The sequence below is a fragment of the Ochotona princeps genome, chromosome 5 (assembly GCF_030435755.1).
Source record: "Ochotona princeps isolate mOchPri1 chromosome 5, mOchPri1.hap1, whole genome shotgun sequence".
Lineage (NCBI taxonomy): Eukaryota > Metazoa > Chordata > Mammalia > Lagomorpha > Ochotonidae > Ochotona > Ochotona princeps.
Genome location: NC_080836.1, coordinates 93,463,219 through 93,535,307, shown reverse-complemented (window position 1 = coordinate 93,535,307; position 72,089 = coordinate 93,463,219).

The window sequence follows — 72,089 nt, the reverse complement described above, 5'->3', positions numbered from 1 at the left end:
TTAGGTATGGTAATATTTTTCACTTAGTTGTTGGGGAAAAAAAGCAAGATCACATAAAAGCTGTCATTATTACTGTTCCAAAGTGTAATTACAGAGTACTTCTAGCTTACTTTGCTCTGATAACAAACCCTATTGTGTTTGAATCTTTAAAAAAAAAAAAGCATGTATGCCTTATGTTTCACTCTTCTTTCAATTCCAGTAGCACATCTGCATTGGGGTGGGGGTGTGCCTGCGTGTGTGTACAGTATATGAAATGTATAGTGTCAAAACACTTATTCTTGGCACTTTACGTTTATTCTTTCTTTACATTTGCAAGCTTTCTTTGGAACTCTCGTTTGCTTCTCAGCTATGTCTGTTATCTGGATGTCGGTTCTCTAAAACCAAAGGTGAGTTTGTGGGACAGTCAGAGGGGATCAGGGAAGAAGGTGCTGTGGTGACGAGCCATGAAGCACACAGCCCCGCTAGAGGTCGGTGCCTCATCACGCCTTCTTCCATTTGGAGAACTCTGTTTTGGTCATAAAATTCATAGTAAGTGTCCAGTGTTTCACTTACTAGAGGAGGCTTAGCTGCCTAATACAGGGAATTCCCTACACTTACCCTGTCTGTGATCGATATTAGATTAATCACATACACATAACTTAACAGTCAGTCAGCTTGCCTCTTTGGATGACTATATAACATAAATCCGTATTCAATTTTTATTATGTTTCTTTCTGTAGCTTTGAAATGGCTTTAAAAGGACCCTAGATTCCAGTATTTGTTCTAGTATTTAAGTTTAAGTAACAGGGCAAGTTGATTTTTCTTGTTTAAAAATACTGTTTCCTGTCTGGCCAGACTGTGCAGAAACAGTATGACCCACAGGGACGTCAAAGGAAGTCATCACTGGCTTGTACAAAACACTCTGCCCGGGGCTTCGGAGCTCAGTCTCTGAGCGTGGCCTCCCTCCTTGGAAAACCCAGAGCATGCCAGGGCTCTCTGGCTGCTGCCCTGCCCATGCCTGATTCCAGCATCCCCTCTAGTTCTCAGGATCAGTTAGGGCCTGTTTTCTTCAAACTCCTACTTTAAAGCTGTACATATCCATCCGGATTCCTCATTAGCACTTGGCCAGGTGCCATAGCAGCTCCTGTGGTCAGAAGCCTTGCCAAGACAGGCTGACTGCTGTGAACATGGGACTATCCTTAGTGGGTGCTGTGGATCCTCAACTGAGCAGTTAGCTTCCCGAGAGAAACCTAGGGGGAGAAAAGATGAGAGAGAGGGTTGGTAACCATAGCAGGCATGGAGTGGGCACTATACTCCTTTTATACTCCCTTTTATTAAAGGGGTGAACACACACATAGCTTTCAACTATGGAATTTTTGCTAACTTGGTCTTATGCTAAAACTTCCAGCCATTATCTCATTTAATCCTTGCAACAAATGCATAAGTAGGTGCTATTATTATTGCTCTAGCTAGTCAGTTTTCTGGATGATTTAGATGTATCAGTTTGATCAATTGTTATAAAAACAATATTAACTATTTACTATAATTCAAAAAAATTCTTACACATGTCAAACTATGTATGAAGAAAGTATAACAACTTTCTCACAAAAATGACATTAATTACTACAATTAAAAATATTTTTTTACAGATGTCAAGCTACAAGTGAGGAAAATGTAGCAATGTTGCCAGGCTACACTGGGCATAAAATTTGATCTGAACCCACTGGTCTGTTCCAAAAGCCTCACATTGGACCACAACACTATTTCTCTGTCAAATGCTTATCTGGCACCGAACAGCCAGGTAACCAGGGCTTTGGGATGAAACCAAAGGCTAGAGGCTGTTGGTAGAGTGTTTCTTCAACTTGCCGTCTACTCTATACCCTCAAAGATGACTCAATCATTCAGTGCTTGGAATCCCCTGCCTTGTGAAATATCACCACACCTCATTCTCTCCCACTTCTGAGCGTCCTATCTAAATCACAGACTAGAGCAGCAGTGATGGGCTGTCATGTTCAAGACCACGGTAAAGAAGCTATGAGCCCGATCATACTTTCACTCAGTGCTTCTTGGTTGCTCATTTTGATGAAATTAGTTGCCATGCTTGGAGGTCCACCTGGCAAAGCAGAAAGGAAAACTCCAGCCGACAGCCAGCTAGATCCTGGAAATGAAATGACATCATATCATTGAGTAAACTCCTACCTCTGCATGTACAGCCTCAGTAAACATGAGGGCACATATGGAACACACCCATAACAGCTCATTGGCACCATATCTGGGTATTTCTGTTTATGTGTCTGTTACACATAACCAATGCAGGAAGAACCGGTCTAACAGATGATGCTAGCTCCATCCATTGCCTGTTGGAAGCTTTCAGATGCGCATAGAATCACTTGCTTGGAAGAAAGTGTGTTGTATGCTCATCTTCCTAGAATCTCTGGTGCTGCCAACTGTGCGTCCATAATTCTACACCAAAGCAGAGCTGAGTAACGCACATGGTAGCTTTGTGATCTGGAGCCAGGGAGAGTGCCTATGCAGCACTACAATGGATGATTAATTTTGGCTGCAAAATCGAATAGACGCAGGGATGCCCAGATACAGGGTAAAACATGATTTCAGGATGTGTCTGTGAGGGCATTTCTGGAAGAATTTAGCATTAGAATCGGTGAATTCAATAAAGCAAAAGAAGGTTTTCAGTGTGTGTGTGGGCCTCCTCAGATCCACTGAGGGCATACAGACAATGAACCAGGTGGAGAAAGGTTGGATTCACCTAATTGCCATGTAACTTCTTTTTCTTCTGTCTTTGGATGACAGTGTTGTTAGTTCATAGACATCAGATCGGAAGGGGAACTTTATGTTTTCAGCCCTTTTGGGACACAAGCTGAATCATATCAACCAGGTTTGTTGTTTCTTTCTTTTTTTTTTTTTTTGGTTTTCCAGTTTGTAGAAGGTAGATCCTAGAACTTCTTGGCCTTCATAGCCACATGAGCTAATTGCTGTAATAAGTCTCCTTTTATATATACATGCATATATGCATATATATGTGTGTGTGTGTGTGTATATATGTGTAGAAACCCAACTAATCCAAACACATATGCATTTCATTTACCCAGTGTAATCTAAAGATAACCTTTCAGTCCCTTAATATTTTATAATAAAAGGGACTTCAAAACTTATGTTTAGGTTCCCCCCCCCTTAGATAAACATTTCTAATGTAATTGCCGGGCTCCTTGGATTCCAGTCCATTTATTTTTTCTATATGACTTTTATTGAAGTTCTGTTTAAGTTTAGGCACCAGCCCACTGGAAAGCATGGGGCATTTAGGCATTAACAATTCCTGTAAGACATACATGTCAGGTAACTTTTTGAGTGTTTAAACGTTTAAATTCCCTTTCTTCCCCCTCAACATTTGTGTTGACAAATTTGATTTCTAAAGTGATTCATTGGTGATGAGAAATCCTTTTTCCACAGACTTGATGGAAAAGCTGTTTTCAAAGCCATTCACACATGCAGGAACATTGAAGCCAACCTTGGGTTTGGCATTGTTGTTCAAAAAGAGCTTTTCAGTTTTCTATTTGAGTGTATGCTTAAACCCCAATCAGTTTATTACACAAAATTGTTTCTCTAGTGATCACTGTGGTTTAAGTATGTACAACATGGGTCTTGTTTGCCAGGAAGATTGGGATAAGTTTTGGTTTTGGTGTATATGACACATTTCAGTTGTTACAAGCTTTGAAGAGAGGGGACTGAGAAAAAACTGGGTCAAAAAATGACTCCCAAGTTGTGACATGATGATAGGTGGGACTATTCAGAGACAAGAAATCCAAATTTTTGATAAGATACGTCGAGTTTGAGGTGTCTGACAGACCTCTGGTGCAAAGTGTCTAACTAAACAGTTGAATATATTTGGAGCACAAGCAAGTGGTCAGGACTTAAAATTTATGGTAAATGAAAATATATAAGGTACTGAAAAAATATGGATATCAATGAATTGATTTCTTGCTATTTTTAGACAATGATTCTTGAAACCCCCAAAGTGTGTGAAATAAGAATGATTTTGGTATCAGTATATGAGTCAGGTCTTTATCTCTGTGAGATTAACTGTGAGTTAGTCCTGTAAAATAAATATTCAGCTCTTACATAAAGACTCATTCTAATACCACAAGATAATTTAGACACTAGGAGAAACTTGTTCGGTTTGCAGGTGTAGAAAATTAATCTTGCTTATTGTTAGTTGCTCATTCCAACATTGTATCGCTATTGAAACAATGACTAGATGACGTCCGAAGTTATCCTATTTATTTTATAAATATTTGCTTAAAAGCCTAGTATGCATATATTTCTGTGATTTACACAACATATCACCTTTCTAAACAAAGAGATGAATATTCGTGAAGTTTCTAAGGATAGCTGTCTCAACTACATATTACCACATATACTGCATAACTAAGAACTCCCAAACAATAGTGGCAAATATTAGTTAATTTGTGTTTAAACATGTCCAAAAAGCCAGAAGTTGGCTAGGTGGTTCTGCTGCTTGTCGGTTCACATTTTAGCTGGCTACTAACTGTGGCAATGGGTTTACTTTGCTCATCTATGTTATCTCCAGCTAGCTGTCTCCACAATGTTTCAAAGCCCATGTCAGAGGTTCCAATGAGCAAGCCTGAATTTAAGCATATTTTAGGACTCTTTATATCTTTTATATGAACATGCCACCGTCCAGAGCAAATCCTGTGGCCGACCCCAGCGCAAAAAGGTGGCGTGTTGTTCAGTCATGGTGAGAAGGAATTGAAAAGTCTAAATTCCCAAGAAATACATCCACACATGGAGAAGTAAAACCTAGGCTAGCATTGTTATTTAGAAGGACAGCATAGTTTCTCTAAAACAGTAGTTTCCTGGAAGTCAGGAGTCAATCACATTTCCTAGAATTTACTCACAGTTAATTGAATCATGAGTATCCATCAGCTAAAAACTAAGAAGCTAAACCATGCATGCAGAACAAAAAAAGAAAAATCTCTGTATTTGAAATCAGAATTCACATTATGGTTCTGTTATGAGCACAGATCTGGACTGTAGCTTTTGAATTATTTATAAAGTCTTATCCTTTGTAACACTACACAAAGAAAATACTTTAATAAATATGAAACTTTTATATCCATTGCTTTATTATTCAATATTTTAAAACATGATTTCAATATGTTTTGGAAAAAATGGGAAATGCAGAAAAGAATAATGCAAGATTGTATGTGGCTTTAATCATATCTAATCTAAATTCTATTGGGTTTTATGCCAAAAGAAAAATCATGATTTTTAGTTCTGTTCTTGTAATCCTCAACAAACATACACAGTAAGTATTTTTATTCCCATTTGGCCACTAAGTCTGAAACACAATGACTGACTAAAATTCAATTCTCCTACCAAACACCTGATCCAAGAGTTAAACCTAGATTGTAATAACCTTAGGATACTGGTATCTTTTATGAGCAAAGTTACCTTTTTATAACAAAAGTTCTTTCAACTTATAATACTTATAGTAATACCTTATTGAATTTTTTGATGAAGTTATCTTTTTACTAGAGACGACATGAAAAGGAAAAGAATAAGAAAAAACTGTCAAAATGTTTAGTGACTATTTTCCAACTTTTAAACTGAAATTTTATTTTCACTCTATTCTTTATATGTAAAGCATTCTAATGTCCTATTTTTATTCTATCATGTATATAATTCTTTTTCAACTTCCTTGTCCATATTAAGCATTTTAACAACATAAAAAATGTTGGTTATATCTTTCATATTTTGCTGATGAAATGAAAGTCTACCACACATCCATAAAATATTCTGTGGTCTCTGCCCTGTGAGACTAATTAAATGGGACCACAGAACATTTAAGGAAATGAAGCACCACTGGAAAGAACCAACTCCCTTGCCAAGAGCTTCCACGTGACTTAGAGATGGGCTTCATGAATCCTGTGGGGTAAGACATACATTAAAATAATGTGAATATTCCCTGTGTAATAAATTTAAGGAAGAAACTAGTGTGAATGTATAATTTAACATCTTAATTATTAAACATAATCATTAACTTATTATTAATATGATTATTAAAAATTAACACATATCCATTGAAGCCTTTGAATACTTAACCTTAAAGCAATATAGTAAATAATCACACCAGATATTTCTACTCTAAAATAACAATAATCAAGTTGATAGTGAAATATATAAGTTGTTTTAAAGCCACATGTTTTGACAATTTATGCAACTTTCATGCTTTTTAGTTTCCAGGTTTGCCAAAATCTTTTCATTTCCTGCAAGCAGGAAATCTGCAATGAAAAAAAATTCTTAAATTCTTGGTCCCTTTCTGTAATTCTTGCATAAATAAAGTGCAGCTACTGATTTTATCTGTTATGCTCTACAGATAAATACTTTCTTTTTAAAAAGTATTTTTATGCTTATTGAAGAGGGGTAGAGAAAGGCAAAAAGAGGGAGAGAGAGAAAAAAAGAAAGAGAGGCAGAGATACCTCCCATCTCCTGGTTCAGTCCTCAGAAGCCCACAATAGGCAGGATTAGACCAGGCCCAAGACAGCTGTCAGAAAAGCCGATTGAAACCCCCACATGAGTAACAAAAACCTCAGTACGATTGGTGGCCATTTGCTGCCTCCTGATGCAACAGTAAGATAAATTGGAAGTGCAAAGTAGTGATACTTGAACTAGTACTCTGATCAGGTCACTCTGATCTCAAGAAATAACTTAACTCACTACACCACAACACCTGCCTCTAGGAATAAATAAATATATAATTTTTTTTTGAAAGATAGAGTTACAGAGCGAAAGAGAGTCAGAGATCTTCCACCTGCTGGTTCACTTCCCAAATGACCACAATGCCCTGAAGTTTCCTCCAGGCTTCCAACGTGGGTGTGGAAGTTCAAGGATTTGGGCCACCTTTCTCAGGCACATTAACAGGTATTGGATTGATTGTGGAGTAGCTGGGACTTGAACTGGCGTCCATGTGGGAATCCGTAACACCAGCCCTCAGAATGTGGATTTTTTCCTTTTTTACCATTTCTTTTACCATTTCTTTCCCACAATACATTTTTGTAGATGTAGTGGTTCATCCCTCTTTTTTCCCTCGTGCCTTCCCCCTATATTATCACAATAGTATCATACCTTAGTACCGGTCATGAGTTTGGGTTTCTGACATTTAAATATATCATGATATGACAAGTACCAGCAAAAGTAGAAAAACTAATACTGTAATACAGAGCTGTATTTATAAGCTACATTGAAAGTTCTCATTTTGTTCAGGAGTAGAGATACCTTTATTTTCAGGTACACTAGTTTCCTTTGCCTAAGAGATGTTTTACAACAGGAAAACAGATTCTTAAATAATGGCAAATATCTTGAAGATATCACAGTCAGTTACCTAACAAAACACCTATACTGCTCTAAGTCTTCTATATTTGAATAATCTACTCCTTCAAGGCAACATGAAAATTTGATTGGGAAAGTGACATACTGTAATTTTGTTCTTTGTTTCTTCCGGTTGTGCAAATTAGCTGAGGCATTTTCAAGACACTTCAATAGTACCTGATCAGAAATTGCTGAATTAATTGGTGGTAACTGGAGTCCATTATCAAAGCAGGTATGGGTAGTGAGTTCAAGTTCGCAGCAGTTTGAGAAACACAAGTCTGGCAGGTCAAGTGGCTAACCCTCTTTCTGCATCTGCAGAGCCTTGACTGCTGACTTGACAATCAGAGTTGGCAAGCTGTACACATGCTGTCACACGTATGTGTGTTGTTCGCTTTTAACGCCAGGTCTTTGCTTCTAGTAAACTGTTTTAGTAGTGTTCTTCAACTGTGTGTGTGTGATAGAGAGAGGAAAAGAAAGAGCGAGAGAGACAAGATCGGTTTGAATTCCATTTCTTTCGGTGAATTTGCCTTATTTTTCACATAGAGAAATTTTTATTAATGTGTGGTTTACAGCTAAACTCAATAGACTTAACAGGTGACTCATGTTTATCCTATTATTATAGATGAGTTATTTTATCCTCATATGGGACAGATCCTTGATTGATAAATTTTTGAATCTGAGGGTCTCTGTTTAAACTTACTCAAATTTTATTATATGTTAAAATTATGTTTATTAGGGCTTGGCAGCATGGCCTAGTGGCTAAGGTCCTCGCCTTGATCCCATATGGCCGCTGGTTCTAATCCCGGCAGCTCCACTTCCTCTCTGTCTCTCCTCCTCTCAGTATATCTGACTTTGTAATAAAAATAAAATAAATCTTTTAAAAAAATTATGTTTATTAGATATCTTCAGAGTATAGAGAGTGCATGCCATTTCTACGCTAGAAAAGATAGAAATTTAACAAAAGAAAAATTAGTAGCTGTAATTCAGAAGAAAACTGCTATTGACTGGTTCATCTCTACATTTACTTCTAAAATTATGTGTATCAATGTGTTCCACAAAATATTCCAATATTTGTTTGCTATGTATTTTGCAAATATATTCTCGCTTTTGTGATTTACTTATGTTTTTGTTCTGCATAAAATTAGTTAAAGCTGTTTCATTGTCAGATAAGTTGACTATTACTCTGATTTATTATATTGCTTTTATTTGCATAAAATTTCACCTGGCCAAATATTACCATATCTTCCATTTTGTTTTTACCCTTTATAATTAGTCCAGTTAGCCATTGTTATCAAATGTAACATTCACATCTCACAGAAGAATTAAATTTTAAATAATACCGAATTTTAGGTGAATTTCCCATAATAATATAGAAGCATGTTTGCCTTTCTTGAGGTTTATTTGAGGTCTTGAATTTAAATCAAGCAAAATGTAGGAGTAAGTTAATCGGATGTTAAAGCTTTTAAAAACGCACCTCCATCTCAGTTTTTAAGAAGCCAGTGTTGTGGTGCAGCCAGTTAACCCGCTGCTTGAGAAGAAGCATGCATATCAGAGTGGCAGGCTGAGTCCAGGCTCCTCTGCCTGTCAAGGATGTGGAGGGTGTCGGGAGTCCTTGGGCTCCTGACACCCCTGTGTGGGGGCGAGGTGTTGTCCTAGGCTGCTGGCCTTGCCCAGATCTGACAGTTCTGGCCGCTGGGTTAGGAGTGGTGGCAGGGCATGCGAACCTGTGACTGGAGATCCCTGTCTATTGCTCTGCCTCTCTCTGCCTTTCAAATAAACAGAAGTTAAAGAAGTTAAATAAAGCTTAATGAGAAAAAAAAAAAAAAAACTACAACAACAAGGAGGAGACCTTGAACTTGGGACTTAGGCATCAATATCAAGCCAGCCTTACATATTACAGCTATTGTTTTTTTTTTTTTTTTTTTTTTTTTTTTTTTTTTATTGTTAATTATTTTGCATTATGTGACAGTTTCATAGGCTCTGGGAATCCCCCCCTCCCTCCCCCTCCCCTCCCCCCGGTGGATTCCTCCACCTTGATGCAGTATTACAGTTCAAATTCAATCAAGATTCTTTCATTGCAAACATATACCAAGCATAGAGTCCAGCTACTTATTGTCCAGATTGGTTGAACAGTTTCTTGGGGAGACCTTTTCTGGTCTGAAGTTTGAGCTGGCAGAATATCATCACAGTCAATTAAGAGTCCCAATATAACATCAACAGCAATCAAAATAACAGAGAAAAGCATGAAATATCTGGGAATAAATTTAACCAAAAGCGTAGATGACCTTTATGAAGAAAATTACAAAACACTCAAAAATCAAATAGAACAAGACCTCGAAAGATGGAACAACATCCCATGCTCCTGGATAGGCAAAATTAATATCATCAAAATGTCTATACTACCAAAAGCAATATATACATTCAATGCAATCCCAATCAAATTACCCACAGCATTCTTCATCGAACTGGAAAAAATGATACACAGATTCATCTGGAAACACAAAAAACCACGAATAGCCAGAACCACTCTGAAGAACAGGCACTTAACAGGGGGAATCACAGTACCGGATCTATGGACATACTATAGGGCAGTGGTCATCAAAACAGCCTGGTACTGGCACAAAGATAGAGAGGAAGATCAGTGGAGCAGAATAGAAACAACAGATGGAAACCCACACAGATACAGTCAATTAATCTTCGACAAAAAGACAGACAACAACCCAAGCAAATGGAAAGGTCTGTTCAATAAATGCTGTTGGGACAACTGGTTAATAGCCTGCAGAAACAAAAAGATAGACCCACATCTCTCACCATACACCAAGATCGAATCTAAATGGATAAAAGACCTAAACCTACATCCAGAAACCTTCAAACTTTTGGAAGAAAATGTTGGAAACACACTGCAACACTTAGGGGTAGGCCCTCACTTCCTAAAAAAGACTCCAAATGCAGTAGAAATCGAGACCAAAATAAACAATTGGGACCTCATCAAACTAAAAAGCTTCTGTACAGCTAGAGAAACAATCAATAAAGTAAAAAGGCAACCCACAGAATGGGAGAAGATCTTCGCACACGACATAGGTGATAGAGGGCTAATCTCCAGAATATACAAAGATCTCCAGAGAAACCAAAACACCAGAACAAACAAACTGCTCAAGAAATGGGCACGGGAAATGGGCAAACACTTCACAAAAGAACAAACCCAAATGGCAAACAAGCATATGAAAAAATGCTCAAGTTCCCTGGCAATAAGGGAAATCCAAATGAAGACAACAATGAGGTACCACCTAACTCCAGTAAGGATGGCACACATACATAATACCACCAACACTTGCTGGCGAGGATGTGGGGAAAAGGGAACCCTTCTCCACTGCTGGTGGGAGTGTAGACTTGTACAGCCTCTATGGGAATCAGTTTGGCGAATACTCAAACAACTGAAAATCAACATACCATATGATCCAGCAATAGCACTCCTTGGGATATATCCAAAACATCTTCTACTCAAGAAACCAACATGCACACCTATGTTCATAGCAGCACAATCTACGATCGCAAAAACCTGGAAGCAGCCAAAATGCCCATCAGTGGAAGACTGGCTAAGAAAGTTATGGTTCATCTACTCCATGGAATACTACTCAGCTATTAAGAAAAACGAAATGCAATTCTTTGTGGACAAATGGGCCCGACTGGAATCCATCATGCTAAGAGAAATGAACCAATCCCAAAAGGTTAAATACCACATGTTTGCCTTAATCTGAGATGAAAAGAGAACAACTTGGAAAATAGTACCTGTATATTGTAATATTAGTGCAATCTCTTATAACCTGTATCCAATGCAATAAGATAAGGCGATATAATCTATAAACCAACAATTAATGTCAGAATACTTAAGATCTACATCGAAAATCTGTAAAACCTACTATACCCTCAATACGCTATGTTAACCTGTAATGGGAGGGAGTGCAGGGAAATCTTTCAGGACCATAAAAAGAGAGAGAAAAAAGTACAATATAGCCTATCAAGATCAAATCTGGTAATTCATAGATAACAGACTCAAAGTGGCACTAAACAACAATAAAACTACTATACCAATGCATGAGGGGGGAATCGGGTGCGATCCTGACAACCTCTTAACAGGAGGTCATGTGCGTGGAGCAGGGGAGCACTCCAGGGTGGAGCAGGTGGTAAGGAGAAAGCCTGGATCCCAACCATGAAGACTCCCAGACCTTCACCACAAACTATTAATACGAGCAACAAGGACTATATCCCAACTGCCAAGGAGGCCACAGGGAATTGGATGCCCTCGGAGGCCGAGTACTCTGAGGTCACCCACCCCCAACCGGAGCTTCCACAGGGGATGGAAGAAGTCCAAACACTACAGTGCAGAAACCAACGTCATCGGAAAGACAACCAGAAGCCCTGAGTGGTCTGCAGAAACAGAAGAACAATAAACGTCCTTCGGGACCAGGGAGGAGAGCTTTCTCTGGTCCGAGACTGGCTCCACCTCTGGACCCCCCCTCCCTCGCAATGACCATCGGGATCGCTTCGAAAACCCCTCACAGCAAACAATCATACAAATTAAAAAAAAAAAAAAAAAAACCTAAAATAAATAAACAACAGAAAGTAGAACTTGAAATCTGACAGGAAAGAGCTGGCATGGATTGGCTCATGCCTCGCTGGGTGGGTCACAAAGATTAGTTTTACTCCTCACCATGGTGCTGAGGATTTTCCTGCACACTCCCCCCCAAAAAAAAAAAAAAAATGTTCTGCACCTAAAATGTTGACATATATCTTGTTAGAGTTACAAGCCAGTCTGGATTATCCTAAAATCTGCCAAGATCAGCAAAATTTTACTTCAACACAACAACTGGCTAAATACTAAGATGAAATGGACACGAAACAGCTGAATGGTGCCTTATGGCCATTTTAAGGTATAGAGCAGCCGGTCCTGTATATGAACTAAATTGAAATGTCAATGAGCTAATCATAGGTTGTGGCTAGGACAGCTATTGTTTTAATTCCTACCTCTGGCTTTTGACTTTGGTTTCTTGCTAACGTAGATCCTGGAAGGTGGCTGCTGTGATTCAAACAACTGGTTTCCCGCCCCCCCCCCCGCCCCCCCGTGTGGAGGACTTGGGCTGTCTTCAGGCACTGACTACAGCATCAGCCATTGTGTACTTTCAGGGAGTGAACCTGCAGCACGAAGCTCTCTCTCTTATTCATTCTCTCTGTCTTTTCCCATCCCCATCTCCCTCCTTCTCTCCTTCCCAAACAAATAAGTGAAAATGAAAATACTGCTTCATGTGTGTTAAATTTACTTTTTTGAGTACTTCTATTTTGGGGAAATAATATGGCTTTCATTTATGCCAAAGATAAAAAGTTTTTTTTATAAAAATAAACGTATTTTAATTGTTAAATATTGCATTGGTTAAAAAAAAAAGTGGAGATAGATTGTGGTGACATAATGTTATCAGAATAATTCAGAAGAATATTGCTGCCCATTTCCCATCCTGCCTCTGATATCCCCCCCAGAGAATGCTGCCTGTATTACCTTACCTGTTTGAGTTCCCGGCCTTCACCTACAAAATGAGGAAAATTATAGTAGTTGCCACATAATAATTTCCTCAGAAAAGGAATTATTTACTTACTTGGGAAACAATTTATAAAAGCGCTCAATAAATGTTATTGCTAATGATCATGCCTACTACTGCAAGCCAAACCAGCTTTAACTCTCCTGCAATTCATTTGGGAGCTCTTTTAAGCACTAGTCCTAAACCTGAGTGTTTTTCAAAATAATCTGTGGAGGGCTAACCAACCACAGTGAGCCTAGGCTGTTAGCAATTGCATGGGACTGTGGAAAGAGGCCAATACGTATTCATTGAATGAATACATGAGTGAGTCAGCAGGAATAAATTAACAATCTGGAAGATGATCAAGTTGAGCTCTACTGATGCTTGCATCATGAGGCCCAGAATTATAAAATTAGTCAGGTTTCCTTAGTGTTCATTCAGAAAACAGCCAATATCAACCAAGTACTTGAGGGACAGTGAATTCAGTCCAATATTCTCTTAGAAAGTGCACACACACTTTGTATTGATCTTTGGGTTATGACAACAATGACCTTTTGGAAAATTCGATAAAGCAATGTTCTACTCCATTCTTGATGACATCCAAATTAGACAATATAAAATGAAAGACTCTCTTTCCAAACCAATTTTTAATTTTAGACTCATCTTGATCCATATCCCAAAAGAGTTACTTTGAAACTAAAGAGAATGGTTTGGAATTTCATTAGGAAAAAGAAAGAACCAGAGATTGCTAAGATAATGACTCAAAACTCAAGAAATAAAATAGTAAGAGTTTTGCTATTATGTAATAAAATATTACAGTGACTGTAAGTTATATTATATAAGGACAGATACAAAATTATTAAGTGATTAACAGAGAAAATGTGATCAATGGGAAACAATTGACACCGACCAAAATAAATCAGGAAAATAAAGGTACTTAAACTATGGAAAATATGACATTATAAATCATGAGAAAAATTATTTTTTAAACAAGAGACGGACAATCCCATCTATTAAATGCATAAGAAATTAAAATAAGAACGACTTAATCATTCCCAGTATGATTCCAACAGCATTAAAATTGACAGAATTATGGATATCAATGTAAGCTCACAGAAATAGAGAAACATTTACATAAAATGGGGAAATTGACTTTTCTAACATTAACCAAATGTGGTCACATAGTCCACAATAAATAAATTATGTCCAGAAAACAAAAAATCATAATTTTTACAAAAATACAAAAATATAAGTAGAAACAGTGTTGATTTAACATAGTCACTCAAATTATGCCAATAAAATGTACCATTTTTGGCTTTCAAAGTTGGGAAATATTATATTTTGGAAATATTGGCAAAAGATTTGGAATTAGAAAATCTTGGGCAGTCTCTTTGGGAGTATAAATCTTCATATCATTGCTTAAAAACAGGCGACGAATTTTCTAAAAATCTTTAAAATTTACAAACTTGTGCCAGTAATTTCCTTTGCAGGATTATAACCTACAAAGTTAAAGAAAAATTATAAAGGGTAGAACAACAGATTTTGTTTTTTGTAAAGAAATACATGGAAAAGGAGAAAAGAAATATACCAAGAATATTAGCACAGGGAAATGGACTAAGGGGATGACAACACATTTTTGATGAATTAGTATTTATTATTTATGATTTATAAATTAGTATTTATGATTCCAAAATGTAGCTCAGTAGAAACATATGCTCAAAAGAAAGTGTTCACAACGCATTTTAAAGTGAAAACAATGTGTAAGCTTTAAAAAAAAACTGATACAACAGTTAAATGGCATACACTAAACTGTAAGTGGTTATTTTTCCCAATTATTAACAACACTAAATCATCAATAAGTAAGTACTGTATAAAAATCATCTCTTTGGTATTTGAGGAATGAAATTAGTCTTTATTCCTCTGTATGAAATAAGCTGTAAAAACAAAACATACACTTTTTATTCTCCTTTAATTGTTTGCAATAGGTTGGATGCAACTATCCATCAGTTGCTTCTCAATGTAAGGCAGCTTGAGGATATGATACGCTTAATTGCCCCGGACAGGTAAGACACCATTGTAGAATAGATGGTGTGATAGTTTTAGAATGAGAACCATCTTCGAATCCTAACTTAATCCTGAGCAAGTAACAATATCTTCTTAGTTTTTAGTTTCTTCCTCTATGGATCAGGGAAGATATTTGCCTTGTTCAGGACATGTTGCAAGGAGTCAGTGACAGTGTGTGTGTGTGTGTGTGTGTGTGTGTGTGTGTGTGTGTGGTGTGTTTAAGCATTTTAAAATGTAAAGTTACGTATCACTAATAGAATGCTAGTCCTGGAAGTTGCATTCAGGATCATTTTAAAACCATCTTCTAACAAGAAAACACTATTAATCTAAGGAAGGTACAGGTACTCAGATGGAGGTCCACATTTTGGCGCCTATAGAAAAGTTATCAGTAAAATGTATTTTGAGGGAATGGGACCAATTATTTTTAAAATTCCTGTATTAAAACATTGTTTAAAGATAAATCAAGGAGTCATGTTTCTTCTCAAACAAACATACAATATAAAAGGAATAATAAAACCTAGTGATTTAAGTCCCTATAAAATTAATGCATTGTATATGAAGAATTAGCATAAAACATGCTGACATTTATAGAATTGTTTCCAAAATACACTGAAGGAATGTCTTGTTAGAGAAAACAGTGGTTTGGAATCATTTCCTCATGTGAGCCATAAAATGTCTTATACTTTGGTACTTTTATTTACTTGCTATAAACCACAATTGAGTTCATGTAAATTGGAGCTTAGTACTCAAATAATTTTAATCTCTCTAGTTCCACAATCGAACCAGCTACTGAATTTGAAGGATTATTAGGAAGCTATACTAATCTGATTGATTTGCCAACAAAGTTAGTCTGTAGAGAAGACAGAGATTATGAAGGACAGTTACTTTCATAGGGGAAAAAAGGTTGAAACATGTGTCTGAACCTTTTGTAAAAGTACACACAAATTTGGAGATACTTGAAACCATGTCAATATAAATGTTGCTAGATTTAATTGACAATTTATCAGTTGAATCAGCTTCTATTGAGAACAATTTTCAATTTTTTTTAAAAAAAGTACCTTTTTTACTTATTTGTTTATTGGAAAAGCAGATTTACAGAGAGAAGGAGAGACAAAGAGAAAGATCTTCCATCCACTAGTTTGTTTCCCAAGTGACCACAACTGCCTACTTAAGTCTATCTGAAGCCAGGAGACAGGAGCATCTTCCAGGTCTTGCACACGGGTGCAGGGTCCCAAGACTTTGGGACATCCTCTACTGCTTTCCCAGGCCACAAGGTGGGAGCTGGATGGGAAGTGCAGCAACCAGGACATGAATCAGCACCCATATGGTATCCCAGCACATGGGACACAAAGATCCAGCCATCACACTGGGCCCTATTTTCAATTTTCAAGGAAAACACTAACTTGTGTTTTATGTCTGAGGTAGGAGTAACCACTTTTTGCCTTCTCTCCTATTATCCTAGACAAACATTTAAGTTGTGATAAAAATAAATAAAATATAAAATTACTATTTAATCCTTTTTGTAAGTCTTAATTTTTCATGATGCAGTTCCTTACACTCGGAGATTTCCCCCTTCACCCATCTCTCCCCTCACCCACTGTTTTCCCCTATGTTGTAACAGTAATTTATTCTCTCAGCAACAGTCACAAGTCCATCATGGTTCTATTTACATGTACTTTAAAAAGTACGTTTTTATTTGAAAGGAAATATAGAGACTGGGAGAGGGGGAGAAAGAAAGAGATATCTTGCATGATTACCCAAAATGGCTACAAAAGCAAGCGCTGGTCCAAACCAAGGTTGGATGCCAGTGGCTCCATCCCAGGCTCCTCCGAGACCAGCAGCCAGCTGCTCCATCCCAGGCTCCTCCGAGACCAGGAACCAGCAGCTCCATCCCAGGCTCCTCCGAGACCAGGAACCAGCTGCTCCATCCCAGGCTCCTCCGAGACCAGGAACCAGCTGCTCCTTCCCAGGCTCCTCTGAGACCAGGAGGCAGCATCTCCATCCAAGACTTCTCTGAGACCAGGAGCCAGCTGGTTCCATCCCAGGCTCCTCTGAGACCAGGAACCAGCAGCTCCATCCCAGGATCCTCTTAGGATGGCATGGACACAGGTCCTTGGTGCAGCTTCTGTTGTTTTTCCCGGGGCAGGAACAGAAAACTGTAACAGAATTGGTGTAGCCTGAAGTTCACTGGTGCCCCAATGATCATGTTGATTGTAGTAACTTAGCACACCGTGCCACAACAAACCCCACATCTTAATGTGTGTAGTTGTCATTAATGCATTCATCATTTTGTGTGACAATCACTGTTATTTTTGTACCAGAAATTTTATTGACCTAAGAAGAAATCCCATACCCACTAAGCTGTCAAGTCTGTTGCCTCTTCCTTCAGCCCTCAACAAATAACCTACCTTTCCTTCTTTGTATATTTTCTTCATCTCAATCACAGTTATTCTTAAAAAGATTATTTATTTATTTAATTTTATTTAAAACTCAGAGTTAACAGAGAGGAGAGACAAAGAGAGATCTCCACCTGCTGGTTCACTCCACAAAAGCCCACAATGGTGTGAGCTGACCTAATCCAAAGCCAGGAGCCTCTGATTCTCCAACATGGGTACAGGGGACCAAACCTCTGATGCAACCTCCACTACCTTCCCAGTTCACAAGCAGGGAGCTAGATATAGTAACTTAAATGCTTAACACTCTTGTAGCCATCTAGGGAGTGAAGCAGTGGATGGCAGATTGCCCTCGGTCATGCATCTATGTGTTCCTCCAAGATGCCCTTTTTGGTGGCCACAGGTGTGCTGTTGTGCAATCCTGATGGGTATGCTGAATCATTATCTTGGCTTTCTTCTTTCTTCCTACCTCAAGGGGACTTACTCACATGTACAGGTTTGGAAAACGTAACTTTTGTTTAAAGGGATGTTAAGGGTGAGGTGAAGGCTGATATGCGGTGTTTCAGGGTAAATGTCTGAAAAACGACAAGTCCATTTCAGAGAAGTTGGTTGTTTTTGAAGGCATTTGCTTCCTGTCTGCATTTTTGATTGAATGCTCAATTTTTTTTAATTATTTATTATTTAACTTCAGTAATTACATTGTATTATGTGACACAGTTACATAGATACTTGGGTTCTCCCCACCCCTCCCCAAACCCTCCCACCATGGTGGATTCCTCCACCTTGTTGCATAACCACAGCTCAAGTTCAGTTGAGATTTCCCCATTGCAAGCGTATACCAAACATAGAGTCCAGTATCTTATTGTCCCGTCAAGTTCAACGGCTTCTTAGGTATACCCTCTCTGGTCTGAAGACAGAGCCAGCAGAGTATCATCCCAGTCAATTGAAAGCTCCAACATACCATCAGCAAAAATTTACATCATTATGGAATTAATTGACATAGTAATGAGTAACCAATATGTTAAAAGTAAATGCGAGTTCCCAGCCACCTTCTGTGACCACCTCACCTATACTTCAATTTTAGTTTATACACAACATATAACATTCAAAACATAACATGTTATACATAACATCATATCATCTTAAATCAAGGCAAACATGTGGTATTTAACCTTTTGGGATTGGCTCATTTCCCTTAGCATGATGGTTTCCAGTTTGGCCCATTTGGCCACAAAGAACTGCATTTTGTTTTTTTTAATAGCTGAGTAGTATTCCATGGAGTAGATGAACCATAGCTTTCTTATCCAATCCTCTGTTGATGGGCATTTTGGTTGTTTCCATGTTTTTGCAATTACTGATTGTGCTGCTATGAACATAGGAGTGCATGTTGGTTTCTCATAGAACAAGTGTTCTGGATATATTCCTAGGAGTGCTAAAAAAACCAGAAATCTTGCTGGACCCTTTATTTGCACACTGAGCCTAAACAAGGCCTGGCATTTATGGCACATGTGCACTAAATGTGCATTGAGCAAACTAAAGTGATTAAAAAGTGCCAAATGTCTGCTAGCTATCAAGGAAAAGAGGGTTTATTCATAGAAATATACTGAAGAAAAGATTTTTAAAAAGAAGCATAGCATGCTGCACATAAGCTGTGCTGGCTCCAAAGCGTGGGGGATCTTACGTCATTACTGTTGTTGTTCATGTTGCTTATTCCGCACTACTCAGGCAGTTTGAAGGCTGAGCCCTCAAGGCTTTGTCTCGAGAAGAAGTCAAGACTTGGATTATATTTGTAGTTGTTTAAATCCCTGGCAGCACTTCACAGTAGAGACTAGGTAACATTTTACGTTGTGAACAAATTTTAACTTAATTTAAAGTGGTAGAAACGCTCCTTCAATGGAGAGAGACACGGGAATACAGTCAACCTTGACATTTAGAGACTAAGATGATTTGCATTTTAAGTATATTATTCGCTGGGAAATGTCATTGTGTGTTTTTTTATTATTATTATTGTTTTATTTTGATCTTTTCATTTTGAAACAAAATAAGAATGCCAAACACTTTACGTATTAGCCAATGAGTAGAAAAAATCTTGTAACAGAATTTTGTGTAAGGCATAGCACCCTATAATCACCCCATAAAATAAGAAATATTTACAAATGCCAGGTTTTCAATGGTGCAATAAATAAGGCAGCGACTTAACTAAGTTATTCAGCACAACTTGCATGGCAATATACATGGAAGGAATTTAACAAGCTTTCATTCAATTCTAATATGAATATGAGTTTTCTATAATTATTGAAAAGGAGAATCCACAAAATTTCAGCAGTTTTTATTTGAGATTGGTGGTGAATCATCCCACTTCTTGGTTTTTACTCAAAAATCAGAACAAAGTTTTAGCGCTTTTCAAAGAAATTTGGTGAATGTATTCACAAGACACATTTCATAAACTCTAATATGGTAGAACTGTATAGACAACAGCGGTTTCTCCTTTCTAGAATGAGTGGGACAAGAGTATTTAGAAAGAGGAACACAGTTGAGTCCGACACACGGAGAAATTTACAGCAATATTAGCCAGAAAAAGAGCATTGGCCGATTCTGACACTAACAACTTTGAAAACACAACCTTAATCCCTATAAAAGGCAGCATATTGAAAAGATTAAATGAAAACCAAGTTACTCATGATGTCATTCATCAGTTCAGACTGATGAACTATCTCAGGAGGTAAAACTAAACCACATTAATGTCCCAGTGCAAAAATAAAATCAATTCTTAGAACATAAACCTGTTTTAACACCTCAAGAATTTGGGCTTATGGATTTTGTAATTTGCTTTATGCTCTTAGAAACCAAGAGCCTAAAGGGCTGAGGTTTTACTTTACAAATAAATTTTGTCAAGGATACCTAAGAAATAAGGATTGTCTATACAATGTGTGTTCTAGTTTCAAAAGACTAATTTACAATCATATTAAGCAAATGCAACCATTAAGTAGTGAATTAAAGAAATTTTATTTATACATTAGATTCTTTTATTAAATCCTTAATAGAAATAAGGGCGGAAGTAAATTAAACCTGATATTGAACAAATATAAACTCTAGTCTCTTGACAGATGAAGAACAAAGAGCTTGTATCCAACATAAACAAATGTGGAGCACATTACTTGAACTGTTGGATACTACTTGTATATCTGAGTTTGGCCAAGCTGCAATGAATCCACTGACAAAATATGCAGCGCTGGTCCTATTTCTCAGCAGTGCTTAACAAATTCAAACCAAAAAAAAAAAAAATCTACTCTGTTGTTAAGTGCTCAACATAATAAACTTAATTAATAGCATTTGGTGCTACTCATTGTAATCATGATAACCTTTATCTAAATCTCTTTTAAAAGTCATTAGAATTTACGTTTCTGCTATGGGAGTCCTTAGAAGGCTCCAGAGCAAGCTAATTCCACAATGACTTCTAGGGGTCTTTCCTGAAATAAACAGATGATGAAAGTGTATCTTGGAGAGCAAGGAGAAGGGAAATGGGAAATGGGAGGAAGGAGAATCCCGGGTGTGTGGGGAGCAAGCTAGAGGACACAGGAGGTAAGGATGTGTACAAACATTTGTGCTCAAAGCCACTTCAAATGATTAATGTCAACTTGTGTTATGTTTTAAATCAGTACTCAAAATGCAATCTTTTTAAAGTGTTATTTTACTTTATTTATGGCAAAGAGAATGACAGAGACAAGAGAAATAGAGAACTTGTATTTTTTGTTTAACATATTGGTTACCCAATACTCTGTCCACTAATTCCATAACATTATAAATTGTTGCTGATGTTATGTTGGGGCTTTTAATTGATCAGGATGACACTCTACCGGCTCTACCTTCAGACCAGAGATGGTCTCCCCAAGAAGCCATTGAACTTATCTGGACAATAAGATGCTGGACTCTATGTTTGGTATATGCTTGCAATGAAAGAATCTCAACTGAACTTGAACTGTGGCAATGCAGCAAGGTGGAGGAATCCACCATGGGGGGAGGGTTTGGGGAAGGGTGGCGGGAATCCCAGTGCCTATAAAATTGTGTCACATAATGCAATGTAATAAAAAAGAGTGAGAGAAGGCAAATTTGTCTATTTGCATGAATGCTTTAATAGTCAAGAGTGAGACAAGCCAAAGATGAAGCCAGGACCCCAGAACACCAGGTTTCTCACAAGGGTGCCAGAGATGAGACAATGCAAGCCATCAACACTGACTCCCACTACAAAGAAGTTGGAAGCCATGGTGCATCTGGGACTCTTTGCAGGATTTCTTTACAGGATGTGGACATTCTGATTGGCAGCTTAAACAGTAAGCCAAATACCTACCTCTCCATGTAAGAGTTCCATTTTAGAATAAAGAGTCATTTTTTTTGGTTAGAGTTCGCACTGATTGTGAGAATACAGTATTCGGTCAGTACTGAAGGACAAAAAATGTGAAAGAAATTGTTTTTTTTTCCAACAATATAATTATACTTCTGAAGAACAAACTTAAATCCTATTAATTATATGTAACAAACCGTTGTCAGGATAAGTTTCCCCAGTTCATGTCGCCTGATTTTAAAATAGGCAAAACCTCCAATGAAACTCTAGGTTTTATTCACACAGGAAACTCATCCTATAATACCCCTCTCTGGAATGAATTGTCAGTCATGTTCATCAACCTAAGCAAAGATTGGTCCTGATCAAAAGTTTCACCAGGATCTTCTTAAAACAGAAATGAATTTTATGTAAAAAAACAAAAAACACAGTTTTAGATTCATCTTGTCTTAAATTTAGCTCCATATTATTTTTCTGTACCAAATCAGAAGAAACTTTGTTTTCCTCCAACAGTATGTGGAGTGAGCTTCCATCTATACTTCTTGCACACTTTAGTTAGGATTCTGCTTTACGTTTCTTTGAACATTAACAGAAAAAGTGGTTGGATTTCTTGATCTTGAGGCGGTTGTCATCTGTAAGAAAGCTTGAAAGGTAGACACCAGTTTAACTTGTATGTGTTAGAATAGTGGGGAGGAGACTGGTTTCACTTGGAGTGACCGGAAGAGCATGACCATGGGTGTTGAAAGTTAGCTTGGATTTAGAGCATGCACACGGCAGCAACACACATGCAGAATGCTTCAATCCCATGGTGTACCTTGCTGATGAGTAACGCCACATTTATCACTAATCCCTAGAAGTTCTGAGGCTTTTCATTCCATTCTATTCTTAGTCTTTATGATACAAGTTCAAAAAATCTGGCCACTACACTGATGTAATCACTTAGATGCATTGTTTGCTGTCAAATGAGGCTAATTGTTCAAAATCAGAAAATTGACTGAATACCTTGGAAAACATGTAGGGGATGCCTGGATGGAATGCATGATATGATTAAACTCTGTTTTTCAAAATCAGAGTTTAACCTTTATATTGTATATCCTGAATAAAATGGATCCAATTCAAAAAAATATGCAGAACTCACTTGAATGTTGTTGACCTAATGCCTCTTTTGCTGTTTGACTCAGTCTGCCCAAAGTGAGGTTGACAAAGAAGAGCTGTGAGTTGCCTCTAGGACTACTTTTTGCATGGATTATGAGAGAAGAGTGAATGCTCAGGAAAGCGAGACTTCAAATCTCCCTACAAATGATGTTCTTTACTGTCCATTTTCAGTGGAAATTGTAGATTGTGAGCTATGAGTATAAGTAACCAAAAGTGACTGAATTTAAAATGCCCTCATTTCATTCAATTGTCCATACTTAGTAAGTTTGGTCTTTCCTGCTTTTGATACCAAGTGCAAACAACTGGGCAGTCTCTCGCCCAATGATCAGCTTGTGAACATCTGCCCGTAACAGTTGTTGCAGCTCAACCATGCTTAAACTAGAGCACCGATGCTTGAAATGTGATGTAGACTGGCAACAATACCCCAACATGTGTCTTTGGCCCAGCTGTTGTCAGCTCAGGAGTACCTAATTGGAGTACCTGGGTTTAATCCCTGTTTCAAGCTCTTGGCTCTAGCATCATAATTCTGAAGTCTCTGTGAGGCAAAGGTGACAGTACAAGTTATTGGGTTCCTGCCAAACAAGTAGGACACCAAGATTGAGTTTCTGCTTCCTGGCTTAGGCTCATGCCCAGTCACGGCTGTTGCAGACATTTGGGGAGTGGACTAATAATAGAAGCTCTAGTTATCTGTCTGCCTCTTCCATAAATACATAGGCTACATTTTAAAAATCTATTATTGGTAGGAAATGCAACATCATGGAACATAGTCCAGGCTGCTTGAATACAAATCTATTTTAGCAAGACCCTGCTCCGATTTGTATGCCCAGGAATTGTTGAGAGGCACTGCTCTAAAGTACCCCTGACAAAGGGAGATATTCTATGCTGCAAAAATTGAGGGCTGGCCCTGGAGAGAAACAGAGTTCCCAGTGATTGAGAACTAGAGATGTCTTTTGCATCTGTGTTGTTTTCCCTTGATGTTTAAACAGATGATTTGATCAACAATCACTTCCATAAGGAAAAGAGGAAGCACTGTTTCCCTTTTCTCCTTCTTTCTCTCCAAAAGGGTTTTTTTCTTTTCTTTTCTTTTCCTTTTTGAGTCCACGTCACTGTTTTTGATAGGTCTGGGGCCTGCGGTTTCTCTCTCAGACAGACAAAGAAAAACAGCTTGCTGTTAACACAAACAAGAGAATAACACTGGATAATTTAGCTGCCACCTGCCAATTCAGTCTCCTTTAAAAAGCAATGCCAAGGATTCCCTGGAGCCTGGTTATCTCTCACTTGACCCAATCTGGGCATTCAAAGGACTCAGCTGAGATGAAAGTGCCAGATACAGGAGAAGTCAGGACAGGGGTGAGTCTCCCAGCCTGGCGATAGTTGGCAGCTTCCCTCTGCTTACCATTAAGAGTTCTTCTTCCGTCCATGGTTCCTTTTGAACTTGGCTCATAGAACAACCCCATGCCAGAGTAGTTAGCATCCCCAGATCCCAATTCTCTGTGGTGTGATGAGCAATGAGATTGACGTGTGAGCCCATTCACTTTTGTTTTAGAGAAATCAAAGTTTTACACAGATGGGTGGGAGGGAAGAAGAAAGAATCTTATCTAAGTCTGGACTTCCAAAAACTTTTTAAGCTAAAGGGAAACAAAATGAGTTGCTGCATCCGTCCACTTGAAGATACTAAGAGGAACTCAGCCAGTGAACAGATGTTAGGACAATATTTATTAAAGACAGGGTCTACACATGTGACTTAGGTCTTTTATCTTGCGTTGCACTCATCTTACCAGTAAGAATAGCCATGTGTCTTTGTGTGTGACTGGATTGGGCATTATTGAAAGATTCAGAGTTTGACAAACACCATGATCCTTCATGTGGCCTGTAGCCCATGGGGATTTAGATGAACTGTCTCCTACAGAGAAATCCCAATGAATCAAATTAAGGAATGGGCAATCACAAGCAATGAGTGCACCTGTGTAGAAGTACTAACTAAATCAGTTTCTTTTTTGAAAGTGTTGCAAAAATATGTGAAAGTGACTCGAATTCTAGGGGTTGTGCCTTCTAAGATCCTGGGACCTATTTCACTGCCATTTGTTCCTTTATTATTTTTTAAATGAGCCCTCAATTTATGTCTCACAAAACATCTTTACTAGGAGATTAGGTATTAATTAAAGGAAAAGATATGGGGGTGGAGAATGAACAAGGTTTTCATGTTCAGTCAAATGCGGGAAACACGAAATTCAACACGGGTAAAGAAGCTTCCTCACTTAGAATGTTCTCAGCATCCCTCGCCAGGAAGCAGAAAGGGTGGCTGTCTAAGGGAAGGTACAGTTGGACCCACCTAGATCCTCCATTGAGATTCCCCTTTCTGGAGTAGATCCATTTACACCCCGTGCAATATGCCGGGGAATGGTGAGCTGGCTGGTCTCCAACATGTGTGACAGAGAGGAGCTCCGATGCTGTGATCTTGGAAGCAGCCCATGTTTCTCTGGCATTTCTTTCTTGACAGGACTGTCCAAAGAGCTGAACTGGAATGGAAATCATTTTTTTTTTTTTTGGCGGGGAGGGGCGAGCACTGCACAGCTGTTCTCCTCTGCCTTCCTAAACGTGTACTTAGGTAAAAGCAATTAGCTCACAGTTGAAAGTCAACCCTAAATGCAGAATAGTCTGGATAATAAATTGACCTAATGGAAGAAAGCTGCCTTTTCATTATGATTCATTCGGAAGTAGATTCATATAAAATTTACACCAGTGATTTTTAAATGAAATGATTTGCTTGAGAGAGAGCAAAATTCTTCCTTACCTATTATCAGAGAATACATCTAAAATATCTCTGGGAGCTAGCCCCTAGAGTCCCAGTCTTATGTTTTTCTTGTTCCCTAAACAAATGATGCAGTTGTTATAGCCATTAAGCAGAACCATTTTATTGGAAATATATTAAAACTACAAAATTGTGCACTTATGGTGTTTCTACTGAAGCTTTGTAATTGAGTGTTAATACATAGAAAAAAAAAATGTGTCTGTTTGCCATAAAACCTGTTTTACTGAAACGAATCCTCATGGGATAGTACTTCAAATTTTGAAGAATTTTGTAATCAAAAGAACTCCTGGTTAGAAGGAGAGCGGACAAGCATTCTAATTCTATGGATTCTGAGAACTGGACTTGAGTTAAGAAACAATAAATTACCAATTCCTCTTTAACAGAAGATGGTGTGTAGGGACTTGGAGGGTAATTTTCGGAAAGCTCTCCCAAAGCGCAAACATATGGACGTCATTTCTTTCTCTTCTCTTCAAAACAACTGATAAACTCTTCTCTGAAATGACACGTCCAGCTCGTGTTTGGTTAGGGCAAAGCTGTTACATTATTGAACTCAAAATGGGCTCTTCAGAAAGACGGTTCCTGGAATCCGGCTAATTCTGACTGCTCATTCCGAGCTAAAGCGTATTATTACTAGAAGAATATGTGCTGACAGGCAGAGACACAAAGGGCATGAGGAAGGTCACTTTGAAGCAGAAAAGTGATTTATATGCTATAAAACACTCTATTATTATTAGATAGGAGTGGAAGTTCAGGGAAAGAATATGAGACTTGAAACAGCTCTTATTTCTGGAAGTTCAGACGGATCTTAGGGGGAAATTGTGCCATGAATTTCTGCTTCACCAAGACTGAGACTCCATGGTAAGCCTGAAGACAAAACCAGAGGCAGTTCTATAATTTCTTGTCATTTTAGTAGGTTTTAGGCTAAGCTCGCAAAACTGCTTGATTTTGCATGGGTAGAGAGAGTGCCTTTCTACACAGGAAACTTACTAATTATCGGTTTGAAATAAAAGAGCTCTCAAACATGCTGCTCCACACTGCCGAGAGTTCCGGCCTTTGGCGTAGTCAGTTTCTGTGTGGCTTTTGTCCTCATCTTGCTAGGTGTTTCATCACAGAGAGAAGGGGGTGGGAGTTTGGGAGGAAGAAGCAGTTGCTCAGAGTCCATGTTAGAATATGATAGATTTTCAAGAGTCAAAACCAGCCTTAGACTTGTATAGCCAATACTAAAAGACAAAAGGAGGCTAATAAATTAAGATGACATCACAAACCACGAGAAGGGCCCTGCTACCCAGCAAGGGTCACAGATAGTGGTCCTCCTGGCACAAGCAGGATGCTTTTCTTGCCTGGAGGAGTGTCCCAAATTTTCAGTTCATCCATCTGCAGCGCCTTGACTATGTTTCACATTGGTGATGAATTATGCCCCGTTTCCTCAGTCTAATCCTTTTCATTTATTTATACTTTATGGAGGGAACATAAAAGGCTTCTTAGAAAAATCCAACTGTTTTTGATAAAACTTGTCATGTGCAAATAATGGAGCCTTGTCAAGGCCAAGCTTCACTGGAAATTTATACCTTCTAATAATAATTAAAGGGAAAAAAGAAAAGCAGGAACAAATAAGAAATATATTGAATTGAATTCAAAGCATGTTTGTGGCTTTGAATCAGTGGCAATAAAGCATTTTTTATCAAAAAAATTCTTAAATGTGGCAGAGTGACAAAAATTCATGTTAGACTTGGATTTGGGATTTTAAAAATAGTAAAATCATGACTTGAGATTTTTAAGCCCGTGGAGGAAATAAAACTGTTAGTTCTCAACGGTGTGGCCCAGCGACAAGAAAGAGCTGGGAGGTGAACCAATTGCTGCTTGACAAATGCTTTTAAAAATAGGCTGCAGAGGCCTCAGCAAGAGCTTCTTAATCGTTTCTAAAGAAGCAAAATGTACATGAACAAAGGTAGACATCTTGGCTATTTGTGGAATTTCTGTATCTGAGTTTTGATTTCCTAAATATTTCTCCCAATATCTGATCAAGTGATACTTCATACAATTATCTTTTTTGTAAATTCATCGTCAAAATCGCGATGCTGACTGATACTTGCAATTAACAGCAATAATTAGGAATGCCTACAAATTAAATGCTCTCAGGTACAAAAAAGCCACTTTTTACGTTGGTTTCTTGTATACATAGTTAATATAGACGGAAACAGAACAAGGGATTTTACATGTGCCTCTTCTCTCCCCAGACGCCCATGAAATGAGGCCAAAACTAGAAGAAGGGAGTTCAAACCCTGCTCCAGTGCAAGTGACAGGTACACAGCACCAAGAGCATCTCCTGCTGCTGGCCATGGAGGTCACTCTGGAACAGGTGGAATTGGAGGCTCAGATGTGGGCTGCAGTTGTCCTCCGCCTCCCCCCCACCCCGCTGATTATTGTTCTTTAAAAAAAGATGTATTTATTTGTATTGGAAAGTTATATATACAGAGAGGAGGAAAGACAAAGAGGAAGATTTGCCATCCACTGGTTTACTCCCCACGTGGCCCCAATGGCTGGAGCCAAGCCAATCCAAAGTCAGGAGCCTGGATCCTCTTTCGGGTCTCCCACATGGCTGCAGGGTCCCAGAGCTTTGGTCCATTCTCAACTGCTTTTCCCAGGGCACAAGCAGGGAGCTGGATGGGAAGTGGGGCCACCAGGATTAGAACCGGTGCCCATATGGGATCCTGGTGCGTGCAAGGCAAGGACTTTAGTCACTAGGATACTTCACAGGGCCTTTGAGTATTGTTCTTTAGAACAGATTTCAGCTGGTTTTTGAAATCCTAGTGAAATGTAGACTCCTTTTTTACAGTTCCTTTCCCCAGCAGTATGGATTTATGGTTTCATGGTAATAGCTGATTAGTAGAACTTTCAAGGATGCCTCCACACTTGCTGAAACCAGGCCTCATATCACACTACCTAGAATTGAAGTGCTCCTGGATGAGTAGACCCACTCACTGTCTTATGGAATTAAATTAATAGTAAAATACTATGCTGGGATGAAAAAAATCATAATTTGCTTAAGTGGCCCACTCATTTCTAATCCTCATGGTGGGTGGAGGCAAGCTAGGAATTGGAAATTCAAAGTCCTGAGTTCAAATCCAAGCTCAGATATTTACCTAGAATATGATCTTGATTTGCATGCAAAAAGGACTGAATATAATTTTCTTAGAAGACTTTAAGGAATATTAAATAAGGTAGCTTGAGAGGGCTAGAGATCCTAGAGATGGACATGGAGATGTATCTCAGGGGTTTAGATTTGTCAGAAGGCCATCTCAACCACACACGTGGGGTGAGTGGTGTCTCCTTCTTTGTTGAATTGGCCCATGGGACTTGAACAGAGCAGAGAAAGAAAAAATAGATCAAAGAGGTAGTCAAAAAGAACTATCCTAACTTAATCCTGGGAACAGGAAATCACCTCTGTGTCTGGGGAGCAGGCAAGCTCTCAAAGTAAACCCAGACGTCCAAAGATTTGAAGATGTCCAGTCTGGATATCCTAAGCAAGCAAAGGTGAGAATGTGTCATTATTCCCATCCCCGACCCTATCTCCATGTCAGAGACCTTAGAGAAATATTTTAATCAGGTCTGTTGTACTTCTGCAGGGGAAAAAGAATTTGAAAAATCGGACGCTCATTGTTATCCTCAGCAACCTTCTAATGCTTTCAGCTGGTGTGTTATATAGGGGATTATCATGTCCAACACTTTGGACAGGGCCAATATCAATAGCTGTTCCAGAAACATTGCTTTAATTCCATTTCCCGCTCTACTTCCCCTTCATCATCTCACTTTCTATGAATATTGGACTCATACACCTGTATCTCTTGAATTCTTTATGTTCCCTTTGCTACTTAGAATAGTGCACCTTCCATTGTTGCTCAAAATATTTCCATTGACCCAGTTGCGAAGAGAACCTCACTTAACTTTGACCCGGAGAGTGGAAATTTGTTTTCTCCCATACGGAAGGATAGGCGCCCAAGGTCGAGGTACTGACAAAGTACATCTTTATTTCTTCTTTTAAAAGATTTGTTTATGTGTTTGAAAGACAGTGTTGAGCGAGAGAGAAAAAGCAGATTAAGAGATCATCCATGTGCCGGTCTGCTTCCTACTAATTACAATGGCTAGGCTGTGTCAGGCTGAATTCAGGAGCCTGGCTCTCCATCCTAGTCTCCAGGCAGGAGACCAAGCATTCTAGCCATTTTCTGCTGCTTTCCCAGGCTGAAAATCCTGGGCAGTCCAGGATTTGAAGTGATGCTCACTGGGCATAGCAGGTAACGGTTCAACCTGCTGGGCTACCGCGCCAGACACAGGCTTCTTCTGAGTGCTGTAGGGAAGACTCTACCCTTTGGCTCTCTCTCTGATAACAAGATGGCTGTCTCTCTTCCCTATGGTTCAGTGTCCACTTATCCTTTGCACTGAATTAGGGCACACCCTACTGACCTCATTTTAATTAGATTCCCTCCTTAAAGATTCTACTTATAGAGCCCATTCTAATGTATCTATCACCTGAGAAGGTGATAGAAGTGAGCACTTCAACACAGCATTTTTGGAGGACACAAAGTCTGGCTTATGACTTTGAGTGCATAATGAGTAAGTGAATATATACTTGATAAGAGAAGATTCAATGAATATATACAACTCGTATTTATAAAATCAAATATTGAATATTTCATATTCAAACAAACTCTAAGAAAAATTGTAAATTAAACTTTTATTTCAAATGAAACCCACTTTCTCTTATTTTTAAAACGTTAAGTTCTGAACACAGATAATCAGCATCGGCTCAGCAGCATTAGTTTCGACAGCTTTAAAGCGAAGAGTAATGATGATAATAAAATAGCCCAATTGGAGATTAATCACTCTGAAGCGTGTGAGTGTGAGCCTCATTCAGCAAAGCCATGTGAAGGTGTGACGGGAAGGCAAAATGAAATCAGCCACTATTCCTAAAATTTATCTTAAAAAAATTAAGTCTTGTAAAATTTCAGGTCTTGAGTTTTTATGTCTGAGACATGCCAATTCAGTGCAAACTTCCACCATCCACTCATGCGTGACTAACAATATTGTCTTCCAACTGTCCATCTTGAATCATAAACTACACTCGTTGTGTCATACTCACATAAGTGTTGTTCTTCATATCACAGTCATCAGTGGTTTGTTCTGATGGATTTGCACAGACAAGGAATCTTGCCCTCAGCTGTGGTTGGTGAAGGCAAATATATGCAAATATCATATCACAAGAGTAGCAACTATTATAGAATCAGAACCACCCTCAAAGGCAACAGCTTCAGATAGTGTAGCTCTACACACTTAGTTCAACTGATTTTGACATCAGAATGTTTTCAAGTTTGCTCAAATTTGCCAAATTTCAAATCAGTCGGACTCTATTGGAGAACATATATCAGCAACTTCTAATGATAGAGGAGATCCAAATATAGAATGTCACATGACAGAGATAAGACAGTCTTGATGAAGGAATGCCTTCACTAATCGCTTGGGGAGAAACTGAAGAGGCAATTTAGATACTGGAAGACATATACTTTCAATTCCTCTAGCTATATAAGAAAAAAGACAATGGATAGACCCCAGCTTGAGTACCAGGCCCCTGAGGCACTACACCCATCAGGTAAAGTTCTCACTTGGAAATTTAAAATTGGGATCTGAACAGCTAAATAACCAAATAGCTCTGCAAACCTCTCAGTGAACCCTGGACAACTCTTAGATGAATTTTCAGTAAACCTGGGCTGAGTTTGGAAAAATTCAAAGCAATTTTATGGTTACAGATGGAAACCAGGCCCAACTTAGCAGTGTACATGAACCTGAAACCCAAAGGCCGTCTCAAGGAGTCTGAACCCAAGCAAAGCAAAACACAGTAATGATTCCCAGCGGGAGACCTTGACACATTGTCTTGGCAGATGCTGAGTATGGTTTTGTTTCATACTATTCAAAAATGGTAAGCAAAAAAAAAAAAAAAAAAGCATCCTAAATGAATTGTTTGGGAAGTGTGTATTATTTAGAGATAAGCAAAATCCACATCCAAGCATGGATGTCTTGGCTCAAGCAAATTTCTCAAAAAAATAATTGAGCATTCAAACCATGTGAAAAAAAAAACAAATATTAAGAAATTAATAATTAGACATAAGCTGGAAGTGGCTCTTCAAAAACTTCTTAAACGATAATAGTGACAGAGCTATGGAGTTTAAGTGAAATTATCTGTGGATTTTGCCTGAGGAAAAATGTGTATCACCACCAAGTTTCTCCGAGCATTGACTTTGATATCTGGACTGGAGCCTTGTTCAAGTATTCCAGCTGACCACTAGGTTCCGCATGATTTTGGCTCAATATCTTGTGCGTGTAGGTAGCAGGACACCCTCACTTTGGGAACTACTAGAAGATGGATTGCTGGACTTCTGGTACTTTTGGCTTCTTCCCAGGAACTTTCATGAGTAACAGTGGCAGAAATTCACAAAATGTGTGTGTGTGCGCTCGCACGCATGTCTCTTTCGGTTGTATTTTCTGGGGAATCAAGGAACTAGAGTTTCTAAAAGAATCTTTATAACTAAAACAGCTTTTCCTTAGCAAAGAAAGTCAAACTGTTAAAAAGCAAAATATTTATTGTTGCTAGTTTTGAAAGTATACTGATTTATTATCAGAAGAGAGATAAGTTGTGGTAGCCAGTATGTCCTGGAAACAAGAAATTCTCATATCTATTTCTTAAAACAACTGTGAAAATTAAACAAGAAAAGAATACAGCTCCCGCTAGTATACTGAGGACTCAGTAATGGTTAACTCCCCTCAGTAGAGCCACAACCACCAGCATCATTGCTACCTTCTCTACCATCTGTTCTCTTCCTGCAGGGCTCACTGTCGTTAACAACGATGCCTTCAGCTGCATTCTGTGAAAAGGGCCTATTGGCAGAGTCAGGTATCCCAAACTCCATCCCCCATCCTTCATCCTTGGCCTCACCTTGAGAAACACTGCTTCCAATACATCTCCTGAGTGTTCACAGCATTCTCATTCTCTTTCTACAGACTTCTATTAAATTCTCCAGAGAGTCTCAAACTCACACACATTAATCTTTTCTTCAGAGAAAATGGTTACTTGTTTCCAATATTCTGTGTAACATCAGATAAACATGACATTTAATAGATTTATAACAATCTACACTTCTAACAATGAGCTCAAACCTAGCTGCGTATTGGGAAACTTAAGCCAAAACCAACGCCTCCCCGCCTCATAAGCAAAATTTTGGCGCTAACTAGACCAGTAAAGTTAAGACTTTCTGAGGCTGGGACGTTCAGATTATTTTTTAAAGCCATTCTCACATTCTTTGATTCTTGTGATTCTAAAACGCAGACCTGGTTGAAAACCATAGCTTCACATAAATCAACATGTTTCTGCCTACAAAACAGAATCCAGAGATTCCCAAGAATTGAGGAAAAGAGCATTCATTAAAAGACTGTTTTGTGACAGTCCAATTTTCTTGCAATGGGCTTTTTGATAGGGGAGAAGACAGTAAACAAGCACCATACATTTTTATGTCAAGTTTTTGGAAGGAACGTTATAGTGTCAGGGTTGAGACGTTTCCATCTAAGCAAAGAATGGGCTGTAGTCTCTTTGGAAGGCTAACGGTCCATAGACCATGGTTTGTGAACCACTGACCTGAAAGATTCCATTTTATGACAAAAAGCAAGCCCCCATTTTGCAAATTGCTGTAAAAAGTATCTATAATAAAATCTATGCATTGACCTTTTTAAAGATGTATTTGTTTTTATTTGAAAACTATATTTTCAGAAAGAAGGAAAGACACAGAGTAAGATCTTCCATCCACGGGTCTACTCCCCAGTGTCCACATGGCCAGAGCTGAGACTATCCAAGGCCAGGAATCAGGAGCTTCTTCCTGGTCTGTCACATGGGTGAAGGCACCTAAGGACATGAACCTTCTGCTGCCTTTCCAGCCCATAAACACAAGTTGGAGTGGAAATGGAGAACCCAGGACTAAAACTGGCACCTCTATGGGATGCTGGTGCTGCAGTCAAAAGATCACCCTGTGAGCCACTACACTAGTCTCATTGAGCCTTTTTTTAAAAGGTACATTTTATTTTTACTTGAAATAAAATATCATTTTTAATTATAGGACCTGATGCGGTAGCCTAGTGGCTAAAGTCCTCACCTTGTACACATGGGATCCCATATGGGCACCGATTTGTGTCCATTTCCTGTCCAGCTCCATGCTTGTGGCCTGGGAAAGCAGTAGAGGATGGCCCAAAGCCCTGGGACCCTGTATCCACATGGGAGACCTGGAAGAGGCTCCTGGTTCCTGGCTTTGGATCTGCTCAGCTCTGGCCATGGTGGCCGCTTGGAGAGTGAATCAACGGACAGAAGCGCTTCCTCTCTGTCTCTCCTCCTCTCTGTATATCTGCCTTTCCAATAAAAATAAAACAATCTCTAAAAAAAGGTTTTTATTTATAATTATTATTCTTCATAATTCAGTTTTGTAGGTATAGGGTTTTCTCCCTCCCCCTCCTTTTTCCCCCTTCCTGTCCTTCCCTCTAACCATTTCCCCCGTATTTTCACAGTGATATAGGTTCTCCTTCATCAATAATCACAAGTCCAACATTCTGCTATGTCGTATATCGTGGCATTGTAGACAGAGGCAACGGTAGAAACTCTAGTATCATATTGTCATGGTATATTCATGTTTCATTGAGAGTCCTGCTTTTATTCAGGAGTGGAGATACATGCTGCAACATGCGCTCACTTCCCTGTATGCTAGTCTCCATTTTGTGGTTCATCAGTGAGAACATATGTACATACTGGCCTACCTGTATATCTATTTATTTTTTTATTTTACATGAATGTTGTCTTACATCAGAAAGAACACATGATATTTGTCCTGTTGGGACTGGCTTATTTCACTGAGCGTAATGGTCCCCGGCTAGGATCATTTAGTTGCAGGTGGTAGAATTTTGTCCTTGTTTTGTTCATGGTTGTGTATTGCGCTTTAATGTGACCAAATCTGAATCTTATCTCAGCATTCTGGAGCATACATTTATAAGTAACACTCTCCATTCTTCAATCACTTTGTCCTATTACAGCCTCACAGGAAGAATATCATGCAAAAGCAAGTTGCGTGACATGGCTCAAGCCCACATTTTCTAATCACACTTGAGTAGTTTGTTGTGTTTGCTTTTGAGACTTCCCCACAGAAAGGTAGTACCTCTTCAAACAATTTGGTGACTCTTGTCCCAATACGTAACCATGGTGTCTCCCTTCCATGTCGTTGTTGGCGACTCTATATACATTTTCATGTCTTTGGGCTGAAGTTTAAAACACAGATTTGAGGGTATAGACACTTGTGAGTTCCCAGACAGCCACAGTCAGGACATCATTCAGCACTCGCTCAGGCCTCAGTTGGACTATAGCCTGCCCAGTCGCAGTGGCTTTCCCAGCACACAGTCCAACATCTGTGCTATTTGATGCTTTGTCTACTCCAGTTTGTTTTTGTTATGCCATAAAATGAAACAACATATTTGAAACGTGGCCACAAGTGTGATCAACTGTGCCTCCAAGGCCTCATTCTGGGCAGGCGTCGATCACCTGGAAGCAACGGCTACACGCCCAGCCAGCAGGCAGACAAGATGAGCGCGTTTGCACTGAGAAGCGGCCCTGGGAAGTGGCGAACCCGTACATGCTGCTCAGCAGCTGAGTCTGCGTTTAGTCTGAATGCCATCAGAGGGTGAAATCGACCTCAAGCAGGCCCATTGCTTCCTTTATTACTCCAAGCACTATCAGAGTAACAGCTTGCCTCCTCACTTGCCTACATGATTACAGTAATTTTTTAATTGGCCCACTCATTCCTGCTGTCTTCCCCATCTATTTATCCTCTGCTGCTCTGCCAGTGGTTCTCACACCTTGCAATGCACAGGAACCTTTTCAGGAATGTGTTCAAAATGCAGATTCCCAACCCCTTCTTTAGTTGTGGTAATTAGAACTAGGATGGGATTCAGCAATCAAAGCAATCCTTAATTTCATAGTCACTCCATGGAATTTTTGTGCAGGTGGCTCTCCCATTGAGAACCGGCCTCAGGCTGTTGCATAAATTACAGTGGTCCACAGCATAGTTTTTCTTCAGAGCGAGGTCATTCTTTGTGCCACAGAAGAAAAGTACAAACTGCTTAGGGTTGAGGAGAGACTCTCACATTCAGAATATCAAAATCAAAGGAAATTTAGGTAGACGCTGGAATTGTTCTGATACGACTTTTCTGGGAGACCTGAGGAAGTATGTTGTAATCAAAGGGAAAAACATCACGAAGACTCAGACTAACAATGCTGTAGAGCTCACTGTCCAAGCCTAAGTTTAAGTGAAGATTGCTGTTCCTTCATCAGAGACCTCAACTCTCTCTATCCTGCTTCGCTTAAAAACTTTAAGACAAGTGGAATAGTTGCTCCAGCAATGAGGTGGCAAATACCTGGTTTGGAGAAGCTACTTTTCTGAAAGTTGATGACCTTTCAACATCAGTGACTGGAAAGGAAAATGCACCATGTCATGCTTTGACATAGCTTCCAGGCCCCTGTTTAGACACATGGTTAGTCTCCTTGTACTGAGCTATACTTTTCAAATCTCAAATGACAAAGGAGGGGTAGGATGGAACACTGGAGAAAGCTGACCCTTGGAGGCTTCCTGATTCATTTCAATATTTAAAAGGTGTGGTGTTGTTCATGTGAAACAAGCCACACCCCAGTGCTGCTGTTTCCACGTCCCTATTGCTGCTCTCGACCATTCTGATGCCCCTGTTGGATGCGAGATTATCTTCACAGCCAGAGTTGAATAGCAGTTTCCAGAGTGTCACTCTTCGGGACATGAAATTTGTTTCTCCTGAAGAGTTTTCTGGCTTTTATTTTGCTGAATGTTTTCAGATTTCCATATTTCTCTTTTCAGTCTTCCCTTCGAGCTAATCATTCTTTAAAACGAAGCTGAAGTGAAACTTCAATCTTGAATAATAGACAAATCTATTTTCAGTAGCAGAAAACGGAGGGTCTTTCTCCAGAGATAGTAGAGTGCATTGGTGTTAGCATTTTGCTGCAAACACAATCTTAGAATCATGAATTCTTTCCAGCATTAGTACCATCTGCGTGCAGTGTGGACGATGTGCGGACAGTTCCTCCTGATGTTTGTGCACCTAAACTTTCGGTGTCCAGCCCAACTAATTCTCACACCGTTCACCTCATATGCCTTGCCTCTCAATTTGAAAACCATAATTTCTCACAGCTCCCACCACTTGGCCCAGATATTAACACCTCTGGCTTTAACTGTGACAAATTGGCAGTTTATGGCACTAAGGGTCCTTAGAATTAGAATTAGTCAGTTTCCTGACCAGTTTCATGTATCTCAAAATGTAACTGACCATGACAAGTATTTCTAATCTTGAGATTGTCACAATCCATTCCTATTCATCTTACTCCAGGGCATGAGAGGTCGAATGGGAAGAGCCCATTTCAGAACAAATGACACAGGTGAGCCTGCAGGAGTAGGTGTAAAGGAATCTTATCCCAAAACCCATTCGTTTTTACTTAGCTTAATTTCAGTGTTTTATTAAAAACCCTCTGGTAAGGTAAATTTTGTAAGGGCAGAAGAAATAAAACTTGAGCTTCAAGAATGCCCCTGGAGAAGGGACTATGATTTCAGAATTTAGGGTTTGTGTATTCCAGCTTTGTGTGTTGTCATTTTATTTATACTCATGCTTAAGTCAACTGTAGCTTCTGAGTGTTTCTTTACGTCATTAAATGCCAGTATTTCATCCAGGAGAACAAAAAATAAGATGCTGTTTTGTTGACTTGTGTTGCCATTCAGCATTCCAAGTAGAAGTCCTCATGAGACCCCTGACTGTATTCACAGTGATGGTGACAAAAGTTTAAATCAATGCTGCAGATTGCTGCTGGTTTACAGCACAGTAAATCAGAATGCATGAACGGAAAAACTTGTGGAGGATTTTTTTTTTCATGGTGGTAAATTACAGCCATTGATATTTATTTCTCTTTAGCTTTCAAAGGAGAGAAAAACTATGGACAAAGACCTAAAGGCTCTTTCGCTTGAACTCTGTGTATGTCCTTATTTTCCTTACACCCCTCCAGGTATTGCAGAACAGAGATGCTTCAAAAACCAGCAAAACTGTGTCTTCTTTGCTTTTCGTAAGTGATGGTCTTGGTGACTGCATGGAATCTCTGACTTTCCACGCAAGGCATCTTATCTAGGGCATTCTTATGCTACTTAAAATCATGAGGTTGATAGGTGTTATCAGTGTTTCTGGACCAAGGTCTTCCCACCCCTTACCCAATTCTTTTCACACCAAATTGTTATGACCACCTCCCATCTTCTCATTTGAATTAGTTCCTGGAATCAGAGTAGGTATATGCCAAGGTTGGAGAGGTAAGATGCTGGCTAGAAAGGTATGTATGTACTGCATAAAGAGATACCCATCTATGAAATGATCAGGTATCAAGTTGCATTCAGAGAATGAGTCGCATTTAATTTTTATATTGAATCTGCTTGGATGCACATGTACAATTTTTTTTTCTTTTAAACAAAAGTGGACTGGGGTTTGAATTCAAGGCCAAGAGTATGAAGAACCTGTATGAGCTACTAAGGTTGAGCTCACTACCTTTGGATTTTAATGAGAAGAGTTTGAGAAAGTGTGTGGCTGTATAAGCTAAACAGAAGTTAGCAAGTTGGAGAAGCAAGGAGATAAATTGTCTATATGAATTAGACTGAGCCAGAGCATTCAAATATAGAGACAATGAGATAGAAACCCAATGGGACGGAATTAACATGTTAATTGTCTAGAGTGAAAAAGCCAAAGGCATAAGATGGTAGCTGTAGTTACACTTCCATAGGCGTGCACAGATCCTCCAACTGTCAGATTGACCGAGGCTTTGAGAGATTCTCTCTGCTTCGGTTCAGAAGAATTAGACCCTTATTTTCTCCCACCCCATAAAGTAAGCCCTGTGCTCTCTTCATGGTTAGTTTAGCTCCTTCACTTATGCAACAGGAATCAAACTGTTTCTATTATTATTCATGACTTCACACGGATTAATGTAAAAGGGCCGTTGACTCAGCATCCTTAGCTTTATCAAATGAGTTCACATGAAGCTGGATTCTTTTTCTCTTCTTTATGATCTGCTTTTCTCCTATAAAAGTAAATTGAAGTAGTGTTAAATGTCCTCTTTCTTTTTTCTTTATAGCTCAGTTCTGTAACAAAGCTCTCCTTTCTCCTTTCCCAAGAAACATCATGAATTAATAGTTTAAAATCTTAGATATAATTGAGGTCATGTCATTTTCAGGTCATGGCTTCCATAAAACAAATGTCAATCTAATTTTGGTAAACTTCACACTATATTTCCTGAGTTGTTATTTCTCTCAGATGCCTTTTTATTGCCATCTAACTTAATTGTTGGTTTATGTATCTTTTTTTTTCTCCTTTTCTTTATTTTAATGTCATTAGATACAACTCTCTTTTGTCTCTGAACTCTCTGGTTCCCTGATACTATATTTTTCTGCTAAACATGTAGGTGTCAGCAGTGGGCATGGCAGAGCCCTCTGGCAGGCTTCAACAGACTCTGTCCAACCTTAAGGACAAAATCTCAAAATGCTAAGAGCTTAGTGGCAAGAGCTGAAGAACAGGAAAACTAAAGGACAGTGGCTTGGGGAGCAAACCATTCCAACTTCATGCCATTAGGGGTAGGCCTATATCCTTTGTCACTTCTTCCTACATTACTAAATGTGTATAGGTTCTCAAGCATAACAGCTAACCACTGGCCAAATGCTTTCCCAGCTTAAATTTGGTCTGTTTCATGAAAAATCTGGTTGAGAATTTGGAAAAGATGCATAATCTGGTATACACACTTTACTAAGTGAAGAGGAAATAGAATTGACAGTGTACCAGGTTTATGTATCTTTAAATGCCCTGGGTGAGCAGGTTCTGATTGAATGTCAATTGCAGCCATACTGAGGATAGCTTGTGCCATTCGTCGTTCTTCTTGCAGCATCCGGTCATAGAGTCTGAAGAGGACTTACCTTCAGTCTGCATCACGTTTGCTACTAACAGGCTTAATGTGTTAGGGATACGTTTCAGGCAGTAGGGTTCTTTCTTCCATGATGACCACTTCCCTTCTCCTTAGAGGCATCTTCCGAACAGGTGCTGCCGTCACGAGAAAAAAAGACTACTGGGACATACTCATTCATGTCCACAAACTACAGCATTATGAAAGAAACAAAATTCTAAAGCTGGCAGATGAGGGGTAAGAAGCATTGTTATTTTCAGAAAGACCATAGCAATACTCTGGATAAATATGACTCAATATGAATTCAGTGCTTCATGATTTCTGTTTTTTGGTTATCTTCATTTTCTTTATTTCTTTACTGTGCTTGATTTCACTCTTTATTTTCCATATTGCTATTGTTAATGGAGTAATTGATGAAGTATGCTCTGCTAACATGATGTGCATTTTTCATAGCTGTCTTTCCTAGACACAGTAAAAACTTTAAACAGCCTTGAAATTAAATGTAATATATTTGCATCTGTATAGTTTTTATTTTAGCATCTGGAAACCATTTAGCCAGTTATTTATTTGAAAACTGGTCTTAGACCAGTAAAAGGCTAAGGACTGGAGCTGTGTCTGTCCTGAGCTACCAGATCAAGGCCAGACAAGAAACTATGATTGAACCCAGGCAGGAGGCTGACCCAGTGGAAAAAGGCTGTTCCAACCCAAATTGGAAGCATCATTGATTCATGAAAGATTAGAATCATGATCTCCATCACATGAGGTTCAACTCTAGCTGCCACCATCATCAACAAATGAATAGCAACAAGTAAATTCCTTGCTGATGTTCGTGATTACATGAATCCCAGACATCACAAGGCTCAAGGGAAGGAATATCTCCTCCTATTTAAGGGAACAAAAATATAAACAGATTTAATTTGTTATCAAAGGGCTGTATGATATATTTTCCACAACATTAACCTCAAGGGATCAAGGAGGGGAGTTGGATAATATGCGACGGTAATTGAAATTTTGGAAAATGTGCCAGAAACACACAAGGCTTGAGTTTTTAAAAGTCAAAAAATGCATGTGAAATAATATCTGAAAGAGCCTTTGAAAAAGTAATTGCACACAATTCAAAATAAAGCTATAAGGTCAAATGTCTCTTAGCATCCAGTCTGTTACATAATCACCTTCATAAAAGTCGGTTGGCTTCTACCTCTCCTCTTACCGCTACGCTCATACTGCCTTGTTTCTAACACATCTTTATTTTATCCAAGGTTTTTTGGGTAGGGTTATTTGATGATAAATTTTTATAATTAACAGAAAAAATGTGGTACAAAACATTTGACCTATACACTATTTTCCAGAAATACCTTCACTGTGTGTAGAGATGCCTCTTGTCGACTATAGTAATCTTTTCAACTCAATTACAAAAAGATAGACCCTTGGGAAAAATTATGTCAGATCCTACAATTAAAAAGGAATTTGAGAAAACTGGGAGTGGTTTTAATGAAAGACTTATGGAAATCCTCTAGGAGATGAAACCAGGGAGCAGGGTGAGATATTAATTCAATCCGTGTCTTCTTAAAGTTCAAGAAACTGAGGTGAAGAAGGGGAGGATTTTTTAAAGGATTTATTTATTTTTATTGGAAAGGCAGATATACAGAGAGGAGGAGAAAGAAAGGAACATTTTCCATCCACTGGTTCACTCCCCAAGTAGCTACAACAGCTAGAGCTGTACCAATTCAAAACCAGGAGCCAGGGGCTTCTTCCGAGTCTCCCACATGTGTGCAGGGTCCTAAGGCTTTGGACCGTTCTTGACTGCTTTCCCAGGCCACAATCAGGGAGCTGGATGACAAGTAGAGCTGCCGGGGTACGAATTGGTGTCCATGTGGGATCCAGGTAGTTGCAAGGTGAGGATTTAGTCAACAGGCCATTGCACTGGGCCCAAGGGGGTGGAGCTAGGGAGGCTTATCACAGCGGTTATGTTACTCCTCCTGGCCCCATGCTTCTAAAGTCCATGTAAGGTAAGAGCTCAGCCTCTAGGCAAATGAGTATTATATGTGATGGGTCAAAGCCCTGTACCTTGCCGCATCAGTCACTTAGCAAAATGTGAGTTCCCTATGGACATCATGTCCTAAGAAAACCCCCAACTAGCTCCATTTCCTGGCCTTGAAGAGATGTCTGATCCTTTTCCCCTTTCAGTGTGGACTTGATCAGCAGTGACTTCTAGCAAGCTCAACTGTGCTAAGTGATGAGATTCACTCCTCTCAACATATTGGTTAAGGTCTTGATTTGCCTCTGACAACCAACACTCTTCCTTGTTGACCAACTGTTACGTTCTACTGTGCCCACTGAGAGACCTCCATGACAAGGAATTGAGGGTAGTTACTAGGGCAACAACTAGAAAGAATCAAGGCCCTCAACCGACTGCATCCGGAAATGCAGTTCTGCCTGTAACAGGAACAGGTGAGTCCTTTCCATGCTAACAACTCAAATGCAACTCAAACCCAGAAGCAACAGCTGAACTGAACTCTTAGCAGAGATTCTAGGTCAGGGCATCCCTTTTCTTTGATTGCTGACCCACTAAAAGTGTGAATTAGTGACTATGTATCATAGTATGTTGCTGAATTTGGAGATAATTTATTACACAGCAATAGATACTTAACACCTCCTCCCACAATATGAAACACAGCATGAATTTTAAGCACTTTTTTTTGCCAAACATCTTCTACAATTTTTAAAGAAATGTTTTCATGATGCAGTTCCATAGGCTCATGAATTTCCTCTTCTACCCTTCCCATTCCTCCTCCCCCACACTGTTTTCCTTTATGTTATTACAATAGTATAATCTTTCAACAACGGACACAAAGTGTAGCATGGCATTGTAGGTATAGACAATTTGCTTCTGAAATCCCACCAAAAGAAAGCACCTTGCTGCTGTTACCACGTCCACTCCTGACTACCATCGTGCTGTGCCATAGCTCATGTTTTCCTGCTTTGACACCCAGCCATAAATCACACTGGAACCCTGAACTCCATTTCTGCTACTACTTGGCCACCCGCAGGAGCCGGGGATTCACTAACTATTTCTTATTCTAGTATATACAACCAACTTTCAAGAGAAACCCAAGTGGTTGGACTCCTTGGGAAGAATGCTACATCCGTCTTCCCTGCCATCCTCAGGGCAGCCTATTATCTCAGGTTGCTGTCTTCTATCATAGCAAACTAATGGCTGTGTTTCCAAACCTTTACTCACAGTGAGGGACATTTAGATTCCTGCTCTGACTCACAATTGCGTTATTGAATGAAAGTTTTATTAACAGTTTCCATAACACCACATTACTGAATCTAAAGGTTGGTGAGAAAGAATTTATGCTAGTTAAGTGGATTTTCTGTATTCTTTTGTTGCTACTTCCCTCAAAGGAAGACCAAACCACAGACTATCTGGCCCAGACAAAAAAAGAAGGTAATCAATGATAAATTTTCAACTTCATTCTCTAGGTCTTGTGTTTTTCCATATCCATTTGAGATGAAACAACAGGAACGATTCTTAAGTGATGTTCCACACAGTGAATACAATTTATTAGGACGATGCGTTTTTGAAAATGACTGTGAAGTCTTTCTAAATTCCATTCAATCCAAGATACATTCAGGACTTTGACACATGAACATCTCAAACATCCAGCATTTTTTTTTTTGTACCTTACAGGAATTTAAAAAACAAAGAAAAAATATATAAAATCTAACCCCACTGTTCATAAACCACTAATGAAAATGGAAACTCTACATAAAAAATTCAATATGGAAAATAGTCAGTATTTGGTTATATAATTAGACCTAATGTCTTCAAAATTGAAAAATAATAAATAATATTTTAAAGAGTGTTTCAAATTCTTATTTAAATGGTCTGTGCTGATACACCTTACTAAAAGTTAAACATTTAAAATACAATGCCGAAGAGTGAAAAGATCAGGGTAAAGTTATGTCTACCTCTTACTAGAAAGTGATTACTTTTGACAAGCCTGCCTGATGAGATCATAACCATTTTATTTAACCAATGTGTGTGTGAAGTTTAATTTCACCAAGAATAATATGATCATTTTAGATGTTGGACAGTCTTAATGGTCATTTCCCAAGCTATCGGTGACATTAACAACTAATAATCTTGAGCATTTAGTAAGTGCCAGGTGTTATGATTATTATCACATTTAATCTTTACAGTAATGATTTTGCACATAAACTATTTTTGTACCCATGCAACAGATCAGAACATCGAGACTCAAGAAGAGTTAAGAAACTTGCCTACATGGGCCCGGCGGCGTGGCCTAGCGGCTAAAGTCCTCGCCTTGAAAGCCCCGGGATCCCATATGGGTGCCGGTTCTAATCCCGGCAGCTCCACTTCCCATCCAGCTCCCTGCTTGTGGCCTGGGAAAGCAGTTGAGGACTGCCCAAAGCTTTGGGACCCTGCACCCGCGTGTGGGAGACCAGGAAGAGGTTCCTGGTTCCCGGCTTCGGATCGGCACGCACTGGCCCATTGCGGCTCACTTGGGGAGTGAATCATCGGACGGAAGATCTTCCTCTCTGTCTCTCCTCCTCTCTGTATATCCGGCTGTAATAAAATGAATAAATCTTTTAAAAAAAAAAGAAAGAAAGAAACTTGCCTACAGTTCCACTGCTAGTAAAGGATGGAGCCAGGCTACAATTTAAGCAGTTTGGAGCTAGAGAATGTGCTCCTCATCACAGCAATATACCCTCCAGAGTTAATCTGAAAGCTGTTAATAGGAAAGTGCTCCAGTCCATTGGTTACAGAATTACTCTTGGATATCGTGGAACATTCGTTATGATCGTGTTTTTGAACGGTACAATAATAAATGATATATGAATGCTGCTCCCAGAGGGTTTGCAGATTGCCATTACAGCTTGCTTATAGCATTATTAGTGAAATTATAGGAATAAGAATCCCATGATTCTTTGAAAGTTGAGATTTCCTCTCAAAATGAGCCATAACGTGGTTCATTTAGCAGACACTGGAAGTGCCCTGTGCATATCTCCTTAACGCGTGACAGTTCAGCCCTTGCCAAAATCCCCCCTCTATATGCACTCCCGACTAAACACCTGCAGACTCCTCGTGGTCTTAATGCGTGAAGAGGGCAGGTGGGCAATGCTAGGGAGTCCCTACTCCCTGGAGAAGCAAGCAGGTAATGACTTCCACGATTGCAGGAAACACTCCAGTTTCCTCATCTTTCAGAAGGCATCTCTCAGAGCAATCAACTACCGAGTCTTCCGTAGTTTCCCAGACTGAGCCTTAGTTGCCCAAAATGACTCACTTGACAATATATGGTTTATGAACTTTTGTCCCTTCCCGCTCTCACTTGTGTACAATCACATCAATACTTTCTGAAATCTGTTTTTCTAAGTAACTACTTATACCTAAGCTATTTCTAGGGGAAACCAACATAAAATAACTTGTCAATTAACACAATTCCAATAATATGGATATTCACTGTCATTTTCAGTAGTATCAGAACTCAAGGCTCTGTCCAAGTGTTAACATATCAAGGGGTGACTTCAACCTATGGAGAAGAAATTCTCAAATACTTTCAAAAGAGATACTCTCTAAGAAGTCAAATAAGAAAGCAACTGGATGGAGGGAGGGCATGGCTCAGTGGTATATCAGGCTAAGCCTCTACCTTCAGCACTGACATCCCATATGGGCACTGGTTCAAGTCTCAGCCACTCCAGTTCCAATCTAGCTCCTTGTTTATGTCCTAGGAAAGCAGTGAGTGTGGTCCAAGGTCTTGAGCCTCTGAACTTATGTGGGAAACCTGGAAGATGCTCCTGGCTCCCAGCTTGAGATCTGTCCATGGAGGCCACTGTGGGAATTTTGAGAGTGAAAGAGTGGATGAAAAATCTCTCTCTCTCTCTGCCTCCCACCCTCAAGGCAAATCTAACTTTCAAGGAAAACAAATAAATATTTGAAAAAAAGCAAGTAAGCAAGCAACTAAATAAGAGCATCGAGAGAACAGGTCACAATGACTGTAGGCAGGAAAAGGCACCCCAGGAAAGCTGCATACTCTATGAAAGCCAGGTCATTTTCAGCAGCTTATTTTTCCACAACTAATTTTCATTATATTGACTTCTTAACACCATTTTTAAAAATTTTGAATAAAACGTTATAATAGCGCATTAGTGCCTGGATGAGGGGCGTGGGATTAATAGGGGTGACAAGGAAGAAACTTGACTTGCTCATGAGTTTGGTAATGGCTTTGGTGATGAACTCAAATTGAAATACACATAGTGTCAAAATGCATCAAATGTACACTTCAAATAATATTGACAATAAAGATGCAAAAAGGGTACATACTCAATGAAAATTTCCCAGTAGTTTATAATAGCAGTTCCTTAGTACTCCTAGTACTCCAGTGTCCCCAAGAGGCAATCTTTTGGCCCAAGTTTGTCTTTTCTCTATTGTATCTTTGTATGGGATATCATTAAACACCTTAGTTTTGAATTCCATCTACAATAAATGACACCTAAGTACAGAAACTTCAGTGCCCATCTCATTTAGTTGAGAAAATGTTCTGGAACCTCTATTATGAACCAGCAGACAGAATATTTATCTCTTCATCTCTTGCATACCTTCTTTCACATAAATACATAAATCATTTTAAAAAAACACACGTCATAAATATCAAAAGATAGAACTCACAATCAAAATTTCTCTGGCATCTTAAGTGGTTTTTAAGAGTTGGAGATCCTGAGACTGAAGGATTTGGGTGCACAAGGCTCCATGTGATCTGCTCCACCAAACCTCTTCACCCTTCCTTTCCCCACCAATCTTCACCTTTTCTATAATTCCGGTAGCTGTATCTTTGGTGGCTCCGGGATTGGAGACTCTAAACCTGCGTACTAACCTCTACAAAACCAGTGACATGAACGTTGTGTTCATCACCCATGAGTGAGGATGTTGAGTTTAACTATTCTGCATCTCCTTCAACCAAGAGTTCCATCACATATCTCGGGCCTCAGTTTATAAATAGGGAAGTTTATCAGCAATGGTTCCTTGCATAAATGGATTCTGAGTTTATCATGCAATATTTATTTCCTCCAAATTGAAGTATACATGAATGTAAAAGTGTGCCTTTTATATTCACAAAGTGAATTATAATCTAAACTGCCCCAAAGCTTACATTTTTCCATGAATACTGCTGGGCGTGTTTCCATGATAGTATAAATGCACTCCAGTTTATCTTTTCCTAATGGATTCACTGTACTGTAAAGTCTAAGTGGGCCATCTCATGAACTATCTTCTCCTATTAATGGACATTTAGATCTCCCCCCGCCCCATAGTTGCCACTATATATACATCTGTTTGCACATCTCTTTGTGAAGATTGATTCACCAAGGAAGAAGTCACTGGGATAGAAAATCTGTGTGTTTAAACTTTTGGTGGTGAATGCTAAATTGACCTTCAAAAAAGACTGGACGGATGAACATTCACACTAACAATAAAGATAACAAAGAAGCTATGTGGATAGTAGGCCCTGAGAAATAGAAAAAAGTGGTTAGGCTCACCGAGATTATATATCCCATTGGTTTCTCACCACAGTGTTTAAAATGTTTCTTCAAGAACTCACAGTGCCTTTCAAATGTATAGTGTCTTGAAAGAATGACAAATTACTGAAACCTCAGGAAGACCATTTGTGAGTCTTCAGAAACATAAATGAGATAAGGAATTAAAACTTGAATGAGGAGAAACGAACATGCATGTTCAAAGAGGAAAGGAAACATGTTAAGAACTCTAGGACAGGTCTCATCTATTGTTTCATGGAAGACAATAAGACAACACTGGACAGTAGAGAAAGAAACCATTAGATGTCACAAATCCAGAAAAAAGACACATTGAAGGCAAACAGCTGGTATTAGATTAACCAGCTGTGTTCCACATTGTTTAGTCATGGATCACCTCCTCATTTTGAAAAGTGACTAATCGTTTGTGAGACTGTCTTCTACTATGGCCCTGTGCATGCTGGACACTGCAATCTCTGAAATCCTTTCCTGCTTGAAACCAATTGGCATACAATAGCACAACCTCACCATGTTAAACCTTTGGAAGTCGGAAATCTCAACTAGATCTCAGTGGACTAGAGACAACATACTGCAGGTTTTCTGCAAGTTTTAGGAGAAAATAATTCCCTTGCTTTTTCTGGACTCTATGTTTGGTATATACTTGCAAAGAGGGAATCTCAACTGATTTTGAACTCTGGTTATGCAACAAGGTGGAGGAATCCACCATGGGGGGAGGGTGTGGGGAGTGGTGGGGAGAATCCCAGTACTTATGAAACTGTGTCACATAATACAATGTAATTAATGAATAAATTTAAAAAAAATCTCCTACTATCAAACAGAACTGATGACAAGTATCTTTTATTCAAAATAAATCATATGTATAAGTCCTTCTGCTTGATCAAGGTGGCATTGTACTCTTGCTAATAAATGTCGGGTTATATAAACTTTAGGATTAATATGTGCAGAAGCTTTTATGTACAACTCTAGGCTCATAACATCATCTGTTATGTCAAAACATCTAAGTGGGAGTAAGAAAATTTAATTTGTCATTTGTATGCTTTATCTATCTCTCCGCAAAACATCTGGAGATTGGGATACTCCTGGTGAACATATGTTATTTTCCAACTAGATATTTAAACTTGGTCACACACAGTTACGGCGTGGACTATGAAGATGCTGGTATCACTTCCAAATCTAAAAGCAAACAAACAAACAAAAAACCCTCCATCTATCTAGTATTTTGACCTTTTCTTGTTCTCACTAGATTTAAACATGTTTTACCTTGGTTTATAGTCGTGAGATGGTCAGTTTTTTATTTGTAATGATTTAATCATGTTCTGACTTTTCAGTCACCCTTACACATGTAGAGAGAAAGCACATGACATTATTCTCTTGGTCATTCCTAGATAGTTGTGTTGTATTGGGCTGCACAACTTTTCTTTGAAAAGTCTTAAGTTATCCATTCTTACTTAATTCCTAGTTTTTTTTCTGTATTTCCTATCTTCTTTCTATATTCTTTTGCTGAACACCGATCACATGTATATTTCTTTGCCTTTATCTCATGGGACACCAAGCATGAAAATATGGCATGCTATGTGCCATCCAATTTCTTAGGTTATAATGTGAAAATAGTGAAAAGAAGTTATGAATGACTACCATTCCAGAGGAATGTGGAAGAAAGTGTATTGATTTCTTTCACATTAGAAAATTAAGGTCAAAGGTGGGTTCAACGAGCTTGTGCTGTTTTAGAAGTTTTGGTGAGTTAAGAGTGGAAAGCTGGATCTGGAATAATAGATTTCAGTAACTGCCATTGTTGATTCGGGGTGTAAAGAGCAAATGTGGAAATCTTGCAATAGCTTTAACAGAAGGGTAAGGTAAGGACATCAGGCAGTCTTGCAATTGCTTTAACAATTTTAACATCAGGCTTTGGAAGCGAGTCAGGTAAAGGATGAAGAGAGAAAGTGGAGGGTGAAGCAGCGTTTGTGCTTTGATTTATAGACAATGATGATGCCACCACTTAAAAAGACACAGTCAGTTCTGTGTTTTCTGAAGCTGGGTTTGAAAGCTATAGGCAGAGGATTGGCTGCCATGAAACAAGGTTATATGAAGAAAGGAGGACAGCTCAGATGCCGTTTCAATGAAGTTGTGGAAAAAGTAGCTTCTGAAGCATCTTAATTCATTTTCAAGTAAGTTGTACCTTGCTTTCATTTGTAAAAACCGCATTAAATGCCTGCCCTTAAATCCACATCAGAGTACTTAATTCTCTTCAGGAATTGATGGGTTTTTTTTTCAAACACTATACTTAATTTGCTTTAAATGTACTTTGTGAAGGTATTATTTCCCACAAATTATTTCAACTTGTGCTATCTTTTTTTTTGATATGCATGCAAGGCCAGTGCTGAGCTGAGCTGAAGCCAGGAACTTCTTCCAGGTGTGCCACGTGGGTACCAGGGGTGCCCAGGGACTTAGGCCATCATTTGCTACTTTTCTAGGGTAAGAAGGGAAGCCACCAGGACTTGAATCAATGCCCATATGGGATGTTCACATGGCAGGGTAGGATTAGTCTACTATACCACCTTGTATCCCTTGACTACTTCTATTTAAACCATTCAGATCAACTTTGGACCATGAGCAATGAGAAGATCATGTGTTATCAGTACATTTGAAATAAGAATGACAGAAACTAACATATTCAGAAGCTAGTAGGATGAATGAAGTCTAACAGAGGTCCTGATACATGGACCAGTTCTTACTTGAGGTAAATGTGTTATCATGTAAGCATCATTTTTTTCTGATGGTAACATGATAAACACTCAATGGGCACAGCTGTTTAGCTGAAAATGAGAAGAAAAATGTCAGTGATGGAGAAAAAAACCAGCTTCATTTTCTTGGAAAAAGAGATGAACAGAGAATAGATGAACTAATGAGCTGAATTGCCTCTTGGAAAGAGAGCAAGCATGAGAGAGAGTAGAGGGAGGCATAAGCGAGGCTTCAGTAAACAGTTGTGGATTTCAAATTTCATTTTGCTTAGTAAGCAAAGCAAGAGATTTTCCAAAAGAGCTCATTGACATTATACATCCTACAAAGTGTATACATATATTTCATTTTTATGCAGCTAATTAACTTGCGCTAACTTTTTACAGCATGTTTGAGTAGGATCTTGTTGGAAGCAGTAAGAAAGATCTGACACCAGTTTAAAAAGATTTTCTATGAAAACAACAATTTTGCTACAAAGCAAAATGAAACATCAAAGCTACAGTAAATATGTAAATGTATCATAAAGACATAAAGATGAAATCATATGTGCTTTACAAAAACATTGCGGGGATAATGCTCTAAGAAAGTTAGCCATTTACAAATGATAAATCATTTCAAGAAGGGGACAGGACAGTGTTAAAAACGAGGCCCATTAGTGGCAGACCATATACAGGAAGTTGCAAGAAAACTTTTTCTATTTGTCTTCATTCTCTGATTAGGAAGGATTAATGACATTAGCAGAAACAATAGCATGAAAAAACTCTCAACATGTGAGTGTACACAATTCTGACTGAAAAATTAAAGTGAAGGCAACTTTCTTCTTGAGGGATGCCAAGCCAAACTATTATATTCAAATCAGCTACAGGTAAGAGTCACATCTTTAATGCAAATATGAAAAAAAAAAGGGAATCCAGTTTCTGGGTCATTTCTTTGAAGAGTTTGGACAGAAGATGAAGATGGTTGTACCAGCTTGATCCTGAAAACAAGAAACAAGCAAGGCAATGTCTACAAATCGGTGGGAAAGACTCAGGCGAGACAAAGCAATGGTCAAGAGAAGGGGTCACAACAGCCACTTTCTGAGTGCTCAAGGTCTTTTGTGTTTTTGTTGTTGACTTATTGGAGGAACAACGAATGATGGAATATGTTTATTAGGCCAGTGTTTGGGAAAGTTAGCCAGAGCATTAGCAGGACAGTACCACAGGAAGCACTCATGCGTGCGATTTTCTTACCAATGTTCCGGCTTAGTACTCTCATCAAACAGGGTCCATTTGGGTAGAGTTTCAATAACAGATCCTATTATTCATCTTAGAATTCTTATTTGGCTCTTTCTGGATTCTTTCTGTTTCTTCATTAAAAAAAAAAATTACTTTTATTTTTATTGGAAAGTTAGATCTTCAGGGAGAAGGTGAGATGGAGCAAAAGATCTCCCGTCTGCTGGTTTACTCCCCAAGCGGCAGCAATGGCTGGAGCTGAACTAATCCGAAGCCAGGAACCAGGAGCCAGGAACTTCTTCCGGGTCTCCATGCAGGCACAGGGTCCCAAAGCTTTGGCCTATTCTCTGCTTCTTTCCCAGGTCAGAAGCAGGGAGCTGGATGAAAGGTGGAGCAGCCACCAGGATATGAACCAGCACCCCTAAGGGATACCAGTGCAGACAAGGTGAGGGTTTGGCCACTGATCCATCCTGCTGGGCCCTTGCTTCTGAATCTTAATAACATCTTTAAAGAACTCTATTTTTACTTAGCTGAAAATTTTTAAAAAGACTGAGTCAACAGTGTAATTCCTAGTACCTTCAATTTGTTTAGGGCTGGCCCAAGTAACTGCTACCTTCACTCACAAAACTGCCTTGAGTTGTGTGGTCACATGTCAGATTAAACAACTACCTGCAGCACCAGTACCTATTTCAGAGTGCCAGTTGAGATTCCTCTTCTTCCGATTCAAATGCAGTTTCCTGCTAATAAACCTGAGAAGGTAGGTGTCACATATATAGGGAGATCATGGTGGAATTCCAGGCTTCTGGCTTCAGCCTGGTCCAGGTAGGTAGCTGTAGCCATTTGAGGAGTGAAACAATGGATGGAAGATATCTCTGTGTCTTTGTTTACACTCTTCCAAGTAAATAATTGTTTAAAAAGTAGTAACAAATTCAAAAATTTCTGGAACGTAATGGCATTTTGAGGAACAAAAACAGCTTGTGTTTTAATCCTACTTCCCGTAAATATTTTGAAGTTGCCATGCATAACAGAGTGGCTAATAATCAGGGCTTGCAATCAGACTACCTGCATATATATCACAGTTATATAATCTACAAGCTGAGTTTTACAGTTTTAATGGTATCCTCCCTCAGATTTGTATGTGGCATCTTAATCCCCAATACTTCAAAACATGATGTTCATTGAGAAAGGGGTCATTGTAGATGTAATCTTCTGAGAGGAATGTAGTGAATCCCTTTGTGCGGTGATGAGCTAATGCAGTCTGGAGCAACTGCAGAAATCACAGTTCTGGGCGACCGAAGTCTAAGAGCAGGGTGTCCATGTGATCAGAGCCTGGTGAGGGCGCTGTCCTTGGCCTTAGGTGGCTGCCTAACCACAGTCTATACATAGCCATGTCTGTGTTCCTGCAGGTGGGGAGGGAGAAGAGCTTCTTTTACTCTTATCAGGCCACCCTGTCAGAGCAGCACTCTATCCTTAAAACTTTATGAATTTAGTTAACCTCACTTACCTACTAAAAGGGTCATGTTGGGCATTGTGCCATCAACATATGTATTCTGGTAGGACATAACATGGTCCACAGTAGCTCCTAGTTAACTTTTTCTGATGTCTTAAAAGTAAGAAGGAATCAAGATAAATACATATTCTGTTCTATTCTTTCTCTTCAGTCCTAAGTTTATATTTCGTTCTTCCATGCTCAAATGGATAGTTGGTTCTTATATTTGCATTTTTTGTTTGTTTTTAAGATTTATTTATTTCAAATGGAAAGGCAGATTTATAGAGAGAATGAGGAAAAAGGTCTTCCATCTGCTGGTTCACAGCCCAAACAGCCACAACGGACTGAGCTGAGCTAATCTAAAGCCAGGAGTCAGGAGCTTCTTGCAGATCTTCTATGACAATGCAGGGTCCCAAAGCTTTGGGGTGTCCTTGACTGCTTTCCCAGTCACAAGCAGGGAGTTAGATGAGAAGTAGAGCAGCCAGGACATGAACTGGTGCCCATAAGGGATCCCAGTGGTTGTGAGGAGTAGATTTTAACCACTGAGTCATCATGTGGGGCCTTCTTATACTTGGTTTATAAATGAAGAAAGAATTACTTACAAGCCAAGTGTTATTAAAAGCAAATCCTTACGGGAAACAAAGCTAATTTTCCTAATGTTTTTTATTAATGGTTTTGTTACATGTCAGCTTGTGTGTACATTTAGGTGGCTGTTGTGTTTTATTTACCCTGTCTTATTGGTCATCAGACACATCTGATTCTCTCAGCTGTGGAACATGTATCTCACATTCTTTTGCCAACAGAATCCTTCTACTTTATACATTCAATTATTCTGATGCCTCCATAGTCCACTCTTTATTCCTTATACTTTTATAAAGGGATCAAAAACATATTGGATCCATAACATTTTTATATTTTATCAAAATATCCAATGAAAGGGTCCCGCACATGTAAAACAATCAAGATTATTCTCTTCATCTCTGATAGACGCCAAACAAAGTTCTTGCTCACTATAGTCATCCAATGAATACTGTCTGATAACTTCAGTCAAAGGAGCCCCTTTCCCATGAACACTTCGACAGCATCAGGAAAAGATCCTTTCCTACTTAGTTGAAAGATGCTCCTAATGAATCCTAATGAGTCATAGTATTTTCCTTCCCTTTATAGCTCTAATTTTGCAAACTGAAGTTGAAAACTTGGTATTCATTTTTAAAAAAACATATAATACTATGACTAGGACAAATTTGGTGATTGAAATAGGCAAAATTTTGAAGAGAAAAAGAGACATAGAGAAAGATTTTCGATCTGCTGGCTCACTCCCAAACAGCCACAATGATTGGAGCTGAGCCAATCTGAAGCCTGTGAAACAACGAGTTTCTTTTGGGTCTCCCACATTGGTTCAGGGTCCTTTATTGCTTTCCCAAGCCATAAGCAGGGAGCTGGATGGAAAATAGAGCAGCCAGAACACAAATCAATGCCGATATGGGATCCTGGCACTTACAAGATGGATTTAGCCATTGAACCATTGCTCTGAACCTGAAAATCTGTAAATATTTGAACATATGTGTAGTCACATACAAAGGGCTACATCAAAGGGGTTGCCAACTCATAATGGTACTAATTGTTGGGAACCTATTGATTATAATACAAGTTGATAAGCCCACAATGAACTAAATAAATTAATAAATTAATGGGAGAAAAGTCAAGTCTCTTGTAGTAGCATGATAACTAGTCCATGTAAAATAGGGATGAAATTAGAAAATCTCTAATAGATGTTAATAGTAACGAATAGAAGTTGAATGAAAAACCTGACACATACCTTAACTCAACAATCAAACTTCATAGAAACAGAACTCCAGCATCATGTGCTGTAGGTGTGATAAACCGAAGACACAACGTGTCTTCTCTGATGTTTCTGCTGCTTTTAGTCTTATCCTGAATCTAATCACAAAGAAATACCAAAAAAAAAAATCAAAACTGTGTTCCATAAACGGGATTACATTTCTTGCAATGTTGGATCAAAGAAGACAAAGGAGAGTGATGGACTTTGCACCCTAAATGACACGTGATTTTAGTTGGATTAGATGCTGGGTAGGATGAAGTTGCTAAAACTAATGTGGCTTCAGTGCGAAGGATAGTAGATTAGTATACTGAACAAATGTTGAATTTTTGTAACTGTACTTGAATGAACCTTTGGTTCTTAGGACACGTTAACTTACTGATGTATTCAGAGGCGAAAGGCTATAATATCCTCAATTCATATTCAAATAAACAATGTGTGTGTGTGTGTGTGTTTGTAAGACCATGGGAAAACTTGGTTTTAAGTAATTGATGAATGTAGATATATGGCTTAATAAAATATTCTTTGTGTTATTCTTGAAAAGAAGTCTGTCATTTTTGAAATTACAGGAAAATTACATACAAATAGATACAATTCAAGCTTTAGTTGGAAAAAGTCGCCCAACATGGAATTATTCCTTTAAAATACATCAGCTAGGGTTGGACTAATAAGTAATATTCCAGGTGTGTAAAGCTGTAAGCTCAAGGTCTGATTGCAAACATTGAATTTCTTATGGATGATAATCCCCAACTGAGGCTTAGACAAGTTACTTTGTGCCAAACACAGTGACATGTCTAAATTCAGGAGTTTTTATATTTGAAAAAAAATTATATATCCTTTATTTTTTATTAAAAATGTGCAAGTATTGGTATTTCTAAGTCCCTTCTTTGGATAAATAGTGTCAATGTTTAACTCTAGCCAGGTCCTTCTGTCCTTTCAGATTGTCCTCAAAATATTACCTTTGAAAAAGTGATACTTAGCAGGAAAAAATAGCTTCAGTGTCCTAACGCATAGCCACAGAATGAGATCAGTTTCTGCCTCGCCCCCCCTTAGAAAAGGTATTTGTTATCGTCAAAATATTGAGACAAGCTGAGAGATGCATCCACAACATTTCTGAAACTCCACAAATATCAGACTGGAGATATTGCAGTGTAAATTAGAATTTGACACATTCAAGCATAAATGACAAAATTGAGAGGCATGTATAAGCCAAAGTAATGCAAAAACATTCAGCCTATGCATTGGAACAGAAGAGATTAAAAACTGGAATATGGAACATATTGGCAGCTTTAGTAGTCTGCAGGTATAAAAAGCAACTTGTGGTGATGTTAGCATAGCAGAGTGTATTGCAACCACTAAGTTTATCTTAAGAGCAAGATGTTTTTGTGTTCACTTTCCACAAGTTTTGCTTGTTGATGACTTTTCACTGAAATTATACAAACTATTAGAATTTAAATGTACATGAAGTAAAATTCCAACAGAATAGCAATTTCCCTAAGTATATTAAGGACATTTTTTCTTTTATAAGTGTTTTTTTTTTTTTTTTTTTTTTGTCTTCATGCTTTCTCCAATCTCAAGCACTATTTTGTTTCTAGTTTTGGGAGACAGTGTGAAATTGATCATGGTGCTTTTGGCTGCATCAGAATCCACAAAAACAAGATACTATTTAAAAAATATCAACAGTTCATGACAAACTCAAATAAAAGGTAACTATTTGTTCCAACCTTTTAAAAAAATATGCATCCTGTTCCATAAACATACTTTTAACATGAACTTTTTGATGACATCTCATATGCAAGAATATAATTATTTTTTGTACCAAAATAGATTTGCTTTAAATGATCATATTTATTTAGAGGAACTAGAGAGAGAGAGTTGCTGAAGCCTCAAGAGTTAAAAGGGTTAAGATTCCAGAGAGGGGAAATTTGAAAGCAGTTGCTCATTTGTAGCTGCTTTTTTGTAGCTGCTTCTTTGTTTGGGCAATAGGCCAAGAACTCAGGATCTGGTCTGAGAGAGAACTGGGAAAAGGCATGTGCAAGTTTTGTAGTTCCATGAAGCTAGAAAGACAGGAGCGGGGACGTCAAAGATCTCTAACATAAGCAAGTGCTTCTCAGCACTTTTGCCAAATTCTGAAGGTGTAGAGCATGGACGCATTAGAAAGGAAAGGCAAAAACGTCCCAAAGCAGAACAGAGCAGTGCTCAGTTCTCTACTGTGTACAGGACAGCCATTACAGTGCCAGACACATATGGGCCCCTGGACTCAACTTTAGGGCTACATTCCAAGAACATGGGACAAACAGACGTCAACTGAGCTGAAATCTTGCAAAACATGGCCTCTTCCCGGTGACCACTAAGAGGAAAGTGATGAACTCCTACTTTTCTTGCATCTTTTCTCTGTCCATCCGTTTCTTAGTTTTCTTAAATATTCTAGCAATTAGTTGCTGACTAACTCATGATCTGTACCCCTGATGTTTATGTTGATATTACCTCTGCTCTCTAATTTCTATCACATTATTCTATCACTTTGCAGGTCTGTATATATTTTATATATCCAGTGTCTGGAAACTTACATTTTGTGATTTCGTTATTTTTTGAAATTGTGTCCATTTAGTCTTCATAATTGAGAACTCAACCATTTAATTTTCTTGCGTCTGTTTCTGTTGTCCTTGCATTTGGATTCTTGTTCATTTTCATAGTAAGTTTCGTGAACTGTTGGATCTTCTCTAGGACAATTACAGTTTAAACAGTGTTCTTGTTATGGTACGGTTCTCCCAAATCCGATCCCAACTTGGAATCATTCACCTTAATCCAATCAGGAAATGCTTTGGCCCAACACCAGCCTGCAGTCTACACTGCTCTATTTCTCCTTCAACCTCAGTTGCTAGAATGAAGCCTGCGGAGGGCCCAGGCTAACAGACTAGAGTGTTTACGGTGACCTCTTTCCCTTGGTGATCCTCAATTCCAATTTTTGTTTACTCAGTGTGGTGAGGTTGCCAAAAACTCTCTTCTCCTTTTCAACTGCTTCTTACTTAGCTTCTTAACCTCCGACACCACTCAATGGAGAATTGGCAAATGTTGGTCGGAGAGAAACAAAGAATGTTAGGCTTGTTCTCTGCCTCTTTATTTTCCATGATTTTGGTCCATCATGTCCTTGATTGCTTATTGGCCTCTAGTCTGCTTTGTGTCTTTACAGCCCCTTGACATTTGCAAACACTCTGCCCCCCCCCTTTGGCTGCCATCTCCTACCTCTGCCTTTTCAAACTTGTATCACAAATTTTGAAATGCACTAACAGGAAAAGTATGAAGAACTTGAGCTTATCTTAATAATCTTTAAAGTTTTTTTTATCTTAACCTTGCAATCCTGGTGTATTTTCCACTACAGAATTTATTCATGTCTATTCAATTTTGGCTCTTCTAGCTAATCTTAGTTCTTTATCTTCCGTTGTAAGAGTATCAGTCATGGACAGAAACAGAAGTCCTTTCCTTTTTTATAATTTACTAACCCTGAATTAAATGCCTCATTTTACAAATGAGGTAAGTGGTTAGTTTTAAAAAGAGGGGATGTAGTTTGCTGAAAGTTACATGGTTTGCAAATGTAGTACTTTAATCATTTTTTAAAACTCCTTGCTTAAGTCCTTATGCTACATCACAGTGGTCCCATTTTTGCTTCAATATTTATTGTATTTATTTGAAAGATGCAGGGATAGAGACAAAGATAAAGAGCTGTCATCTGCTAGCTCACTCCCCAAATAGTTGCCATAGTTAGGGTAGACAAGGTTAAAGGCAGGAGTGAGAAACTCAATCCCAGGATCACAATTGGGTACAGGGTTCCCACGCTTTGGCTGTCTTCCATTGCTTTCCAGGGACATGCGTAGGAAGTTGAATCTGAAGTTGAGCAGCCAGGACTGGAGCTACAGCTCTATTATTAGATGCGATCAGGGCACATGGCAGCTTAAAGTGCTGCCCCACAATTCTGTGTCTCTTCCCTGCCCTCGTCCACCCTCTCCTCTTCCTATGTTTAATGGCCACTCATTCACGTGGTGAGCAAGTTGTTTCAGAGGCTCATGAAAAAATATGAGGCAATCCATTGTTTCATCTATTTCTCTTGTATACAAATGAAATGCACATACATACATATAAGTTTGTATACATATGTATTTTTATTAAAATTAATAGCTGGTCTGTTCATTTCCTGATATAGTACTCAAACTGAAATAATAATATTATTCATATATATTTTATGTATTTAGTCAAATTAAATTTTTATCAAATCACATTCAAAATCAATCCATTTGATAGCAACCTAACATTTAGGTTATATGACTGTACTATCTCTAACAAAACAATGTAAACATAGGTTAATTTTAAACAACTAATGCTCATCGATCACTTGTGGGATTTCCAATGCTTTATATGCACTAGGCTTTGTGGCGAGCACAAGATATTATTTTCTTGCAAAGAAAGGAAGGAGAGTTTAGAAATAATTTCAAAACTTGCCTAAAAAGATTCCCATGAAGACATTGACTATAGTTCAGAATATTCTGGTCAAAACTAGAATCCAGGGAATGAGATACCATGCAGCAGTCTCCACACACATGCAGGATAAAACAGTCATGGCTTTCAATATTTTTCTCTTCCATTGTTATTAATGAAGACAAAAGATATGCGGGCAGGTAAGTCAACTATGGGTACATTTGCCACAGTTGCTGTGGTGAGTAAACAGCAGTTGTAGAAAATTCCAACTTGGTTATTAAGAAAGAACATTAAAATAACAATTAACCCACTGGAAAAAATGTCAATTCCATGTTGACTGACAGTGTTAAGAAACTTAGGAATTCGAAGGATGGTGAAAGAGCCGCGTGTCTGTTGCAATGACAGCGTGAAGAAGGACCCTTGGTGTGGATCCTGGTGGACAAGGCCTACATCAGGCATCAGAACCAGACGCAGGGGCTGCTGGGTGAGAAAGTGCTTAGTGTGCCCAAATGCCTCTTTTTATCTCACTTACATAAGCTTCGTTTCTTTTGTTTTATTTGAAACAGAGATATAGAGATGATAAGAGAGAAACTGAGAAAAAGAGACAGAAATAGATACAGGGAGCTCCCATCTGCTGGCTTACTCCCCGAATGCCTGCATCATCGGCTGGGGCTGCGCTCAAGGCAAAGCTGAAATCTGGGGGATGCAATCCAGCTGCACACCGGGGAGCCAGGAAGCTACAGTCAAAAACTGGAACCACATACCAAAGCCTGAATCTGTGACACGGATACATTCTGATAAATGCCTTACCTGATACCATTGAAAATGATAACCCACTATTCTTTCTACATTTTATTTTTTTAAATGCCTTTATTTTTATTTTAAAGAGAGATTTTTACAGAGAGGAGAAACAGAGAAAGATACAGAGAGGTCTGCCGTCTGCTGGTTCGCTCCCAGATGGCCACAGGCACTTGAGCTAAGTTGGTCCAAAGCAAGGAGCCAGACGCTTCTTCTGGGGCTCCCATGTGGGTGCTGAAACAATGTCTTGAGTCATCCTCTGCTGCTTTCCCAGGCAATAAGCAGGGAGCTGCACCAGAACTGGAGCAGTCAAGGCTAGAACTGGTGCCCATATGGGATGTGGCTCTAACAGAAAGGGGATTAACTTGTTATGTCATCGTGCTGGGTTCTCTTTGTACACTCTGAAGGAGAATAGCTACTAACTAGGGCTGTTCCAGTAATATAAGCTAAATCAAATACTTTGCCCTCAAATATCACTCTTACTGGTCTTGCTTATTTCTTATCCATTGATTTGCTTGAATCCTCAAGTAGTTCATACAAATGCTATTTGACTTTGAAACTGGTGTGCCTTTGCAAATGGACATGAACAGCTTGCTTCAAGCCAACTCACGTGTTCTCTGCATATACCATTTGTGAGGATGGTTTATTCCCTGGGTGCAGAAAGAAAAGAGCAGAGATTACGTGAAAGGTAAAATGTACAGACAATGGCCCACCTGCAAGTGATGGTATTACTCCTGAATCACAGCTCTTCACCCATCCCTGCCCTGCTTAGTACATGGTGTGCACCTTCCTGGGGCCAGCCACAGAAAGCCGATTCTACCGTCCCTGCCAAAGCTTTCGAGGCCTGCCTCTGACTTCCCCATGTTGGCAGTCACCAACGAAAGTTGGATAGACAGAAAGGAGGAGAAACAGAGAGGAAGATTTGTTGGCTGAATCACTCCCCAGGCTGCCGCAATGGCTGAAGCAGCAAAGATCCGAAGCCAGGAGCCTAGAACTTCCTCCGGGTCTCCCACACGGTTGCAGGGTCCCAAGGTCTTGGGTCATCCTGGACTACTTTCCCAGGACACAGAGAGGGAGCTGGATGGGAAGCGGGGATGCCAGGATGTAAAGTGGCACCCACATAGGATCGCGACCCATGTAAAGAGAGGACGTTAGCCACTAGGCTACCGCGCCGGGTCAGACGTCCTCTCTTCTTGCTGTTGTTTCCACTTCAGCAACAGCATCTGAGTTTGCCAAGCACAGGAGGGGTGGCCAACTCTTCAGCTCTCACATAAAAAACAGCCTCTGTTTGCTCCAGTTCAGGTGGTCTATGTCCACACACAGGCTCCTCCAGTGGCAATGTCTTGTGCTGTACTGGGATCTGGAAACAAAGTGAGGGAGGACCACTAGAGAGTATTTTCCCTCATGGAGGGGAGAACAAAGGAAAGTTAAACCCAAATAGGTGAGTAAGATGAAAGCGCAATTGTAGATTGTGTTCATGTACAAAGACGGTGCTTAGAGTAGGAGGGGATTTTCTTTGCCAGGCTAGAGAGGGTGTTGCAGAGGTAGCTCTGACACTTGAGACAAAACACAGAAACACTGAGGGGACTGGGCTCTGAGGGGAACTCCAGAGCTGAGGGGACCGGGCTCCGAGGGGAGCTCCAGATAAGGACACCGCTTCACAGATGGGAACAGCCAAGACTCAGAGTGGCTGAGGTGCCTGGAGTTTTAACCAGCTGTGAGATGTTTTGGGCCATAGTTTGCCCCATCCTTTGCTGTGCCCTGTGCTCTGGAAGTGGTGTAGCCTCTGTATAAGCTAATGATGAGTCTTCACTATCAAGAGGCTTCTTAATAGGTGGAAAGTTCCAGAAAACTGGGTGCCTGAGGGACAGCAAGGCAAGTCCTCTTGAGAGTAGAGGAAAAGTGATGAAAGATGATGACAAAGAGTTTGTAGGAAATACCACAAGCTTCACGATCGTGCCCGAGGGCACCTTCAACTGAATAAGAGAGAAGTACTAACTGAGACCAGTGTCTAAACTTGCAGAATATAAAGTATAAACTGCAGCATTCAGGGCTCCATAATCAGAGAAATAAGATTTAGCAAGCAAATGCCTTGATGAGAAACGAGTCGTGTACATGTGTTTTGATGGAGCCAATCAACCCATTTCCAATGTTAGCTAGGCTATTTCTGTTGACTGTTCTAATGAATGAAATGTAAACTTCGTAGATATTCATTAGGTTTCTGGAATTTGCCACAGAAAATGATCTGGACAAAAATCACAGCTTTTCATACTTTGGGTGTCCCTGTAAAAGCTGGGAGTATTCGTTCTAGCCAAGAGAACTGCGGGGCTTTTAAGCTCTGGATGGAGTTGCCGACTGGCCTTCTGGGAGCGTTGTTGATGGGCGAAACACCTGGAGATGAGCTCCTAAAAGGCTGAAAGGGCGCATTAAGAGTGACAGCAAAAGGCTTCCCGGGGCGGTGGTAGGTTCCCTAGAAAGTGTCCTTTCTGGGGTCCTCCTCTGCAGACAGCTCTTAGTCTCCATTTAAAGAGCCTACTATTTTTAGTTTTCTTTAGTTGTTTCCTGGAACTGAAGTCCATACAATTTGTCTAAGCATCTTCCTTTATCTAACTCTTCCACCTGCAATAAATATGTAGAACCAAATACCAAATCTGTCTCTATACTTTTGCCTTGGTGTCATACCCGAGACAAAAGCATGCTCTAAGAATGTCTTTGCTATTCATAAGGGCACATGCTGACTGGGCAAGGGACAGTCCCTAAGATCGCTGTTGTTTGAGTGTCCACACACAGTTGGTACAATCTTCATGTCCTGCTGAACTGGCAGAACGAGCAGAGCGGCTGCTGTTGCTGCTGCCGTTGGACAAACATTTCTCATTGATTTGGGGACTGACTCCCCTTGGGATTTCAGTGACTGCAATGTCTCCTTTAACTGACAAACCTACTCAAGCACCCCATGAGTAGCAGAAGGAAGAGTTCCTCACCCAGTTCTCTGCCTGGATAGGCTAAGCATCAGCTCTCTGCAAGACCCCACAGAAATGTGTCTGATACAGGAGGCAGCTGTCACCCCAGCAGATTAAAAAAATATACACAAGTAGGGCATTTTCCCTAAGTGTCATCATACGGGTCGGAGCGTGCTGTCTCGGGCCTGGAGTGTGGGTGTGGGGGCAGGGCTGGCATTGAGGGAGAAAGGAGTGCAGTTTTTCTCTGTGTGGAGCACAGCTGCTTTTTATACCCTTGTTCTATCTTGTCCTGCTTGGAATAAGACAGAATTGGAATAGTGACAGGATCAGTTGTCATCATGCCTGGAACCAAGAGCATCTCTAGCTGCTCTTTATCTCTTAGCTAAGTTCTGTAGCATTGCACAACAATATTACCTGTTCTCAAAGTGTATCGCAGAGATGAAGTTGAAGAGAAGTTAAACATACCTTGGTATGTCAATGACACAATAGGTGATACAAGCTTGGTGCGAGCTTTGCTAATGCCTCTAGGTATTCTTCAAGGGACGTGAAGAGAAAAGGATGAAGCAAGTTCCCCACTGTTGCAGGTGTGTGGTGAGTAAAACAGGGGCTGGACGATCTTTCTTCCTGGCACTCTGTGTCTGTCTCCCAAAGTCCCTCTGACTGTCAAATTAAAAAAAAAAGCAGTGGATATTTTTCACTATTGATCCTCAATGGTGGTGTTTCATCAAAGGTGGGTTTTCAGGCCTGGCGCGGTAGCCTAGCAGTTAAAGTCCTCTCCTTGCAGGCACCAAGATCCCATATGGCCGCCAGTCTGTATCTCAGTGGCCCCGCTTCCCATCCAGCTCCCTGCCTGTGGCCTGGGAAAACAGTAGAGGACAGCCCCAAACCTTGGAACCCTACACACGCATGGGAGACCCAGAAGAGGATGGGAAATCTGAAAGAGGCTGCAGGCTCCTGGTTTCTGGCTCTGTGGGGAGTGAATCATCGAACGGAAGATTTTCCTCTCTGACTCTCCTCCTCTCTGCATATCTGACTTTCCAGTAAAAATAAAATAAATCTAAAATGTGTGTTTTCCCTAAACAGACAGAATCCATTGGGTGGTTCACGCAGTGAGCTTTCTGAGCTTTTAGAGCTAGAACTCTGGTTTCTGTTACGGACAGGTGCTAAATCCCTCTTACCTATTTGGCTTCAAGGTAAAGTATAAACACATGTACACCTGTTTATGATAAACAGAGAGATAAAAATGATCCCTTCCCAAAAGCACAGCACTAACATGAAGTATACCGCCTTCCATAACTTTATAACATTTAGCAATTTTAGGTTTTGTAAACAGAGTTCTCTGTTTGATCTTTAGATTATCTTCAATCACAGAAATGCTCTGCTAAGATGTTTTGGAAAATCTAGACTTCCTAGAAAATATCATTCTGATTTCTTCCCCAGAAGAATCATCTCCTTTGTTATATGGAATCCAAATTAAAAAAAAAATTATTTGACTGAGTATTGACTAGATTTTTGATGTCTATCTTCTACATAGTTTTGTTCCAGACAAAAAGAACATCACCATTAATTAGGCCAAGATGATAACCTGACAGCCATCTATAACCTTAGCTATTGAAATGTATTTTTAAACATGTGAATGCTTTATTCAGCAAGTTTCCTTGAATCAAATGTAGAAAAAGCTCACAAAACAAAACAAAACAAAAAATATGTACTGGGTGAGCAATATTATCACCAGATGATAGGCTATATTTGTTGTCCTAATTCCAGCTTACATTTAGAAAATGAAAATCAGCATGAATATTTAATATATTTGCTATGCAGAGGCAAAAGGCCAACATGCCTGTGGTAGGACCGTGAGACTCAGGACACTGATCTGTCGTAGTGCTCTTGGTTTACATCACCGCACCACATTTTTCCACAGGATGGGCTAAACTGTTGTAGGTCATTGTCAAATGAGTCTTGGAAGCAAATTTGTGTCTCTTCTCAAATACTGTCCACAGGGTCAGTAACTTCAATCGAAAGCTAGACCACCACTTTTTGTACCTTGTTTGATCATCTCATGTATTGTTCATTCTGGGTAATTCATCAGTTCAGATATGAAAATACTATATCTAAGGTTTTAAAGTCAGATGACAGCTTTTAAAAAAAGAGAATTGCAAAAAAAGTAACTCAGTGTTCTTTTAATCCACTTGCTTGGAGTTATGATTTATAAATTATTTAAACTTTTAAAGATGTATGTGTATAAAAGAAACCGTTTTCTTATATTTCATGTTCAGAGGTTTAAGAACATAATGAACCTTCATACCCTCATTCCCTTCTTTCTTATTTTTCTTAGCTTTTGTGACAAGTGTTTACTTTTTAATTCATAACCGTAATGAAACCTCCACTAATTAAAAATTCAACAAGTAGTAAACAGAAAAAAATGAGTGTTCTTCACAAGTACAGATAAGGAATGTAAACAATAATGAAATACAGTCAAGCAGCAAGACATCGACCCTGATATGCATTGCATGTTTTGTTTTTGCTTTTAGTACTCAATGTGTTACACACAAATCAGAGGAAATGTATGATTTTTGTCTTTTGGGGACTGACTTGATCTCATGAAGCATGCTGTTCTCTAATTGCACCCCCTACGGTGTTAAAGCTAGGGTTGCACGCTTTTTCCAGCTACTCGGAGGGTTTCCAGAAGAGGTGTCTCAGAGGATTCCCCAGAGCTCTGAGCATCAACCCTTCTTTTAGGACGCCTCTTGTGTTCTGCTGCTTCCTGTCTTGTTTGTCTGTGTTCTCCTTGCATGATAAATGTCAGTATTTCAAGAGGCTTGGATGTCTTGAGGTGCCTCTTCAAACACAAAGTTTCTGTAGACTAGCAAGCGGTATTAATTTGTTGCCCATATGAAGTATAGAAAAGGAATCTGCTACCTGAAAGTTATGTTGAACAATGGAAATTCAACTTGAGACTGATTTTCCAATTGTTGATTGGCTATGATCATAGAAACTAAGGGGCGTCTTTATTATTTTTATTATTATGTGCTTCTGAATATATTTTTAAAATAAAACTATGCTTCTTAACTCATTCAATGGGCATTCATTTCCCACTGACTTCCAGTAAAAATGGAGAAAAAAAATGCATTGCTGTCCAAAGAGGCTGCATACAAAAAACATCTTGACGACACAGGACTTGAACCTATGGCCTGAAACCCAGACTCATGAAAAGGAAGAGGGTCACACTGGATTCTATGTCATCTCTGAGATCAAAACAGAATGAGCCAACTCCTCATCTGCTGTGGAAGAACATAGATGCTCAGCTCATAGCTTTATTATAAAGAAAACAAAATTTCGATAAAACACCTTAGACATATTAACACAATAACGTTTGAACACATCTGTAGTGTTAAAATGCATAACATTGTATATACACATCAGTGTAAGGTAAATGGAATACTAGGGTATTTCTAAACATCAAGGTACTATAAGCCACACATATTGTAGAACCTACCCAAAGTTCATCAAAATCTCAGGCTGGCTCAGCTTATGCAGGATGCTGAGAATTCACAAACACATTTCAAATGCAATTTCAGCATCACAGGATGCTGAAAATTCAAGCAAGGATGGGGCATTTTTTTTCTGCCAAGGGCATTTTGGATGTTTATATCATTGTTTAAGTACCATCTATAGTTATTAACTTAAAATTTACCCTGCTAGAGATTTACTGAATTTGGGATCCCACCTGAGCTTGCCACTGCAGGACTATACATAACAAATGGTTATTTTGGCCTCACACACTTTGCAGGCCAACATCCCCCACCCCTGACAGCAGCAAGCACAATTCCAAAGCTGTGACGATCGAGCTGACACTTCTCTGGATTTAGCTTAAGCTTTATTCTTTTTGTTTCATAAATAGAATTATTCCTCTTTTTAAAAAAATATTCATTCACTTGAAAGGTAATATTAGGAAAGAGACATAGAAGAGAAAAGAAACAGGGAGCCAACTAACATCCAACTTGAGTTTTTCAAAGATCAGTAAATTCGCCAAGCGGGCCAGCTACAGGCAGTGCAGACAGAAGATGCACATAGCAGACATCCAGTGCTTCAGTAGGCTGGGCTTTTTATATCTAAGAGTTTGGAGTGTTCAGAGGGGGAGTGGTGGAGAAGTACTGAGAAATGAGGGAGTGGGTCTAGAGTCACTTTTCAATTTCATTTCAATCTCGGCAGGTCTACCTCCCTGGGCAGACTGGAAGGAGATGCAAACGGTGAGTGCAAACAACAAGGCTAGTGGAGTCTTTTTAAAATGCAGTGCAAAAGTCACTGCAGGGTTTGGCTCTGCCGACTGTTAAGAAGTTCAGATGGCTGACGAATCAAAAGGCATGTGTCTTTGCCTTTTTAGGCATCCCTGTGGGGAAAGAAAGTTAGAAAGAGAAGGAGGAGAGAGAGAGGGAGAGAGAAAGAGAGAAAGAAGAGCCAGAACTCAGCTTATCCAAATCCCGAAACCCAGAGCTTCATCTGGATCTTCCACATGGATGAAGGGGCCCAGACACTTGGGCCATCTGCTGCTGCTTTCCCAGGCACATTAGCAGGAGGCTGGATCAAAAACGGAGCAGCCAAGATTTCTAACTGGAGCCCGTATGGGACATTGGTACCATAGATGGCATGCTATGCCTTGGTGCTAGCCATAAATTTCTTCCTCTGACTGATGCCCAGAGTAGTACAAGCCCCTGCATCACAAACAGGAGAGAAGTAAAATACTTAAATCAATCGCCAAATAACCAACCCTAACACAGGTTTGATGCAGAACTGCACACACTGTCTGAGCCAAATTAAAATATTAGCAACTGTCCAACCAACAGTCATGCTGCAGAGGAAATGGGGAACGGTTTTGGCAAGGACTAAATCACTACTGTTCATTGAAGGGGCCAGCATTAGAGCCCAGTGGCTTAAGCTACCACCTGCAGTGTCAGCATCCCGTTTGAGTGCTGGTTCAAGTTCTGGCTACTCTCCTTCCGACTCAGCCCTCTGCTATTGTGCCTTGGAAATCAATAGATGACTGGCCAAAAGTGGTTTGGCTCCTGCCACCCAAATAGAAGGCACAGACTGAACCAACAGATGGATGGTATCTATTTCTCCCTCTCTTTCTAAAACTCTGCTGTTCAAATAACAAAAGAACATGGTTTTAAAGTTCTTGGAAAATTGTTATTATGAAAAATGAACATGTAAATTTCAAAAGGCACGCAAATCAACCTAGTCTTTTATTTCTCTTTTCTGTGTACTTTTTGCCTTTCCTTTTTATTTACCATCAGGTTAACTTCATATCTAATTTGACATTGACTTTCTTCATTCCTCTCTTAAGTTTTCCTTGAACAACCTAGGATGAACTAGTTTCATTCTTTACTATGGACTAATTAACACTATGGACAAATTGATGCTTAACTTTGTTTTGATTCAGACAATTACGGAGTGCTTATCATTCAGGCGTCATTTCCTCTTGATGCGTTTTAATAAGTGTTGCTCAAAATCACATCCTGGTTTTGCCACCTTGGTGTTCTGTGCATATATGTGGTTGGTGGATGACTACTAAACTATATGAATATTGGTTACGTGCATGTTGGGCTTTGGATAACATATCATTTGGGAAGATCGTTAAAAAACTCTTCATGAAGCTAAATCGTTCTTTTTTTTTTTTTATTTTCATCCTTCTGTTTTTAGTCATTGAACTTCATTTCCTAAGTTGTCAATCTCCCGCATTGGCAATGCAAACCTTAAAGTACAATCACATCAGGTTTGTACTGGCCGAAAAGGCATCAGTGAACAGCTCTGAATGGGAAGTCCGGAATGATGTCGCTGACCACTCTGAGTAAATTGTGTGGTGGTGAACTGGCCGTCCTTGAGCTAGAGCTGTGTGATAGAGGCTTTAGCAGAAATCCTTGTGAACTACGTATACACAAATGTGTATGTCCCATTCACCAAAATTCTAGGCTTCAGACACGGAGCTGCTCAGTAGACATCTCCAGGTTCAAACAAATTGGAATAAAGCAAATTGTCCTAAGGAAGGCAACAAATGGAGGGTGGGTGCAGGTACCTACTGCTACTCAGGACGTTTGTCATGCATACGACGCTCTTCCCTCTTTCCATTTCCTTTTCATACGCTTTGTTTACAATTCTTGCAGGAACAGCTCAGATTTGAACTAGTAAAGGTTATCTTGGAACTGAAATTAATAGGAAAGTTAAAAATTGTGTTCAAAGTAGGTCAAACAACAACTTAAAGAAGGCAGTTGACTACAAGGTTTTTTGTGAAAAATTATTTATTTGTGTGGAAATGATCAAAATGTTATTTTACTGGGAGGGTGGAAAGTAAAAATGGTTATATGAAACAGCTTGATTTAAATAGGGCTATTCCGTCAATTGTATCCAAAAGTTAATTGAGTTTCTATATTTAGGCATTGCAAGGAACATGACGTATACAATTCAATTGATCTTAGTAGTTGATTTTTATCATTTGGATTTATCATCAAATTTTGGGAAATTGAAATACTATTAACAATATCAATAACTGATTAATAGCTTCTTTGTATTAAGAGAACAAATGGCTCATCAGGAAAGGTTTGAATGAGAAACTAATCATACTAGAAGTGATTGCCTGTAGGATAGAGTCTCATTGGTTTCTTTTAAAAAGCAAAGTAATTCATTTCTTGCAGAAGCAACAATCAAGGGGAAAACCTGTATGTTATCTCCTGGGTGATACTGACTCATTAGATAATTAGATCTCATGTCATAATAAGAGAGTGTAATTCTCCCGGGGCAACAATTCACTTAAACAAAATAGGTCAGACCTGTGAATAACAGAATAGGTAGTTAGAAAAATCCAGAGTCAGCTCACAGACTGTTTGAAAACAATTTCTATCTCATGAGGCGATTTCATTTTTATTGATAGCCAATCACTCTCAAACACATGATGGGAAAATGAAAATAGAAATGTATGAGGACTTAAGTAAGAATACTGAAATCTTGCATACGACACTGAATACATCAGCTGATCAGGGCAGCACAATTAGTAGAAGGTGTGGTTATGGTTATTTTGAATTCTTTTCTTGGACTGAGAAAAACAGAAAAGCTGATTTTTCTTCTAGCAACCAACATTGTTTCACTCTAAGGTAAATCCAGACTTCTGAAAATAGACTTGACCTAATGTCTATCCTCTGCTGATCTTACTACCAAGGCCACTTAGTCTTATTTCCAACCTTATATTCATTATTAGTATTAATGCACAGCCAGGACAGACTATTTGTAGACTATTCGTAGACTATTGGTAGAGGCCAATAAAGGGATAACCAATACAAAGATGCTGCCTATGCATGCACTTCTGATTTTGTCCCTGCTTCTTTTCTCTCTCGCATGTAACTTACTCATTGCACTCCAGCTGTCTGTGTCACGATTCTTGGGAGGCTTCAGAATCTTCTATAGGGTCATATACAGGCCGTGTGTGTGTATACATATATATACACACACGTAATTTTTAACATTTATTTATTTTTGTTGGAAAGGCAAATTTATAGACAGAAAGAGAGAGAGAAAGATTTCCGTCTTTTGGTTCACTCCACACTAGCCAGAACTGAGCCAATCTGGAGCCAGGAGCCTATCTGGAGCAAAGAACTAGCAGGCAGGAGCTTCTTCCAGAAGGGCACGGAGGTTTTGGACAATCCTCCACTGTTTTCCCAGCCCGTAAGCAGGGAGCAAGATGTGAAGTGAAGCAGCCAGGACAGAAACTGCTGCATATATGGGATGCCAGTGCTTACAGGCTGTGAATTAGCCAATTGAGCCATTGTACCAACCGATTGAGCCATCTTGCTGGCCTCATGTATATACGAACTTTTTCAAACAAACTGCAAAAATCTTCTTTCATCTCTTTTTCCTCTTGTTCTTACCCCATCCCTGGAAGAATCTTATATATATATATGTATATATATATATATATGATAAGAGAAAAATTCAATCTGAGATTTCCGATTCTGATAACTAGGTTTTGATTATTAGTCTTTGCATCATTTGAGGAAAATCTGAGGCCCCAACTCTAGCAGCACCTGCTGTGAACGTGACACTACTGATGGGCATGTTCCAGCTCGCAGGGTAAGGTTTGGCTGCTATTGCTTCCCAGCTCCACCTATTACATGAACCTGAGTCAGTGTCACTGTGTCTTTGAGAATATATTTACAACAATGTGTTGCTGTAATACAAAGTTCAGCAAAACTGCTCCAAGTTTGGTGAGGTTGGATTCACTGGCTTAGTTTAAATGGAAATGGGATGAAAACGTACAATGCCTGGCTTAGCAATAGGGACACCTTAAACTATGCTCTGATGGGAATTACTTCATTAGGAGTCTTGGTGTCTTGTGTGGTCTATGATGATTTTGTTTGTCTGAAAGAGATGCATAAATTCAAAGAATGGGGAATTTTTTTAGGTTGGTTGTCCAGAATATTAGATTATAAGCAGTTTTAAAACATTCTCTTATCAATTTAAAGGTTAAGGCCACAGAAAGAAAGGGAAAGATGGAGGACAAGATCTTCCTTCCACTAAATCACTTCCCAGCAGTTTTGGCTGGGTCTTGCCAAAACAGGAGCCAGGAGCTTAATTTGGGTCTCCCACATTCCACTTCTTTTTCAAGCAACATTTTCAGGGTGTTGAATCAGAGCTGGAGCAGCTGGGGTTTGAACTGGAGTCCGTGGGTTTGCCAGCATCGCAGGCAGCAACTTAACCCATTATGATGCAACATGAGGCTCTGTTAATGTAACCTATTGAAGTTCAAAAGATTTTGTCTGCCAAGAATGAATGAACTCTAATCATTTATGTAAATAACGAGCAGGAATAGTAAGGTATGAGTTTAATCAAAGCAAATAACAACATCATACTGCATAGACTTGGTAAATGAGAAAGTATTTCAGGTGGGCATCTGAGTTTGAATCTAGTCTGTCTCTTCTGTCATTTATTATTACTTGACCTTGGTCAAATCCACAGTGCTTAATTTTCACTCGCTGTGAAATCCCTGAAGGCAGTATTAGGAAGGCAAGAAGAACAAGAAGGCAGGCAGAAATTGTTTGAAGGCGAGGCATACTGTGAGATCAGTGAGACCACTTTAGTTACAAGATCATGGAAAGCTCTGGTGATACAGTGGGAGAAGATGCTGCTGCTAGGTAGGTAACAGAAATGCAAACAATTTTAC